The sequence below is a fragment of the Gambusia affinis genome, linkage group LG18 (assembly GCF_019740435.1).
Source record: "Gambusia affinis linkage group LG18, SWU_Gaff_1.0, whole genome shotgun sequence".
Classification (NCBI taxonomy): Eukaryota; Metazoa; Chordata; class Actinopteri; order Cyprinodontiformes; family Poeciliidae; genus Gambusia; species Gambusia affinis.
In genome coordinates, this window is record NC_057885.1 from 18,549,493 (window position 1) to 18,615,756 (window position 66,264).

General features: G+C 37.8%; 1 protein-coding gene across 2 annotated transcripts; it reads left to right on the plus strand.

Annotated features, from left to right (window-relative positions):
* Positions 1 to 1,431: 1,431 nt before the first annotated feature.
* Positions 1,432 to 57,005, plus strand: sema4f (sema domain, immunoglobulin domain (Ig), transmembrane domain (TM) and short cytoplasmic domain, (semaphorin) 4F). 2 transcript variants are annotated; one of them, XM_044097399.1, is made up of 15 exons: positions 1,432 to 2,197; positions 46,783 to 46,919; positions 47,704 to 47,763; positions 50,946 to 51,044; positions 51,366 to 51,477; positions 51,571 to 51,690; positions 51,799 to 51,947; positions 52,033 to 52,214; positions 52,457 to 52,598; positions 52,711 to 52,924; positions 53,174 to 53,283; positions 53,408 to 53,559; positions 54,340 to 54,395; positions 54,508 to 54,698; positions 55,447 to 57,005. In XM_044097399.1, exons 1-15 carry the CDS (start codon positions 2,095 to 2,097, stop codon positions 56,149 to 56,151), a joined length of 2,532 nt encoding a protein of 843 aa, XP_043953334.1. In that variant the 5' UTR covers positions 1,432 to 2,094; the 3' UTR covers positions 56,152 to 57,005. The 2 variants fall into 2 exon arrangements, with proteins under 2 accessions (XP_043953334.1, XP_043953335.1); XM_044097400.1 differs by having other exon boundaries at positions 46,786 to 46,919.
* Positions 57,006 to 66,264: the final 9,259 nt, after the last annotated feature.

Below are 66,264 nucleotides of genomic sequence, written 5' to 3' on the forward strand. Positions count from 1 at the left end.
AGAAAAGAGAGCTTATGGCTGGAGTACAATTAATCAAGAGAGATTAAAAAACAGACTGAGCGAGAACGACTGCAGTTCATTTTGCAACCTACTTTTTCTAGGATTGCTGTGTTTTCTGAACTTTTTGCTCCACTTCTGCCATAACTGCTACATATTTCAGATGTTGTGCCTCCTTCTGATGCTGTTTTATTGACAGAAATTGCAGAAATCACACCAGAGACAGTTAAAATTTAACTATGAAAGTTACCGTAGCATGTAATCAAGCCAGATTCTTAGCTTTACCTAAATTTACCTTTTCATTAAAAACTGACTCCATCCACACAAGTTTAAATTAACTAAAATGCAACATTCATTTGTTGAAAAGTTTAACATGGATTGATTTAAAGGCTATTATCAAGAGTGATTTAGTTTAGGGTTGTTATCAGTCATGAAGTTTTTGTTCCCAATATGGATGTGTTATTTCAGAAGACATATGAACCTCTTTTGATTCAAAGTTGTAGTAATAAAAAAGACAATGTCATATGCTTTGAAACTCAGTAGAAAAATAAATTGTGTTTTTAAGGATACTTTTAGCTAACGACTCTGGAAGGTCTAGTTCTTTTAGACCTCATTGCAGCATTTGATACTGTTGATCACAGTAGTCTTATCTCAAAGATGCAGAATTGGATTTGCCTCCTACGTACCTAAGTGAGAGAATATTTAAATTTGATGCAGAGAGGTTCCTCTGCACTCCAGCCCTCCTGTCATGCAGGATTCCCCAGGAATCAATTCTTGGTCCTCTCCTTTTCTTTGTACTGGTTCCATCTGTAGTCTTTCCCTAGAACATTTCTGCTTCATTCAACCCTCATTTAGCAATCTTGAAGACATCAAAACATATGTGACGCCAAATCTTCTGAGCTTCAGCGAAAGAAATACAAAGGTTACTTTAGTCAGGCTTAATAGTTCCTCACATAATGTGTCAACCAGATTATTGGCAGAGTTCAAACCAGAAGTACTTTTATAGTCTAAAAGATTAACTTACTCCATGGATCAGACTTATTTATCACATTTCCAAAGTGCTTCATTGGTTTGAAATCTGGAGGATTTGGAGTAAAAATCAAGACATTAAATTGTGATAGGCCTCTAGATGTCCATGTTCATGTTTATAACGCCGTTATGTTATTTTATTATAATAGTCAGTGATTTTTATATAGGCTACTTTCTTAATTTCTTAGCTTGTTTTGAGAAACATAAAACACTAAGCAACACTTTTCCAAAATGTGAATGATTTTGATGTTTTCACTATCAATTTTTTCTATAACATTACAGAAGATTTATCTATAAAACTGGTATTTTTCCTTATAAAATTGTTTGACTAAATCTCATGAAAGTCAGTCAGTTCAGGAGGAATTTTCTCTGGTCCTGAAGGAAATTAATCCTCTGCGCACCTGCCGGTGTGACATCACCAGTACACCTGGACTTCCCTCTCTCCGAGCTCGTGGGTGGGCGGGGCCACCGGCTTCCGCTCAGCGCTCGAGCGTCTTTGCTGAACACATCTTCAGCGCGAGCCGCTGTCACCGCGCTCCGTGTTTCCTGTGATCTGGTTCCTGCGCTCCGGACCGAATCGAATCCTCAAAGCGATTCTTCAAACATCCAAACATTTTTAGCTATAGAGGAATAAACGGTTTTGTTTCTTTTTTTCCAATTGGGACAGACTCGGAAACAGCAGGGCACAGAGCGGAGCGTGAAAAGCGAGGCTGTTCGGGTTATTATAGTCCGGGACAGTGGACATTATCCCCAGCAGAAGAGTATGGCACTTTGACTTACTTCGTTGCGTAGTTGTCCGGTATATTCAAATAAAGCTGCTGTTTTGCTTTATTGGTGGAATACAAACGCTTCACATTTGCACCGAGTGGATGCACTTCTTTCTGTGCGCTTTGTGCAGACGGCAGCTGGTGAAAAGACTAACCTGTAGGAGGAAAACAAAGTAAAACGCGTTTTTATTTCTCAGTTAGAATAAATCTGTTCAGGTGACGCTGTAAACCCGGAAACTGGATCAGAATGCTTGGTTGAAACGAGCCTGTTGGTGAAGTCAGATCTGCTGTAGTTTCGGGGATGGGAGACGGGATGACCCTCAGCGGTGTGCTGCTTGTTTTGGTCCCGATGTGGTGCCTGATGCCCGGGAACTGCCTCCCAGCGACTCTGGGCGGACTCAAAGGTGAGTACAATCTAGCTAGCAGAAGAAGTCAGCTGTTGGCGCATTTATCTTTTTACTTTGTATTTGTGAAATCAAAACAATCCAGCGTGCCATGAAAAGAGAGAGACTCCTGCAACTTTATGAAGTTTGCTTTTTCTAATTCACAATTTTCACTTACATGCAAAGGGTTGACCAAAAATGAAGCATGACATACGCCAGCAAAGGGCAATGACTTAAATTTCTCCTGCCACTTATTTTAACCCGACGGTTGTGTTTGTTGCCATGCGTTGCAGCCCGGTTTTACGCGCTCCAAAGCGCAGAGCCAAGCGGCTGCCTCCAGCCTTTGTTGCAGGAGTTGATAAATGGAGATTTCTGGCAAAGAAAGCAGGTGCCAGACCTATTCTGCTCCAACCCCAACAACAAGTGCGCTGGTTGGGCAGAAAGAAACTCAGAGCTGCAAGGCGGGTTGATCCAAACACGCGTCGGGCTAAGAATTTAAAGGAACAGTTCGCTCAAACGAGTTTTCTGCATGGAGGAAATCTATTCTTGTTTTGCAAGAATCGGCAAAGGTCAGGTTCTGCAGCTTTGCAAGGATTTATTGTTTTGCTCATGCTCAGTCAGTCGTGTTTCCAGCAGAATGCCTCAGTAAAATAATCTTTATCCTAATTTCAGTGAGGTTTGAAATGATGCAGAGTCAAAGGGTGATGTGGGGTGATAAAGATTTAATGTGACTTTGAATGAGGGTGAAGATAAGAAAATCATAGTCAAATCTCTTTGGTTGCATTATCAACAGATGTTCAGGGTTTTATTTCTCCAGAATAACAGCATCTAATACAAAAGTCACTCTTTGATTTTGTGAACCAAAGGGAGCTCTACTATAATTCGCTTTCTTTGAATCTGTTCATGAAATAGTTCAAGCAGTTTTTTCGTTTTTCTTTTTCTGTATTTGATGTCTTGTGGTTTAGTACAAGCCAGTTCCTTCTCTCTCCCCCATGTGATGGTGCTCATGTCTGGGTACAGCAAAAAGATTTAGAGGCTGCGTCACTCTGTCCGTTGACCATTAGGCTGCTCTCAGGTCACCTGACGGTATTAAAGGGCTTTGCTCCCTCTAGCTTTATTCACATCTACAATCTTATACTTGAAAGTTGCTTGTTTTTGAATGAAGCTGAATGAGTTAGGCAATGTTTTATATTATGATGGAACTGTGGACATATACACTTAGATTGAATGACGAGACATACGCCAGCAAAGGGCAATGAGAGGAATGTTCAGATATTTGGCACCTCAGAGTGGTGTCTCTTATTTTTCCAATAGGACATTTATAAATGAGGATATGCATTACTAGTTTGTCTGCATGCAATGCCTACTAGTTTCAGTCAAGTGTTTTTTTTTGAAGTGGAGAGCTGCTGCCGACTCTCAGCCTTCCTCTTACAGACTCATTTCACTACTGAACAACTCTCGAAGCTTATCACTCTTCTCCACCTACTGCACCTGTGTTATACCTTAAACTGAATTAAAACCTCATGCATATAGAGTCACTAAAGTAAGTGGAAGGAAAATGTGGAGAGGAGGATAAAGGATTCATTGGGTGTAAGCAAAAACGGTATGATGCAACTTCAAACCTACTAAGATATGATCTAAACTGGCAGACCAGAAAAGGAAAGCATCAAGAGAAGCAGCTAAGTAGACTATTGTAGCTCTGGAGGAGCTGCACAGAGATATGGCTCAGTTAGGAGAATCTGTTGATAAGAAAACCTCTGGAAATCTATAAAATACCCATAACAAGTCTTACATGCACAAAACATGCAGGACCAAGTGTGGAGGCCACTGGCACAGTGGAAACAACCAACTTGTGGAAGAAAGGTGTTCTGCTAAATGAGCAAATTCAGCTATTTGGCATGCAACATGATATGTGAGACTGAAAACTAACACTGCACATCACCCTGTTGACAGCAATCTAAGCATGAAATGTGATAAGAGTGGAAGGGAAGATGTATGGAACAAAATAAAAGGTAATCCTGGGAGAAAAGCTATTAGAGACGTAAGAAAATGGACAATGACTCTGAACATACAGCCAGAGCTTCCAAATAATGGTTTAGATCAGTGTTTGGGTGGCCCAGTCAAAGTTCAGACCTAAATCTTATAGTGAATTTGTGGCTGGTCTTTATAATTACTGTTCACAGATGTTGATATATCTAATTTATTTCAAACAAAGTAGAGAAAAAAATGGTCTCTAGATGTGCAAAGCTGGTAGAGTCACACCCCAAAAATACTTGTAACTGTAATTTTAGCTCACATTGGTTTAGTTAAAAAAATGACTGTGGTCATGAATGTAGACCTTTATTTGTGGGTATCTTGAAATCATTTCCTCTTTACAACAGTGTGCAAAAGTTCAAGGTGGTTGAACATGAAGGGAGTTTTTAAATCCACTCAGATGAGACTGTTGTTGAGAACTTGAAATGTTTCAGCTGCTGAGTTAAACAGTGATCATCTTTATAATGAAATGTCTAAAGACTGTGCTTACTTAAGCAGTATTACAGTGCACAAAAGCTTCTTATGTAAGACACAGTTGTTGGTATACACAGAAAGTCAGGTGATGTGTGAAGAATAACATCCAGGAAACATCCTGCTTCCCGGTGCTGTTCTTATCTACGTTGCTGCGGGAGTGAATGATCTGCATCAGAAATATGGTATTTCATGCAGATTCTGCACATTTTTATTCTTCTTGTAGCATCCGTTAGCATTGCTGATGTATTAGTGTTTGGAGATGGTTGTCGAAATTGCACAAGACATAATTGGTTTACCTTCAGGTTGAAGAAACCACTCTAGCTTACGCTGTTCCAGTCAGTTTCACTGGTTTAGCACCAGCTTTAATGCTTCTCACGTGAAACTCGTTAGGGAGTCACCAAACATGGAGCGTTGGAGGGGTCTGGCGCCCACCCGTGTAGTGACTTAATGGATCCTCTGATTTACGGTGAGAGAAATGAGAGCAATGACTTTAATTTTCCTGGCTGGTCAGGAGCTCTGTAGGTGTGTAAGCATGCTCTTGAGGCCACCCAGTGTCCACCGATTGTATCTCCTGAGTGGGCCTTCAAAACTATGTTTAATCTCTGTTTGCAGTCAACAGAAACTTTACAGAATCACCATTGAAGCGCAATTTCTCACCCTAGTAGCCATTAGATTTAAGATTTATCACCCTCTTGTGATAGTGATGGTTCCTTTGTGGTATTAGAGAAAGAGCTATCATTTTATTCCATGCTGCTGTATGTTTATGTCTGTTGTGGGAATGTGTGTACTTTTGGTGGTCATTAAAGAGGTCAGTGGTTCTTGGGAATTTCACATATATTTTGTGAGCTAAAACTTGACAGGATTATTCTCAGTTATGCTTGAATAATTCATGGGTTGAAAAGAATTGCATCTGTCTTTCTCTGGATCGATAGATGCAATCCTGCCAGACCACACAGTTTTAATTATACCAACTTTGTTATTAGACCTGACCACACAAATATCACTCTTTTTAATCTTTTTATGAGAACTGCTTTTAATGTCTGTATAAAGCATTACCTATCACTTTTCATTAAATTAGATGTATACGGATAATTCCAACATCTCCACACATTGTGTTTGTTAGTTGGTATGTTTGGCTGTACTTTCCCATTGCTTCATTGAAAAGGAAGTTTTCCGGATGGCTTTGAATTGTAACGGTTTGCCTTCCAAGTTTCCCAATTTCACATTTGTTGTGAATAAGCTTAATTTATACTTTTTGAAAGAACTGTTTGTCCTTTTGACAGGCTTGCACAATATGGCGGCTCCTGCAGTGTTAGTTTTTTTGAATAGATGGTCATGATGGTCATTACTCTTTGTCACTGCAGTATTTCCACAAGATTGTCATGGGATTAGACAAGAAATTTTGTAACCACTGATTTGAAGCATGCCTTGCCTGTGAGAATGTGGACCTCAGCTGATTATGTGTTTGGGTTGTTGCTGCATTGTTGTGTCCCCCTGGAGATTCTAATGTGGTTATACAAAGAATAATAAAAAAAAAAACAAACCTGCCTCTTCTTTCTTATCCCGCCATCCCATTGTCTGTTTCTCTGCCCCTCTGCTCCATCCGTCCTGGAAATGGAGCTGATGGGGTGTGGTGGAGCTAAGTGCTTCCAGGGGAATGGAGGAAGGCTTCACAAGTGCTTTTAGCTCTTCTTTCAACCCTGCCTGATAAACCCTTGTGTTTAAAACTGGGCTTCCTATCTTCCACTCTTTCCTGCTTTATCATAAATAGTTAGAATCGGCTTTCTGATGCCCAACTCTCATGCATATCATCTTATTTTTATTTTTCTTGTACAATGTCCATTGTACATATTTCTTCACATGTCGTCACTGTACAGCAACAAATTACAATGTATTTCATTCTGAATTTATGTATTTATTAGCCGGATGAGAGAGCAAATGTTGCAATATTGGTCCCCAATTAAACTGAGTCTACCAGACTGTCAGGTGTGAAAACACCATGCCAGCAATAATCTGTCAGATTTTACTCTTTGAATAATATCTGTTTTATGCAGCTTCTCACCTGTGGTTGTGAAATAAATATTTTAGAGAGAAAATTAGACAGAGAATATCAGAACATTAACAAGATAAGAGAGAGATTGAATGAATGAATGAGTGATCAGATGAGTGAGCTGTTTGCTGTCGCAGACCACCTACAGGAAATACTTCCTCACTCCTCTTTATGGTCGTCATCAAAGTTCATTAACTTTCTATACGCTCTGACTCATAATGGTCCCTCTGTAAAATCCAGACGTGGTCTCTGATACGCAGAAGTACACAAGAATTGTTGGCCATGCAAACCCTTTTGTTGTTTGTCAGTGGTGAGCCCACAGTGGCACTCCTGTGACCAAGAACCAAACAAATCAGAAGTCAAAGGTCACATACATATAATCAAAGTCAAGCAAATTTATGTTCCTTCCCAGTGGGATTGCATGATCTATACCATTCTTTTCACTGTTATGACTTTGCGTCTCTTGTTCCGTTTCGCCGAGTTCAGGCTTGGTGAACTTTCCGAACTGCGTGACGGGTCAACGACATGCTTGATGGATTCCAGCATTGTCTTCAGTCGTTCATTCATTCATCCCGCCTGCCTGGTTCTCACTCCCCCGTTCAAGAAAAGCTCATGAAATATTCGTGCCTTGTGTCAAAACCCGCCTTTTTGGAGAGTTAAGTATTCAGGAGTTGAGCAACGACTGCATTTCTGTGTATTACCTTCAGAGTGAAAGCGTTTATCAGAACCTCATTGGGATTCTCACCTGCTTTCCTCTTCTCATTTCCCTCGGCAGCTAGAAAATCCCATCTGATAGAAGGCGAGCTGAGTCCAAATAAAATGCATGGAGAGTGCTTTTCTGCATCTGCATGAAGAAAGCACACCTAAATTGTAGATGCCTTAAGCTGCTCATTTGTGTATTCTGCTTGTGAACTGGTATTTATTGCTATCTATCATATATATATCAGTTTTTAATCATGGCTTTGAACTCAAAGTAAAGTAAAAAGAGAACAAAAATGTGGCGAGACCGTTATCGATTGCTTAAGACATGTGGGATTTTTGAAGTATTTCTTTCAAATTGGGGTTGCGAGGAATGAAAAACAAGTGGATTGAGGTCAAAATGTTCCAGCAAATACGTGACAGAAACTAAGAGTTATTGATGACCTGAAAAAAATAGGGGAAGAGTAATTGATCTGTCTCAGTTAGGACAAAACAAACTAGACACAAATTGCCCGATACGCATCACGTGTTTGAAATGAGGTCAGAGGTCAGGCCGAGTCACTTGGCTGATTCTGAGACGCTGCATCCACTTAGCCTGTTAGCGTCTTTGCTATCTCAGACATCTGGACACACACGTACTCAGGTGCAGAGTTGGCGACTGTTTACTCAGACAGATTAAAGGTCCTGAATCAAGAAAGGTCATCAGCTAATTGACCTGTCAATTTATTAGTCTGCTTCTATCTGTTGGTGTGTGTGCATGTGTGTGTGCAGGTCATGCAGGACATTTAATAATGGAAAACCATGGATGTGAGGGCATGCTCCATCTAAATGCTACATAAAAAATTTCGCCTTCCAGATCTTGAGCTTTTTAGATTTTGATAATCGTTATATCTAATTACACTCCTACAATTGAATCTATAGGGGTGGAAAGAGATATAATAAAGTTTGTCACTGTGAGGTAAGCTGTGAGTGTTACTGTTTTAGGTAAGACAGAAAATAATTCCTAACTTGTCCTTTTGTGTTGACTGATACAAACTTTTAAATGGCTTGACTGGTAGCAGTTTGGTTAATCTGTAGAAAAATGAATGTTTGCAAAGCAAAAGTGCTGTAAAAACATCACCACTAGTAATACAATAGGCGCTAAAGTTAACTTTGTATTTTTAGCTTCTAATGTTCAGCTATGAACGTGTTCTCCTAGGACACTTTTAAATTTGATTATTGTGTAGGAAAAAGAGACAGTTTGACAGAGCAACTGACAAAATACAAAAGGTCTGTAAACACTGAGAATACCATGACTGGCTAGCTTTTAGCTTCCAACAATGCAATAATGACGATGCTAGCACCTGTTTCATTGATTTCTGGTTGTCAGCTAGCTGTTCCTACACCACTAACATGACAATAATGGACTGTTTTCATTTATCATTTCATGTTAGGAGAATGATGCACATAGTCCTGCCAGTACAGGAGAGTTTCTGTCTATCTTAAGAAACTAATGAAGACCCGACCCATCAGAGATTATCTCCTACTACCTACCTTCCCCCATCCCCCTCTGCTGCACTTTTTGGTTTTCCTGTGCTCTGTTCCTACAAGGTCACCTCTGACAAAACCTGACTTATGGTCTTTCCTGTAGATAGCTTATTGTTGGCTTGGATATTAACTGCACTTCTGAATCCTTATTTGTAGATCAAGTTGACTTAAGAAAAGCTTCTGTTCTGTTTTGTATCAACACTAAACTATTTACCGTAACATTTTTTTTAAAGAATGTGGACTGCATTTGATTGTCTAATCTTGTAAATTGAACTTTGATTCTTTAAGACATGTCTTGAGATTCATGAAAACCTCATTTTATTTTTGAAAATGCAAAAAAGGAGCATTTTAATTGCATTTTGGGAATTAAGACCACTGTCGTATGAGCATTAAAACTGCAATTAATCACTTACTGTGGATTCTTTAAAACACATTTTGTGAAGCATTTGTTCTGTTTAATGTTAGAATTCTTACTTTTTTCAAAAATATTGGTAAAATCTCATTTCATTCTCGTGAATCCAATATTTCCACCGTCTCATCTTTTGAGATAAACACATCATTTCACCTATTCGTTTGACTCATAATCACATGAGTTGCTGAACCTGAATGTATGCTTATTGTTGTGTTTGTGTTGGTCTTTATGTTTGACCTGTGTCAGCAGTACGGCAAGGGAGGAGGAGGGTAGAAACCAAAGGAAAACATGCACACTCTGATCCTCTACGCTCCCCTGAACCTTTTCCTGCTGGAAACGCACATAAACAAACACACACTTCATCATACCATGCTTGTTTTCAACCTTTTGATTCTTTCTTTCCATGTGGGACTTCATGAACAGCATGCTGTTGTCCTTGTGTCTGTATCGAAAGGTAGATGTATTAACCTAGTCAAATCAACGCTGCAGTGAGAAGTCAGCTTTTTTTTCTTAGATTTGTGCCTGCTGGCATTTTTTTTTACCCTCAGTGACAGCTGAAAAAGCCGCCGTGTGCAGACTACTGAGTGGAAACGTCTGGTTCAATTCAGTTTTACGCTCTTCTCATGGCACCGACACTAAAACAAAATAACAAGCTATGCCACACAGCAGCATGATGGCGTCCCACATACGTTCAAACACATTAAGTATGAAAAATATTCTTTAATCAAGTTGGTTGTGGCTCAGAAAGTCATTCTTCAGTCTAAAAATTACAACTTCCTGATAGGATATGTTGCTATGAGGTTTCTTTGGTCTAAAGCATAATCTCAACCTAAATTCAACATCTTGGAGCAATCTTGTTGAAATTTCTAAATCTTCTTATATTTTACAATGCACATAGGTGTTTGATGAACGGCTTGAGGAATTCACCTCAGAGCTTGGCTGTGATTGGTCAGAGTCACCTGCCTGTGTGGGCTGCTTTCTCCTACAAGTTTGCATTGTTGACAGTAAACACCGCGTCAGGGAAGTTGAAGGAAAGCTCAATAATCTGCTGTTTTCAGCGACAAACATCCCACAAATCCACCTGTAAATACCTTGATTTCAGGGCAGACTTAGTCTTGAAATAGTAGCTCAATTTTTAATGACATATGAACTTATATATGAGACATGAAAGCACCAGAAATTAGTCCAGAAGATAGATTTTTTTTTATTATCTTGTCCGACTAAATGTCTTCAAGTATTACTTTTTATTAAAACATTGTTTTCATTTGTCTGTGTTCAGATTTTCTTTCCACAAGTTTTAACATGGATTTATATATATTTTGCTTTTCAAAAGCTTGATAGTAAAAGTAGCGATGCACTGACCAGAGAATTTTACTGGTTTTACCGGTTTTAGTTGATTTTGATGTTTTGTTTTTAGAGCTATTACCATTCAAACCTTCTTTTTACCCCTTTTTTACCCCTTTGTGCTGTTTTTAATCATATAAGTCAAAAGAAGTGACCCCTTCTTCACACTGTGTAAGAAAGGCGTCGCTGTAAAACAGAGTTTTACTGTTTACAGAGTAAACAGTGTGTGTTTTACTGTTGGAAAATATAGATCCTTATTTTATGAGGTTTTAAAAATGCTGCCAGCATTTTCAAATCTTCCATTTTAAAAATAAGAAGGTTAAATGTTTAAATACGTGGAAAAAAGTGACCTGTTTTCCAAATAAATAGATGCTTATCCACAGGATGTGTTGTTTATTTACATATTTCTGAATGTGAGAAAGAAACATGTTCAGCAACGACCAGTCGTACGATGCATTATGCAACCTGGTTATAAAAAAGAGCAGCAGCTCATCTGTTGCTCACAAATGAAATCTTCAAAGAGAACCTGAGAAATGGATCTTTTAAATTAAACGAATAAACCAGCGGAGCTGCTGCTGTGTGTGAGAGTGTGTGTGTTTATAATGGACCCAGATCCATTTCCTCTGTGTGAATTATACCAGGTCTCCCTTTGGCAGGCTAGTAAATCAAAGCACCTCTCTTCACTCCTTCTCCCACAGTTTTTTATGCATGTTTGCGTGTGTGTGTGTGTGTGTGTGTGTGTGTGTGTGTGTCTTGGCAGTCACGTTTGGCACATATTGTATGAGGCCCATTTCATCCTCTCTCACACACATGCTTGCTCACACAATGACAGCTTGACAGTAAGGGCTGCCCTGCTGCGCCAACTTTGAATTCATTGATTGATCGAGACTTTCTCAACTGAAAGTTTCTGTGGTGTTGTTTTACACCCGTGTGTATGTGTTGGTTAAATCTCAAAGTCTATGCTGTATTGTTTATGTTTGTTATTGATTTCCAGTCCTCCTGTTTTGTTTTTATGCTGCTCTTTTGGCATTTTGACCTTCTTTCTCATTTGTGTCTTCTCACTGGAACGCGCACGCTTCTGTTTTTGTGTGCTAGCAGGACTGAATCAATGCGTGTGCATGGCAACACGGGGACTTAATGACAGGAAACAGGCTTAGGCAAACAAAAAGGAGAGCTGTCAGAAATCCTCCCCACCTCGCACACAAACGCTGTCGGATAAATGCCGCCGCAGACGTGTTTAAATACAGACGCTCACACAAAAAATAAAAAAAAGCAAAAAGTTTTGGTAAATATGTCTTTGCTTTCACAGTTGTACAAGTCTAGATTTAAAGAATTTTTCCTGAACATAAATTGGATGCAAAACAGGAAATAAATTAGTTAACAGTTTTAGCCTTGATTTAAAGGAGCTCAGTATTTTAATAAATCTTCGTGTCGTTCTTTACCATCTTCTCATGAATCCCCTGAATTACCATAATTTCCGGACTATAAGCCGCGACTTTTGTCTCATGCTTTCGACCCTGCGGCTTATACAACGATGCGGCTTATTTATGAATTTTTTCTAACGGCCAGTAGGGGCGCTGGAGCAGAAAAGGTAAGCGTGAGACAACTGGAATATATCTGTAGAGGAAGACTAATGTAACATCGTGCTTTGTGCATGAATAAAATTAGCTTGAACAGACCCTCATCATGGAGAATGCAAGAAGAAATGCATATGATGCAGCTTTCAAGTTAAAAGCAATCGAGCTGGCCGATAAAGAAGGAAACAGACACTGAGGAAGAAGACTTCCATGGTTTCAGTGCACAGGAGGAAGAGGATGACGGCTCTCCGTGACTTTTAGCCATATGTTATTTAAACCAGCCCTGTTAGCGCTGTTTTGCTATATTGCTGCTGTTCAGAATGAAAAGCTATGGCATATTATTAAAACTTTAAAAACACTTTCTGTGTACCGTCTTTCTTTGTAAATATCTCATGTTTCAATGTAGGCACATGCGGCTTATACACCGGTGCGGCTTATGTATGTACAAAATGTATTTCCTTTAAAACTGCAGGGGTGCGGCTTATAATCAGGTGCGTTCTATAATCCGGAAATTATGGTAAATCTACAATGCCAGATGTCCCTCACTGTTGTTCACCGACACTGACCTGCCTCAGCCTACCATCTAGAGTTATTTTATTTTTTTTTTATTTGTTTATTATGTAGATTATTTATTAGAAAATCAAGTCTTCTTAATGTTACAAACCTTCATGCAGAGGTTTAGTTTCCAGGACGTTCTGCAGCACCGAGTTCAAGGCTTTTGTTTATTCCCACAAGCTGCTGGAGGACAGCTATGTAAGGGAGGGAGATTGACCTCAAATTCTGTGCAAGACAGTGTGCTGATAATCCAAAACAGTCCTCTGGGTTTCATTTGAAATACTTCTAGAAAACTAATTTTAAAGGCAGGAGTATTCCTTAGATATTCTGCTGCCAGTGTAGAGGTCCACCTTCATAAGGATGTCAGCATCATTAAAACAGAACTCGGTTTCCTGTCAGAGATTGTTGAAAGACGCTCTGAGTCAGTGGACGGCACATTTTTTCGCAGGAGCCACTTATTTTCTGACTTGGGTTTATAATCCAGTTTATGAATATTTGTTACCCTGCACCTGCTTGTTTCTCTGATAAGAAAAAACTGTTCATGGTTAAAATGCTTCCATTTGCAAAGTTGTTCATGTTGAGCTGTTGTGCTGAGCTAAATCAGTTTGCAGTAGAAAACATTTGCTTCTCTTTGGGTTAATATACTTTTACACTTACGTTGCTTAAGGTGTATATTTTTAATCTAATCCAGTTACTCTTAACCATGGGATGCAACACTTTTCTTTGGTACAGTTTTCAGGTATTTGACAAAATCAAAACCATTGACTTAAATTAATTGTATCACATCTATTTGTGTGTCCAAGTGTTTTCTTTTTCATGCCTAATATGGACCTTTACTGATAAAGTTACTTCTGCAAAATAGTGATCCTAATGGCGACCCACGTTCAGTACAGTGGAGAAAAGCATCATCTTTGGAGGCATTGGAGAGAGTTAGAGGAAAGATTTGAGTACAGATTGAGTTAAGGGCAACCGAGAAGTTTAATGCCTCTTTGGGACCTTTAGTTGAAAAATTACTAATCTTCTGAGGGTAAATTAATCGTATGGGTACAAAAACGCTGAGCATCATCTCTAGCTTAGTTAGGGTTAAAGAAAAGTGGTGAATTAAAGATTAAATTAAGGTTAGATAATGCGGTCAATTATACAACCTGAATGGAAGTTGGTTTTACAGTAAGGATAGCTGCACAAGCTTATATTTGCTCGTGCTTCTGTGGACAAACTGCTCATTAAATTCTTGCTTCTCCAATCCCTATACCTCCCCTTGGTCTCCCTGTTCTGCTGTCCTTATTGTGGTTTCTTTTAATTGGAGTCTGAGGTGGTAATTACAGGGAAGGAAAGGGTGGGAGGAGGGGAAGGTAGGAAGCAAAGGGTGAGGAGACAGAGGGGAAGCAACAAGAAGGAGTTGGAAGGAAAAGAGGTGTTTGGTTTGGATGAAAGAGGAGAATGAAACACCTTTTTAAGTAGGTCAGTTGTGCAGAACTGACCATAAAACATTTTATTCTTTGGAATTTGTGTAAAAAGTTTCATAGTGTAGATATTCTGACTTTATCCTAAAGTTGGATTTGCGCTGAATAGTCAAATAGTCTGATAGGCTCTTGTGAATCATTTGTACATAATTACTTTTATGTGAAATTACAAAACAAAAACAACACATTTGGCTTTAAAAACTGATGCAACTTTTTCACTCCATTGTTTGCCTGTATTTGTTTTTCATTCGTACATAACTCCCACATGTGAATTCTGCTAAAACCTCAATTCTACATCCGGTTTGAGTCGCTGTTTGCGTATTTTTGTGCAAGCTGTCTGCAGGGAGTAACCTGTGTTAAATGAGGTACAGTCAGCGCCCGTTCCCTCCTGCTGTCTGGAACGCTCACACACGTTCACGCCCAACATGGCTGAAAACCCACCGCGCTGTAAGGATACATTAATGCTGATCCACATTATCATAATTGAGGTGTCTGTGGAGCCTGTTTGTGTATTTTGTGTGTGCGTGGCTGTGCACCCATGGGGAATACAGATGCAGCGAGAGAGGGTCTTTAGTGCCAGACAGACACTGTACTTTCATCTTTTAGCTTAACATTACAATGAAGGACAGACCATGTGTGTTTGTGAGTGCGGTAAATCATAGGCTGGGAAAGCCTTCTGAAAGCATTATCACTGATCTAGAAAGCATATCAACATTACAAAGCTCTACATGGACACTCCATGGATGTAGATGGTGCTTTCACACTAAGAACACATCAACTGAGCTTTTGTTTTGATTATAATCACGATCAAAGCTCCAGGAAATTGCAGACAACACATTTCTTGTTTAGTTATTAGACCAGAACTGCATGTTTTAAAGGTTTAAACTCTTGAATACAGGGAGAGTGAAGCTTCTGGATACTGATCTAGATGTGATTTAAAGATACAATTAAGGGATTTGAGTGACCTCACTCCTCAGAGTGTGCCATCAGACAGCATCATGACACCACAGCAGTCCCTGTCTTGGTGAATCTCATCAGATTAAGTGCTTTTATACAATGGGTACATGGAGCAGAATGAAAATTACATCCCTGCAGTCCAGAGTTGATTAATAAAATACTGCCTCGATATGCAGAGGCTGCCTAGAAAGGTACAGGCATTGAAAGGAGACACAAATCCAGCCGGGTTTTCAGACACGGCCCTTTATCCTTGAATATTAGGATGACATCATAATCTGTATGAGTCACTGAACAATTTTAGATTTCATCTGAAGTAGTGGTCTCTAAAACTTTTATGCTTTTGACCCACAAAATAGCAGAGTTAAATTAACTACTGGTTGAGTATGCAAGCATTCTTATTAAGTCACTTTATCGGGGATGTAATGGCAACACAAACAGCATCTACAGCTGCCATATGTTCTTTCTTTTTGTTTATATTTAAGGGCAGGATGGAGTTTGCATACTTTTATGTATTGGTTCTCTCCTGGTACTCGTACCGTTCAAAATATTAATGTCAATTTAACCGGTTACACTACATATATTCCTCTCCTCTGCAACCTCATCCAGTTCCCGCCGGGAAATCCAAAAGTAATTCCAGGTCTGATAAGATGCAGTACGAAATCCTGCCTTACATTTCTGTGCTGACCCTACAACAAGCTGTGCAGTAGATTCCTCCAAAGCCAGAGACCTTCCTTATCACACGACCCCAGTTGTCTCCTTTTGATGCATCAGAACAGCATATCTCTGAAAATTTAGACATGTCTCCATCTTATCTTTGGGTTGGTGGTTAACTTTGCTTCAAAGCAAGCCAGTCTCACACTCAACCCTAATGTTTCTTGTTCTTCATGCGAAGATAAAAAGAAAACATTGTCTCCTGAGCTTTTATTTTTTTATTTTGGCTGTTTTGCTGATGTTTTACCGAATGTTCATGTTCGTAATCTGTTCCATTCTTCTGTCTGTATCCACTTTTTGTAATTGTAAACACATGAAAAGCAAAGGCTTAATTATTACTCTCAGCAGTAGCGATGCATCAATCCTCAAATTGAAAATTTTTTTTGTATGGGTATTTGTGACAATGTTCCTGATCCATAAGGACAGCTCTATTCAGTCTAATTCTATGCTTTATACTCTTCATGACATACAAACATTTTGAATTAATGCAGCACAGTTTTTCTGTATCGGATCGATTTTGGCCAATATTACACCTCAGATCTGTATCAAAAGCAAAAAAGTGGATCGGTTCTGTTCTTTTAACTTTTTATATTAGCAATGATGAGAGAAATTAATGTTGGATTTAAACCAAAACAAAACATTTATTCTGGTTTAATTCAGAATTACCACCTCTCCCAGGGAAGGAACCTGAAACACAGCTGTTTCTTTTACCTGAACTTAAAACAAATATTACTCTGCTACGTCCGTGTATGTCAAAAGTAACAAGTCGGACTTGAAATAAAACCGGTATTGACCTCATGATGGTGTCACCACAATGATTTGACCTGCTGTGTCTGTAAATAAAAGTCTGCATAGTTAGAAAACTAATTGGTAACTGAGAGAGGAGGAGCTATTTATTAGGGCAGCAGGAAGAGCTTGGCTTTTGCTCTAATAGTAAATAAAATAAAGCTTTGTAATTAATGTCACTAAGAGGGGATGTGGATTTATCCCACCCTGACATTCGGATGAAGCTGAACTGGGTGTGCTCACAGAGGGACGAAGGGGAGGCGGGGTGTAAAACCACTAATAAGCTTTAACTTTTGAACCTTACGTCAGTTACTTTGATAATGAGTTTTCTAAAGCAAGTGTGTGTGTGTGTGTGTGGTACTCTGCTTGGGGGTGGTAACCTAATGAAACATTGAGTTAATGTATTAACTGCTTATGATTATGACGTTCTGTTTTGGACCAAGTGCACACAAAGAAGGCTTACTAGTTAACAGTAGCACCTTGACTTTCCTGTTGTTTACTTTACGTTTTCCATGTTTAATTATTAACATTACTAATGGTTTACTTATGAATGGAGCTGTTATTTACCTATCCCAGCACCAATTAATGAGTCACACCATGTGTTGAATGAACCTTTATAGTCGGAAATCTCCAAAATATCACATCAATTAACTGAACTAAGCCCCATTTTCTTTTTAATGTAGCGTTTTATAGACATGCAGGTAACCAAAAGTGCTTTGCTAAGCCAAGAAGATCCTGGGGTTTATTTATTAAAATAACATATATTTCAGCTTTGCTGTAAGTATTCAAACTAAACTATCCAGGAGCATTTTTTTTTGTAAGCTGTTAGGATAATTGCCGCAGAATGAAATAAAACTCATGCTTGTGGAAATCAAATGCATAAATCAGCAGAAATGTGTTTATGAGACCATGAAAGAGCTGAAAATAAAACCCTTGAAATTGGTGGTAAAATAAGCAATTGTAGTGATTAAGCTATGAGGGCACAGTCTCCTAATAAACCCTACAAATGACACTTACAGCAATGTTTATAGTGGAAAGAGTGCGACTGGTCAGGCTGCAACCCGCTGAAGGTCGACCAAAGATGTGAAAGACATGTTTTTATATTTTTGTTTAACTGTTGGAGGAGCTTGTTTCTGAGCAAATAATGCAAGGGCACGTGCTGGCTTTTGTATTTATAAGTCTGTATACAGTCAGTGTCACTTTGGATGTCACGGCATGGGTGTGTTTGTTTTTGTCACCCTGACTCGTTTGCATGGGGAATGTGAAGGGAGTTTGCATGTCATTGTTGCACTTTAAGCAGAGACGCCCTCAGAGGTACTTGGAAAGGAGGAAGGTTGATACATAAAGGCATAAAAAAAGCTTACTCATTCTTTGGGGTTTTAGGTTTTATTTTGGTTTACGCACAAAATAAGAAAGACGGTAAATTTCTCCACAACATATGTTGCAATTCTTGGGAAGATAAAAAAAGCCAATGTGAGGGAGTTTAGAGAAGTTAATGATAATCCTGATCAGTGACTTTGTTGAAACAGAAAAAAAGATATATGAATCACCTTTAGTATTTTAGCCGTGTAATTATATTCTAGTGTGCCTTGTTCATTTTATTTGAATAAAATTTTATTTTATTTTAATTTTCCATGTAGATCACATTGACCTGTTGTTACTATCATGGCTTTTATTGTCATATTTTGCATGGGTGGAGTGGGACCAAAAAGCAGACAGAAGCTTAGGAGGGTCAATTTGAAATCTTTAATAAAATTACAACTCTTACAACTGGAGAATAATAAAAACAGGACATAAAAAAGAGTAAAAGGCAGCTGAATAGACAGGGTAACAGAAGGATCCAGCCAAGAACAAGGAAAATCCAGGTTAAATACAGAGTTTGATTTGTGACAGGAGACAAGTGGCAACTGTGAGAGAAATCAAACAGGGAAGGAAGATGAATAATAAACAGGGAGGATGAACTAGGACTCAAATAAGTTACAAATCAAGAGGAAAAACACGTATAAAAAATGCAATAATAATAAACTGAATATGGTTATATTTGTTGAGCAATAGAAAGGAAAACAAACATATTAATGTTAATGCTCCATGTTTTTTTATGTTTGTTTACGTATGTGGTGACTTCATGTCACCAAGCATAATCAGTCTGTTCAGGACGTCTCTGTTGTCAGACACCAATAAAGATCTCCAGTAACATGCATCACTAATCTTAAAATAATATAGTTGACAGGAAACCGTTTTGCACAGATACAAGAACTGAAACATGTCCTTATAAGTGCATGTGTGACGGTGACATTACTGATATATAATCAGATTCTGCTCTTCTTCCTCAGCATGTTGACTTACAACTAAAAGGCGCTGGCGGACAAAGCGACGCTTGTTGGGTCAACCACACACACACACACCCACACACACGCCTACACGCACACAGACACACACACACACACACACACACATATGGATATTTGTATTTAGCAGGAATGAGCTTAGGGTCATTAATCTTGCTTTGGAGCAAACCAGCTAAATTCAACATTGTGCAGGCCCTGAATATTCATGTTTAGAAACGGAGCTGATGGAAAACAGCCAACAGTTGTGCTCTGAATGTCGCCTGTCTTGTTTTTCTTCTCGGATCCATTTCCTTTTCTTTCTCCGTGTTTACTATTTTTCTGAAAGAAGGTGGAAGCTTGGCTCCACCCACTAGGAGTATTCCCACACAGGTGTAGCCACATGTTTGCATGCTTTCAGTTGTTGGAATGTTTGACTTCAAGCCGGATGGAACAGCTTCACTGGAATAATACAGTTTTTTTTTTTAGGTCATTAATCATAATTAACTCACATTTGTATGACCATTTAATGAAATGAATCTGTTTGTTCATCGAAAACATGATCACAAAACAAACGAAGTATTGCAGATGAATGTTCAGGTGGTAAACATGGATTTTGTGGTGTGAATATGCTGTGGTAAAGAGGGATTTTGTGGCCTAGTGCAGATTAAGAGGGTAGAAGAGATTAACGTGCTTCTGATTCACAATGTTGGCCAAAACCTTCTGACCTCGACTCACTATTGTCTGAGATGAGCTGAGATCTGCGTCGGTGTTTCGTGGTTTTGATGCATAACCAAGAAGCTGTATTTAAAATTGACAAATTTTATCTTTGGTGTTAGAAACCAGCACCTAACTTATTGAAAGTGAACAACTGTGGACTTCAGCTGCTTTAAATGTTAGTTTCAGTAGAAAATTGCAAATATACTAAAGTAAAGGCACTAAAATTTAACCTGCTACATTAAACTACAGGTGAAATGTCACATTGAAAACATCTGCTGGAGCAGTTTCATGTAAATATACTCTGTCTCTTTTAAAGACTATTAGGTAGCAAAATGCAGTCTACTTCTGTCATTTCTTTTTCTATGAATATTAAAACTAAAACATAACCAGTTCTTTTTGAAGATAAAATTTGTTTTCATCTCTGGAGGTAGAGATGAAAGCAGCTGCCTTTCAAATAACAGATGAGCAGAATAAAGAGAGATCATTTTTAAAAATGCAAGTTTTTATTTTTATTTCACTCTTGAATAAATGATTTATCTGAGTTCTGCTTGTCTTATACAATCAGTCAGGGTTATGTGAAAGGTTTACAGAGGGACATACGTTTTATGGAAGAAAACCCCCAAGTTTCATCCACATGAGAACATTGTTAACATTGTTTTCATCTGCCATTAATCAGAAACAATATTTTAAGAGCCGGAACTTGTTTTCTTCAGAAACCAAGTTTTTGAAATTATAGTTTTGTGCCTTTGGTTTGATAACCAATGCACACCAGTCCCAAACGGCAAGTTGTAGATTGAATGTTTCATGTCTTCTTCTCTGTTTTAATGCATTTCTGTGACAACAGCATCACATACAGGCCTGGAATAGTTACTACACTGTGTTGCATTATTTTTGGGTTTCTTGAGTATTTATATATTTAAAGTAAGGTTGGGACTTGAACATATTCATTACCATATATTAATTACCTAGATTTTACATTTGGTACATCTGTAGATCTGATGCAACAGCGACATCCACGTAACCTTAACAATAATACCCTGGAAAAGGTTATTATTGTGTTCAAGTTGTGCTAAAAGAAATTAGCCCATCATTGAAGTTATACAAACCAAAATTAGAAAAATGCTCAATGCTAACGATGTTGCAGCAGCAAGATTTTCTTCGAAGACATTGAGGTTCCTAAAATACTTGACAGACAAGTACCCATAATGACACTTTGCACCAATCTGATAATTGAACAACCTGAATAACAGATTAAAAGAATAAATACCTTTGTTGTTGAGCTCAGATGTCTGTTTAATCAATAATTTAACACCAACATAGATTTTTGAACTGGAAATGTTTCTTACAGACCCTCCAATTGACTTAATTAAGGAATTACTAATTTGAAGAAACAAATCCAAAGTCTTTTTTCTATTATTGTTTTTTTAGAAAATGACAATAGAAAAATGCCTTTTTAAAAACACAAATGCCTCGGGGAGACGAGGCTTAAGTGAATGCTACAAAAAGGAGCCAGAAAAGACCAAAAGTCAGAAAGTTAAGATGTCAAGTTCTGTGGAGCGATTGCAGTTTGAGAGGCTCCTCCTCCGTCTCCCCGTCTCTCTCTATCTGTGTGTCTCAGTCTCTGCCTTTGGGTTTAATCAGCCAGACAGTGGCGTGAACCCGATCCAGGGCAGAGAGCTCTCATCAGTGGACATTAATCTGTGTGACAGGGGCTTATTAGATAAGAGTGGTCTCCCCTGCTGGCTTACACTGTGGATGGAGCCAGTCCTGACAGAGAGATGTGGCTGAGGGAAACTTCGCTGTGCAGGGAGGGCATGTGAAGGAGAGGCGGTGATTTAACTTTAAGAAACTCGTCTGCCCCAGAGGGAGCAGAAATTGGATAGAGGAGAAGAAGGAAGGGATTTATTCTTGTTTGGTCTGACCTGGAGGTAAATTGGAAGCGCCGGGGAGATCGAGCGCCTGTGTTTGGAAGGTCAACAGCGGCTCCATACGCTGCAAAAGCTGCAGCACTCCATGGAAATATCGTTACAACTCTCTGTAAATTAGAGTGTGTGTGCTTTTCTTCCTCATCTGGTTGCACACTGTCCTCACACAAGGATGACTGATCTCTAATGCAGATTACGTAATCATGCAGCAGCTCTCCAGAGTTTTGGCATCACAGTGTCTCCTCGGGCAAAACGAAAATATGATGACATTTACTCTTTCAGTTTTTCTCCTCAGTTTGAGCTGCTTAGTTGCTGTCTTTTTTTATGCCCAGCTGTACGTGACTGACTTCATTTGACTTGTTCAAAGTTGTAAACTGAAATGAAAGTAATTCATCTCTGTTGAGTCACACGTCTTTCTATCAACACTGATTAAGACAAGACAATGAACCAGAATGCAGTGTGGACAGTTTTGAAACCTGTCTGTTCACATATGTTCCAGATAGTGATCTGTTTTTTTCTTTTTTTATGCAACAATGAAGTGACGAGCTGTCGGCAGCACTTCAGTTACAGGGAAGATGTTCCTAAAGGTGATTAGTTTTAGGCTGATTTTGGCTTTGCATATTCAGAATATATTGGTGTTATGTATTTGTGTGACAAAAGCCTTGTGCAGCATGTATTTCCTTCTGGGGATCATTTTTTTTAATTAGCAGATGGAAGAAAATTAGTTAATAGTGTAACGGCTGAAGTAATTGCAGGTTGAAGTAGGTCACCTTAGCAACACAGTAGCATAAAGGTTGCTACTGTTTGGTTTATCAGAAACTGAGGTATTTTGACGTAAGCTGAAGATGAGTTAAGCTCTTTATCTGGACGCCATTAATGAATTGTCTAAAGGTGTGTACGCTGTCGACGTGTAGAGGAACAATATGTGCTGGAAATTCAAATATGGGTGTCAACAAAAATCACAACACATCGTGCACAGGTCTGACTAGCATTGTTTTGCACGCTCTGTCAGTCATTTCATTAATTTCTGCTGCTGTAATCTTTGTGTCTTATTTATTTGTTTGTTTACAGAAATAGGGCTGCACAATAAGCCGTTATGCAATTGCAAAATTATTGTGGAATAATTTGGTGACGATGTAGATTATGATTAACCCACATTCTCGGGACTCTTCTCCTTCTCCATCAGGGCGACTAGTCAGGGGTTTTAGCATCTTGGTCACTAAGATCTATATCACATGTTGGAATGAAGCAGAATAAAACTTAATCTATGTGGTGGAAGATATTACTTGAATGCAGAGATTTAATACAACAGTAATGAGTCAAATATTCAAATTAGATGTTGCATCCAGTCAGTTCTTTGCAATTTTACAATTTTTGCAACTTTAATCAACAACTAACTAACTACAGCTGCTACAGGAGAGGGTTATAAGAGTTAACATTGATGAGTCATACTGGTGGATTTGCTCTCAATTTACTTCCTGCACACTGCTCAGTTAGTGAACCATGTCTATCAGTGTCTAGAATCAATAGAGCAGTGACGCAAGACAAAATTCAGCCTGGTTCTGATAATAAGAGAATATCGTATTGTATAATTGTCTCTTTTTTTTACCGTAAGATTGCAGTTATGTTTTTACAGTTTTTTAAGTAAGTAAAAGTGAATTGGCTTGTGAGGAAATAAACCAGTATTTATTCAAGTGATATTGCCATCAAAGTCTTCAGTCTTAACCTCACTATTGCATGTTTTTATTTTTTTATTTTTTTTAAATAACAAATACATTTGGAGTGGGAAGAAGAAGTATAAGTACCCAGAAAGAGCCGCGCATATCTAGGTAGAATAAAAGCCCAGACGGGATTTAAATTTATAAACTTTCTGCTGAAGGATTAGCAACTTCTTAATTCATCCAGACCAACGCAAAAGTTCATGCCCTTGTATTTCACCATTGGCAAGATAACTACAAGAAAACTTCAGCTGGTAGCATGTAACGGAGTTATATTAGTATGTTACCTTACTGTAGATGTTGATTTAATGCTTTATAGAGACTGCTTTTAATTTATAGATCTCAAAGCAGAAGTTGCCCTGCGGGATGCACAAAAAGAAGCATAGTGTGTGGAGAGTTGCTACATAAAAGTTAGGAAGGAAAAAAAAGAAAGTAAGGAAAAGAAAGAAACTGCAATCTTTGGACAGAATGTCATATGGAAACAACAGCATGATCTCTCTGTTCTCATCCTTATATCATCGTATCGCTCATCCTCTGGTTTGAAGCAGTAGGAAATTATTTAAGGTTCTCAAAGTCAATCGAGACCAAAGGAAAGAAAACATCCATTGTCGTCTGATCTTTCACTCTTTTCACATTTACAATTTACTTTTTTAGGTCAAACCTTCATCAGCTGAGCTTTGACTGTAAATCATATGGTTTGTCTTGTGATTGTGCCTGAACACAAATATCAAATATACCACAAACAAATGAAGTAAACGGAGAGCTTTACACTCAGTTTTTATTTCTGAACTCAAAAATGTGTCCAGGGCTAATTGTGACCAAGCTAATTAAAAAAAAAAAGAAGTAAAAAAAGAAGAAGAAAAATCCGGTCTCGCAGCAGAACTTATGTCAGTAGCTGGGCTGCTGCAAGGAAACACATGCAGGATGTTGCATTCCAGCAAAAGGCACTTTATATGCACATCTGATGTTGCCTATGCAACAACCACATCTCCACAACAATGAGCTTCCCAGTCCTTTAATATCTTGTTTTGCAGCATTTCAACAAGCTGGTTAATTGCTGGACCTCAGGTTAACCCAAGTTTAGTTTCAGAATAAATGTACACACACACACACACACACTCTGAAGCATGACTATATGTGATACTGTACCGCAGCTTTGTGTGAAAATAAAGGTCATTTGTGTTTGTGCTTATCATTGCACATGCTGGTGTTCCTATGCTTCTGTTTTTTTGTTCCTTTATGTTACTGAGCTTCACAGGATCTTTTTGTTTCCTTCTTTGCTTTGCATTTAGTGCTAAAGAGAGCACATATTTATTTATCAGTTTTTCTCTTTGCATTTTAATAACATGTTATTTAGACAGTTGACTGAACGGAGAAGTCAAGTTCTGCTATTTCTGGAGGATAGACTTCCACTGGAGACGCGTGAATTAATGAACCAAATATTTTAAACTTCTGCTTTCTGATTTCTCGGCAACAGTTGAAAAAAAACCCCCCTCCTGCTATATAGATGTAGCTCTGCTTCCTGGTGCAGGTAGAGCCAAACTTGATTTAAATCTGGCAACTGGTCAATTTTGTTTGCCAGGTTTCCTCAAAAGTTTATTAGGAAGATCAAAGTTAGATTCAGAAGCGCATACACACACTTTCGGTGGCAGAGTTTTGCCATCCAGGAGCTTTTCCTGCGTGGGCCAAAACAATGTGGGTCTCCATTGTATTGGAGGAAGGAAAACCCCCACCTCTATATTTCCTCTTGTCACCCAGAGTGACGATGACGTCACAGTGGACCCGAGAGCTGCAAGGCATCGTGGGAAATGACCTTTATACTTGGGCATGTACATTAAGAATTTGCATGCAGGCATAAATGTGGAAAGAAATCCAGTAAACTCTGCTTGAGGCAAAGGCAAACCCTGAGAACATGATGTAAAAGGAGGAAGAGATTAATGAAACCAATTTAAGGGAGTCCCTCACTCGTTAGCAGCCTATTTATTTTATGTGATGTTAGACGAAGACAAAACCAACATCATGATGAAGAATTAGACATTATCTGTTCATGTGTTTGTTCCTGAATCCGTGTTTATACTGCAGTGTTGTCTGGAACCTCAAACATGTTAAATACTTGGTTTAAATAATTTATAAAGACATTATTTCTGCAAGCAAAATCAGAACATAGAGAAACTCTTTTACCATTTTCATTGTTGTTTCATTGTTCACCCCTCGTTTGCCCAACCAGCCCAGATTTTCCTCATTTCCAGAGATCAAGAATCAGCCAAACTTAGATTAAAAATAGATTTTATCCACCTACGTAATTTCTGTAGCTTTGCAATTGGCAGGGAAACTCTTTAAATTAACGAGCTTCTTTAGATAAGATTGAACATTTATTTTTTTTTTTTTCCACCAGGGGGTCTTTTTGTGGGCTCTAGTGTCCCTTATACCACAGTGGGCTGACAGGAAAGGGGGGAAGACATGCGGCAAATGTCGTCGGGTCCGGGAATCGAACCCGCGACGGCCGCGTCGAGGACTGAGGGCCTCCAAGCGTAGGGCACGCTACCCTCTACGCCACCGGAGCACGCCACAAGATTGAACATTTTTGAGCTGGCTATTAAGTTGCTGATTCTGTGAGGTAATGTCAGGAAAAATAACTGTACGTGGAGCTGCATTGATTAGAGTTTTCTATCGACATTTTACAGATTTTTGCCTCGTTTTGAAGAAGAGCAACATAAGAAGCTCCAGAAAAAGCCTCTACAATCTCTGAGATCTGATGCAAGGAGTTAAAAAAATGTATACAAGAAGAAGAAGCAATGTCATGCCATGTATGACAAATTGAGCTGTTGTGGTAAAACAAGATTTTCCACATTATATTAAAGCAGGGAAATAAATTAAAATTTAAACTGTCAGTAGTACCTTATTATCACCTTATTAGCATTAAAGTACAGCTTATTTACGATGCAAAACACATTTCCAACCAACTCTATTGTGTGTGTGCAAATATAGGCAGTTACTTATGTCTTCACTTTCTCTTGACTACTGATATTTTATAAATGTCAAGACAACCTTATCTCCACTTTGCAGGCAAATATAGAAACTATAACTTAACTGTAGCAGCAGTACAGTGTCTCACAGGAGAAGAGGAACACCAAAGTGACCCAAAGGCGTTAAAAGTCTTTGGTCTTTTCCAGGGCGAGCTTTGAAACATGCAAACATTTATCCATTAGCATAGTGGTCAATGAGGAATCCCTTAGTGTGTGCATCCACTCACACGTGGAGTGGAGAGTATTGATTTCAGGTAAAGCAGTAATTATAAAAGGGAAAAAATTCTTTCAGTTGAATAAATGGATTTCTTATTTTCATTCAGAAAGAACACAAGTTGAATATGGATGTAGGTATGGGATCACAGGGGGGTTTTTATACTGTGATGAAAACAACAGAATGCATCTCATTTAATAAAATTGACCTAAAACTAAAAATAAGTGCTACAAGGATACAGCTAGAATACTGATAATTCTAACTTTAAAATTATAATTGTATATTGCCAAGATTTCTTTTTCTGTTTAGCAGCTTGCTTTGCAAAAGTTGTTCAAGTTCAGAGCCTAAAACCCTAGTTAGCTTTACAGTCTCCAAAAACTCTTTATTATATGATATATAATATGCATTTATTATATATACTAGCTGACTTTTGAATCTCAAGACATAACTAGTTTATGTTTAAACTAGTTATGTTTTTGTTTACCTTATGTATATTCTCTGTTTTTAAGGAAACATGGGATTTGCTCTCCTGGCCATAGTACACAACTAAACCAGTGGTTTAGTGCTCATTGTCTAAGCATTCCTTCTGAAATCTCAAATCACAACAATATTTTGACAAAACTACTTTATGTTTTAAAACAAGACTCCTACTTGTGCCTCTGGATCGTTTCCTCTGTACTGCTCAGATGACTTCAGGTTTCCTGGTTGCTTGTTCAAATCCAGGTTGACATAAATATGCAGCAGAAAACTGACTGGTACAACTTGATTGACGGTGTCTCATGAAAAAAAGACACCCAAGCTTTGTGGGAAACAGCACATTTCCCTTCCTAGAAGTGTATATTACACTTGATACAAAAACAAAACTATTTATACAGGTGAAACATTTCCTGTGAATTGAGTGTTATTTGTTTGATAGCTACAAGTAAACATGGTAACCCATGTTTGTTGCTCACTCGAAGCTGCAGCATGCATGCAAGCTGCTGCTGTTGTGAACTTTGCCCCACCTACTCAGAAGTTTCATATAAACTTCCTGCGCTCACTCCCCACCTCTGTTTTTATAAATGCCCCCTTTGCGTTCAGCATCTACGATCTCAGTCAAACCTCTGTTAGGTCACGGCTTCATGATGCATGCTGGCTGAATGTGTGCAACCCGGCTCACTGACACGCAGTGAATCAGCACAAAAGTTTCAGCGAAGTGAAAATAACACGCATCATTTATTTAGCATGGACTGTCCTGTGTGTGTTTGTGTTTGTGTGTTTTAGGTACTGCAAGGCCACATGACATTAAAGTTGGAGCATAATGCTTATGCTTAGTGTTCTCACACCTGAGAATAAGTCAGTTTTCCCACCTTTCTCACATTGCATGCTAAATTACGATTGGACATTTCTATTAAGTGTCAAATTACAATGTTTTTGCAAAGATCTACAGACAAGCACGCAAACCAGATTATGATGATGGCGTGTGATTTGTGACAGACTAACATGGGAAAGAGATCGTATTGATACTCACACATTCCATCTAACAAGCGGATGTGAGACGGATCTTCTTGTTTATCTGCATAAAAAGATGTTACCACTGATGAAAAAGCTGAACAGCTGCGGTTCGTAGCTCTGAGTCGTTTTGGTACAGATGTTGCAAATGACTTGCAAAGAAACATTTTTTACATTAAGATTCATGCTATGAACAGATGCGCCTCACTGAAGACTGATAGCTGACGGAAATGTTGTTACGACAATAAATATCCTGAAGTGGACACATGAGACATGGCGCATAAAGGAGGCAGTGGAAATTTCCCCTGTTCAGTTCACAATACATCATAAGTGACAGAAATGCTTCTTTGGAGGCTGTTTTCATTTGGATTTTAATCTCACTTCGCTCTCGATTGAGTGGCATCAAGATGCTGACTCTGAACACCATGTAGTGTGGAGGTCAACACAGCAGGAATAAATATGAAAATGAATCCAATAGATGTGCATTTTTAAAGGCTTCGAATAAGTACAAAACTAGCTTAGAGTGGAAAGATCCAAGCTAATCGCTGAAATGTTGTTTGTGGTCTTTCTCTAACTGGTTTTAAGGTGAAACCTGACCAGAAGCAAATCTTTTAAGCTACTTATTGGTGTTACTACTGAACCCTCAATTTTACATCACCTTTTGCCCAGTTATTCCAGTTTGCAGCAGGCATTGCTCTCCAGTATTAAAATTTCACAATGTTTTTGTTTTGAAACCATCCAAATTTCACATTATACCATTCCTATAGTTCCAGTAATTTTGATTAGAACGTGCCAATTGTTGCAGTTTTGTCCTGTATAGTTTATGCCCCTCCCCCGCATATTGCTGCACCCTGATAGTCATTGCATGAATATTAAAGAAGCGTAGCCATCACTGCTTAATATCGTCTCTTTGAGGCTGGCTGTCAAATGAAATAATTTTTCATTTTTATCAAAACTTAAATTTAATTTTTCTGTAGTTCTCTCATTTGCATTTGTTTTTCAGCAAAATGACAAAAGTAGATACCATGTATAGTGTTTACTTTTATTTCTATATATTCATAAGTTTGAGTTTGTAATTCTGCCTACAAAAAGAAAAAAATGAATAAATAACGTTGGTGAGACTCTGATTGTCGCTCAATTGCAGATGTTCTTCTGTGTAAAATGCCACTTTGATATATTAATATATAAAGATTATAATCAGCATTTTAACAAATCGTTATGCTTGAACTGAGCCCCTGAAGTCTCGCAAAAACATAGATATTATGAATTTAACTTTACTGCATGAAGCAAAAGCAGTTCTGACAGGATGTTGATATTCAATTGGAAACTCGTGAGGTGAGTGTCCTTCTATTGGAAAAAAAAATTAAGATCCATTCATATAAGAAACAACAAAAAAGGTACAGAGAACACATTAAAGGAACATAATGAGGCTTTTTATCATCTCTTCCCCTTCTGATGCAGAAGTCTTTGACGATCAGACAATGACAGAACGAAGCCGACTGTTTCTGATAGACCACTGACCTTTATGCTTTGTGGCTTTGTTCAAATCTATTGTAGTGATGCATAATGACAAGCACACACACGCCCTGACGTCTTTGGGGAAAGTTATCTTTGTGCACTATACAAGGTGTGGCTCTTTTGTTGTGAAGCTCAGCAACAAGAAAAAGGTGGACAATACATTTAAAACACGATAGGTTCGAATAGATTCACTTTTTGTTCTTCTTGTTCTTGATCTATTGTTTCTATTTATGATTTTGCTTTCTCGAGGAAATTACGTCACATTATATTACCTCTTAATAATTAAAAATCCATTTAAATTCACATGTGGCACCTATAACTCTTAGGCATGAGATGTAATTATTTTATGACAAGAAGCACTGTTCATCCAGCAAATCAAGTTACACGAGTTTATGGTTGGTGAAAACATTAAATTATCAGCATGAAACCTACTCATACCAGGTTAGTTTTCCCAATGTGCATTAAGCCCTACATTATTTTTACCACTTTAGTATGGAGGCCAGTATTCTTAATATATAAATCTTAAACCATTGATCGATACTGCAGAGATTTTTGGTGAATAAAGCTCCATCTGCTCTTTCAATTTGGCCTCTAGATCCTGAGAGTCGCCTTTAGGACACATACAGCTATCTGCTCTGCAGAGGCTCAGAGCACCTCGGCACTCATTCGACAAGAACAGAGCCGTTAACCCTTTGACCTTTGAAGACGTATATCACCTCAGACAGGAGAACAGAAGCGCAACAGCGCTAGTGGTAAAAACGGGCTCAGAAAATGACTCTGGCTCGATCTCATAGCCGTATCTGTCCACGCTGCACTTTCCATCTCTGCCTCTTGACTCAGCAAATTTATGGACGACACAAAGAAATGGGTGTGTGTCTTTATCGATTCTGCAATATGTCAGTATGGATACTCTCCATGTTTTACTCAGGTAAAACCTCCAGTTTTCCCGGAGATCCGACCTGCTGATTCAGATTTTTGTCTATAAAGATTACAACATCTGAACTAATTTGTGTAGACTTTGTTTTAACTCACTCACCAATTAAATGCAATAGACATTTACCACAATGTTGCATTTACTGGGTATGGAAAAGACATTCTTACTCTTATTTCAGTATGTTTGCATGATATTTGTCAATTTGTGGTTTCGTTGTTGTGTTTGTTTTTTTTTAACCAGATTTAGATGCAGTATGTTTGGATCAGCCCCATGGTTTTGTTTATTCATATTTTACTGCTCAATTTTCGAACTCCCTCTCTTGGTTTCTTCATTTTGTGGAGCTTTTAGTTTTGTGATGGGATCATATGCTAAATAGTTTATAAAGTTGCTCAGACACATTCATAGTGTGTGTGCAATGGAGGCAGCGAGCTGGGAATAAATACAATTTAAAGGAGCATCAAACAAACTGAGATTCAGCCAGACCCTAATGAAGCTGCCAAGAAGAAAGGCAGAAAAAGAAGTTTCCATCAAGTAGTGTTGGGATTTTATTATTTAATCATTTTTCTGTCTCATTCTCTCTGCCTCCTGGCTAAATTTCTACTCTCTTACTTGATGAAACGAGTCTCTGTTCGGCTCCACGGTCCTTCCTCTTCCGCACAGGCACACACTGATACTGAATTATCAGCTGATGTGGCGCTAAGCTCATGTGAAAGTCTCAGGCTGTATGGAGAAGGGAGCACAGGTCAGAAAGGGTGCCATGTTTACGTCGGTGTCTGCTGAAAACTGCCGGAGCGAAACCTCCCGGATAAACACCGGCTGCCACATGGTGAGGCGCCTGTTTGCACGGCTTCGGCTTTGCGGCATGCTGGTGAGCTTCGGCTGCATGTAACCCAGCAAGGGGCAATTATTTTTGTAATGTGAGAAGGAGACTAAAAAGAGTCACTTATGTCTCTGAAACAAGGCGACCATTATTCTTTGCAACTCTGTGAGGAGGGAAGCCTCATCCTGATGAATCCAGCATGAGGAGCAGCTACTGTACCTGGACGGAGGCCAGTCAGTGGGTAAAGGAAGACGTCCAAAAAAGATTTACACCAGCTGTCAGATGGTAGAAGATAATATTCTACACAGATTTTTAAGAATGTTTAATATGAAAACAATGACTTCTGATGGGAATATTGAAGGGTGTTTCTATTTCAGCTCAAACATGCCCTCTGGGTTGATCTGTTGCTTGTGGCTAAATGGTGGCAGCTTTGAATTGTGGCCGAGTTCAGTTCGACACACAGGGTACATTGTTCTGAGTCAAAAACAGACATGGACGTCATTAATGCCCCAAATAAGTTAGCAGTAAAACCAGTGATGTTTTATTTTGTCTTGTTAAGAGTAATTTTTAAATGTCACTTTGGTTTTATGGGACAAATTTTGTATGATGATGCATATAGAGAAATAAATGCCACCTATGTAAGTATTTCATTTCATGTATAAAATCAGAATACTTCTCTTTACAAGAAAGAACAAGTCAAGCCTAATCACGGTGTAATTGTGATTAGGATTGACTAATCGTAATTAGTCAAAGCATCAATTTACCGTTTGTAAAGTCTTGTTAGTTAATTTGTATGTAAATCCCAAAAACTATGGTTGCAGTGTACTGTGTTTGTCCACTACTGTATCAATAAATATAAATTCATAGGAAATATTAAGTGCAGTTGTTGTGTGCAGTTCACTGGTCCAGTTGCAGTAGTTATTATAAAGGTGCATTCACACCAGCCCTGTTTAGCCCAGTTTAATCGGTTTCCAGTTTGTTTGCCTAGAAAGTCCAGTTTGTTTGGCGAAGTGTGAATGCACAAGTGAACTCTGATGTGGACCAAAAAAACTAACTCTTGTCCGCCTACAATCCCAGATCTTGGTTAGATTAAAGTGAATTCTGGTGCCATCTGGAGACCGCTCCAAAAGCAGGAAGTGGACTAAACCACAGGGTTTTCTGGGTAAATGCAGGAAAAACAAACACTCGTATCTTGAGACGGAGGAGAAATGATTCGTAGTCTTTTACCAAAACCAAAGAAAAATCCTACAACTGCAAAAATCTGATGCCACAACATTTTTGTTCACAACATGTGAAGAAGGAAGTTGTGCACCGTGTCTTCTTCAGAGGTTTTTGTGTCGTTTCCTTCAGTGGTTCTTGGTGCAGCGCCACCACAGTCGAGAGGGTCAATAGGTTTTTCAAAGGGTTTGGTTCGTTTGACACAGTGCAATGTGAAAGCAAACTGCACCAGCTGAAAATGTAATAAATGTTACAATTTGGTCCCTAATCACACCGAGTCTACTGGACTATCAGAAGTGACTATCAGGACGTCTGGTGGCTGAGGAACTCTGAGTAGAGCAGCTGCTCATTTGATTTGAAATCAATCTATGTGGTCAGCTCAGGCATCTGATCAGGATTCCTCATCGGCACCTTGGAGGAGAAACTGGGTCAGACTAACAACTTGTTGGAGGGACTAAATATCCTTTCAGGCCTGGGAATGTCTTGGGATTCCTCCAAATGAGCTCGAGTTCTGCTGGGTGAGACGGAGGACTGGGTTTCTCTTGTAGCCATGGTAGCCCAGTGACCAGATTCTGGATAAGGGCAACACAATTACATTGATTAATGGGCATATTAGGCTTCAAACAGTGGAAACATTATGAAGCTATTGAAAGGTTTTCAATTCCATACACGGAAATCTCAGGTCGGAGAGTAAAGACAGTCTGAATTAATTGGCAGTCAAGTCTCCTGCAGTGCGAGTTTAATTGAAACCACTATTTTACTCAAAACCAGCAAAGCCAGTCAGGTTTCTTGATGGAAAAGCTCTCCATGGAAACAGATGTTAATGACGCGGTTGGAGGTTTAGGTTATGAGATTTAGGATGTGGGGTCACCTGGCATGAGTTTGTGTGGTTTGCTGAACTGGCTCTATGGATGGAAACAGTTCTCCTGTTTTTAACCACATGCTAGTCACCTTTCAGGTCTCTGGTTTCAGTATGACATTTGCAGAAGCGCTGTGGTGTCATGTATTTATATGGAATTGATCAAGTCGTGTTTTTATTAACTGTGACAGGCATCTTTTGAAAATCTTGTGGTCAAAAAGAGATGAACTGCATAAAGGAAAAATAATATTGGACCTTGTGGCTTCTAGGCTGTATATTTCTCCTCTTTGAGCCGAGGCAGACGTAACCCACATGGGACATTATTGCTTTGTTTTTGTTCCTGAAGGTCAGATTCTTGACTAAACGCCTTTTAATTGAGCTGCCATTAGCCATTGGTTGATAAGACACTTATCCTTGATGCTTGTTCACCCCACTAATTTCTTTCCCCACCAATTTACATCTTATTGAGAGAATGAGATCACTATTAGTGACATGACCTTTACCCTCTAGCTTTAAATTAAGGGCACAATGACTATGACTATTACTGAGGACAGAAATGAGAAGGAAACAGCATGTTAAAAATGAGAGGAAACACAGCATCGATAGATAGTTAAAGGGAATCAAAATGCCCATATTTCAGTCAATCTTTCAAGAAAATTTCTCTAGAATTCGTGTCCTTCCTTCCTAGCTATCTAAATGTGTTTGTTGTGTTGTCCATTTTTGTTTTATTTTAGTAATTTCTTAATACACCCTAACAAAAACCAAGGAAGTGACACTGTAAGAAAACCCACATGGTCATGAGGCAAGCAGATGGATGAATCAACTAAAGATTCATCGTTATAAAGTCCATGATGACTCATTTTATTCTCTACATTTATCATCATATAAAATCAGAACCCACAAGTATAAACCCAAGTAGCTTATGCTCTTATTTAACTCTTCTTGTGTCATACCTAAGACAGATACACTGTTTTAATATTTAAAATATATATATTTTTGTATTACATGAATAGATTTATCAAAATAGGCCTTTATTAGCCCCTCAAAATGAACACTTTATTATTGTGCTCAACTTTTTTTAAAATAAGAATGCTATTGATCAGTTTGATATTAAGCAGATCATTTTCTAATAGTAGAGTGAATTGATTTCTAAATACTGAAAGATGTTGGATGATATTTTAGCTTCCTATGCCTGAATGCAACATATTTTCTTCTTTTATTCACTTCCTGTTCCCTGAATTTTGTTTTAAAGTTCTAAATAAAAACTGCATATACAACGTTTTGCCATTTACAGCATGAAACATGACTGTGTTTAAGGGAGAAATACAAGTAACTTAGTAATTTCTAAAATAAAGCAATGGAAAAGCAAGTAAGATGGACTGAATGACTACATAGACAGAATGACTAAAACTGCTAGTAATCATGACAAGGTAAATATTAACTTTAAAAGGCCCAGTTCTAATGTTGTCAATGTTGGCGACAGACAGGAAACTATCTTTGTAAATTATTGAACACAAATGAGTCACAGTGACTCCTACTTGCTGCTTTACTACCAGTTGAAGCCAAATCAGGACATGGTCACCTTCACAATATTAGTCAGATCCTGGGGGTGAGTTTCATTTGAGCTGTGGAAATGGAGTCAAAGGTTGTGGTTTTCTGTAGAAATGACCAGTTTCATGAGAAGAAGCAAAATCCCCTCTGTAAAACAACATTTTAAGTAGCTTTAGTTTAGCTTCGAGTGCAAATGTCTTGGTGTGCTTGAAATAAGACAAAATGAATAGCCATATTGTACGAACAAGACATTTTGGCTTATAAGATGGGGAAAATATCTTGTTCTACTGGCAGATTTTTTCCACTTATTAGTACTTAGTCATCAGTGCTAAGTTCCTATATTGTGCTGAAAAGTTACTTGTTAGTTTTGTCTTATTTCAAGTGTACTAAGATGTTTTTAGTAGAAACTAGATAAAAATACTAAGATATTTTGTGTTTTTTTGCATTGCATAGCAACAAAAATCAGCAGAGTTGTAGTAGAAAACAGCTGTGATCATCCAGGGGAGCAGAGTTGAAACTTATTTAAGGTTTACAGTTGTTGTTGCCCTGTTATTTTCCTTATATAAGTTTATTTTCTTCCGCTTGTCCAGCTTAAGCAGGATTCTCACTGCGACCCCAGAGTTGATCAGCGACACACATGCGACGCCGATCAGCTGTCATTTAATCATGTGGCGTCTGGCCGTTGTGTGTGAGGATTTTACTACATGCAGATGCTAACCGCCGCTGTGTGGTTTCTGGAGTTTTATTGAGAAATGTGTGGGGCTCACAAAGTGGCTGTGAGCTTAGCAGATTAAACACACAAGTGTGTTTTAAAACGCACACACAGTTAAGTAGAAATCTATACTGACTTTCTGTGTGGACAGTTGTGTTAGTCTTACAGTTATGTTTTTTCGTCTGTATTTGTCTTTTATCCATCTTGTTTTTGTCTCCTGTTGCTTCGTCTGCACCAGGGGAAAACATCTGTAAATCGCTCAACTGGGCACAAAACACACCCCGTTAGTGAAGCATTAAAAACAGCAAGAAAAAAAACAACTACTTCGGCATTTTCTAATGTGAACACGTTAAAATCTCATGGATTTCTTACACTGAAGGCTTTTTCTGCTCCTTGATTACACAGTGAAGACACTGTTTTATTCTGCAGGATTAAAACAGTGGTGACAGAACAACTGTTCTTTTATGGCTGATGTTATGTCTGCTTCGGTTCTTTTTTTGGCCGAGGAAACGAAGATTTTTTCTGTTGTTTAGTCTAAATCAGGCACCAAGAAACCCAAATCCTGCAAGGCAGGTGTGTGGGCTCCTTTGATGAAAATTGTTATTTTTCTTTTACTGGAAGGGACTATTTTTAAAAGCATTTAATGGGCTACTTCTTACTTGGTTTAGTTCACCTTTAGTGCTCTCTAATGCACTTAGCAGTGTTTTTTGTGCGATGAAAGATTTCTAACGTCTCTGGGAAAATATTCTGCGAAACTAATTATACACCAAAAGCTGCTGAATTATTTAGCAGTACAGTTTTACTTACTGTAGGGTAAAAATAGCACAATTATTTCAACTTGATGACTCATTGAAACAAAAGTGGAGTTTCTCATTCACACTGGGCTTTATTTACTTCCTCTCTGTGCATACTGGGAGAATCCCGCTGCTAGCAACCAGCTTCTGAATCAACAGTGTACACACAAGCAAATCCTGCGGGGCCCGGGCGAATTTAGGGCAAGCCTGATTAGTAGTGCCACCGCTTATCATCCACAGCCAGAGGGAGAGGGGAATGGGGGTTGGAGAGACAGTGGGAAATTGGGGGGAGGAGGTAAATGGGAGGTTGGAAATGGGAATGTGGCGTTGAGGGAGTTGAAGGTGTATTTTGAAAGGATTCCTCTGAATTCATCCAAATTTAAACATGAATGCACTAATCCAAGAGGAAGAATTGGGATAAATAGATTAAATGGGAATAAGAAAGTAGAAGAGTAGCATTCCATTAAATGATAAAGTGTACCATCAGCTGCTGCAACCTTTTACGCTTATTCCTGATTTTTATATCGATTTCAGCTCCTCTACTTTCTCTCTCAACCCTTTTTTCATGCCTCATAATCCCCCCATTTCCTCTGAGACCTCACCGATGTGTGTTGCTGCCCCCACTTAAGCAGAACCTCAAAGGAGATGCCAAGGCTGTGTCTCAGGGTCACTTGACTTTTTTGATGTCTTCACCTCTGAGTGGAGAGGAGGAAGGCCACAGTGTCACCAGCCATTCGAGTGAGGGGAATTGTTGTGCTGTGACTAATGGCTCCCTCCTGCTCAAACATGTTTTGTGGTTACTGTTACATCACAGCTCAGCGATAAAAGCAAGCAGGTAGTTCTCATACCGCAGGGGGCTGTTTTACTAGTGCTCACCTGGAATCTTGGGTACAAAACTACTTCCAGATCTAGCACAGCTTACATCAGCCCACTTCCAGCCCTTTAGATGTTCTGCTCAAGAGAAAATCAAAAAATCAGCATGAATAAAGTATTAATTCTCTATTTAACAAAAAGCAACAAAATGGAGATAAACTTAGAATCTAGTCAAACTGCTTACTCCAATTATGGTCTAAAATCTAAAGCAGTAACATCTTAGTTAAAATATTTCAGATTTACTTCAGACTCAGACTTACAATTAAATTTAATTAGTCGGCTTGGATCAGGCTTGGATTCAATGTCTGCTGGCTCAAGCCGGGTCAGCTTGGACTTTTTTAGGCCCAATCCAAACTCCAATCCACAGAGCTTTTTCCACATGGAAATACCTGCTAAATATAAGACAGCCTATTCCATAAGGTACTGCTTTTTACAACACAAATATATTTAAGTAAGGTCCACACAATATATCATCATTGCAATAGTTGATTGCAGGTTTTGCCATTTCCAGTTACATTCAAATAAGATATTCAGTTCTGTTTTATTTACATGGAACAATACTAAAGCTCTGCCAATTTCCAATTGCCATCAATCAGCACCAATAAAATGAATTACCATTGACAAAAAACGTCTTTAGTGTTATAAATTATAACAGGTTATTATTTTTAAGACTTTTTTACCTCTTATAATATGAAACCCAAGCATTATTTATGCCACCAATAACTGATTTAAGGGCTTCTTCCTGACAGTGAAATCAAATTATTAAATATTTTACGGAAGCTTCTGTTATTAGAAAAACTGAAGTTGCTTATTTTCTTCCCCTTGAACAGTTTATGATCCCATGTTGACATAGATTTAATATTTAGTTGCAGAGCTTTTATACCACACCCAGTTTCAGTTTTATGCTCAGTGACGCTTCGGGCTGCGGTTTGTTTAGCAAAACGCCTCACCCACACAAATACGGACTTTATAACAGAAAATGTTTTTTTAATTTATTTAGATATTTATGACTTCGCCTCAGACATTGTAAACAAGTCTACGTTTTATAAGCTATTAAATCTGACATACTGACATTTGCAGACACTCTCTAACCAGAGAAACAATTTAGTGTGGATTTAATTTATCCAACTGGAAAGCTCAGTTTAGTGAATTTGGCATAGTAACTAACTAACTAACTAACTGATAATCTTAAATTTTAATTAAATGAGTCACTGCAGTTAAATTACATTTTTAATGGTAATACATATATCAACATTTACAGTATTTAGTCAAACATTTAAAATAATTTGACACCATTATCAAATTGCTTTTGACTGAAAGAGTAAAGCATCCTTTATTCCTATTGCTGCTGAAATAGTAAAGCATAACAAATGTTAGTTGTAATACTTACAAACAACGTTGATTTGTTATTTTGATCCATAAACTTAAAGAAAACTAAGTAAATAAATGTAATGGCAGTTTTTATCTGATGCACAGAATTTATTTATTTTTTTTTTGCTATTCTGTGTTTTATAGAGTAACAAAAGTATAAATAAGTGTGATACAAGTCACACTTATTTATGTGACTTGTATGCTAAAGGAGTGCATTAGAAATGGATATGTTTATAGAGAGCAGTATTTGTGTTTGTGGGGGTCTGACTGCTGTGTAATGTAGTCAAAGCCATACAGTTACCTAAATAATAAATAATAAATAGTTCATATTAATATCACAATGATATCACTATTAACAAAACTTTAGGTCTACGTGGCCCACCCCTATGAAAAGATTATGATTCTGTTTTCTCCATACAGCTGAGTAAAACTGAGGTCACTCCAGTACTTTCACTGGTATCCTGCTGAAAAGACTTTTGATTCTGTAACTTTGATACATGTCAAGTTGTCCGTGGTCCAGATTTTCTAAGTTTGTAAAAATGTCACACAGGGTTTGCAGTTTTGCTTCAGTGGCTTTCAAGTGTCAGTTTGTGTCAAGATATGGTCAGAGGAGCTGAGTAGAGAGCAAAGCTCTACATGCTTTCTTTGTTCATCCTGACTTTTGGGTTTGTTTATAGAGTCTATTTCAAATGTTCTATTCTTTTTACTTGTATTTTTCGGTATTTTCAGGATTTCTGTTTTTCACTTTGTCAGTTTTAGAGGACTTTTACTAACTTGTTGATGCTTCCGTTTGAAATTTACTGATAATCTTTGGCAAACTGACTGCAGTTCTAATTTTGACACAATCTACTAACATCTAAGGCAGGATATACTTGAATAGCTGACATTTGTCATCAGTCAAAGCAGAGACAATGAGCAATTTAGAAACAATATAAAGATAAATAAATGTTTCACACAGCTTAGAGTCTTTTTTGACAGAACCTACATTTGCCTTGTACATGACAAACACTATTGTGCATATACTGAATCATTCATTTGACGTCTCAGCAGTGCACCATCATTTTGCTCATTTATTATGTGGTTTAGAGTTAAAATATCATAAGCAACACAATCTAAAAATGTGCTTCCGATTAAACATTTGAACGCTACGAGAACATGTTTACAAATAAAAGTTATATATGATTGTGTTTGACACTTGTTTAATATAGTACACACCATCAGAAGTGTTAATAAATAGTTCATTACTGCTACTTTCATCATGTCTTAATGTGCATAGCAGCCATGTTGGAAATTAAACTCTACACTGATGTATGACCGCAAACATTTCTTGTCAGAATTTCAACTCTAGGGGGCGCTCTTGTTGTATTTCTGATTGGTGACACAAGAGAATGCAACTTTAACCTTGTCAACAAACCAAACATCAGCAGCATCTCAAGCTCATCTTCATAATTCGAACAATGAAAACCCCAATAAAACTTGACTTCCTTTTCTACTAACAGGACAAGTTATCTAATCTATTTTCATTCTCGTTATTTGCTCTTGTCATAGCATGAAAATTCTTGAAAATCTTTAAATCTTGATTCTATTTGTTGTGCAAATTGCCTTGAGAAGCTACATAAATAAACTGGATTATAAATCACTCTAAAACAACATTAAGGCTGACTCATGTTGTTCTCTACAATAAAACTGAAATAAATAACATTGAGAAGACATTAGAAGATACACAAATGACTAAAAGCTTTACTATTCTGGAGTTGAATAGACAAAGGATTTAGCTTTACCCGCCTAAATTTACATGTTAGAAAAAAACAGAAGCAGTTCACAAACAAGCCTGATATTGATATTTGTGTTTGTTCTGAAACTAGACATTAAAATTACCCATAAATTTTAATCACCCCAGTTGAGTAACTCTCAACAGGTGTTTATGACCGACAGAACAGAACAGGAAAGCCGTTTCCCTCCTCGGCAAACAGAGATCCAATAATTTAGGGTGAGAAGCAAACATGGAGCAGGTCAGAATCCCAGTTTGTTCAGACGGTCCACCAATAGCAGCTTTTCTACATTAACCTGCGAAGTAGTTTTGCCAAAACGTATCATTTAGAGGAAACTGCAGCTGCATAATTTAAAATGGCACTGAGTGGCTGTACACCCGTGTGTCTGTGGGATTGTGGTGATCATGCAGCTGTGTCCTGTCTCTCTGCAGGCGCCGAACATTCACGTGTGTGTGGGGGTGTGTATGTGTGTGTGTTCAGAGACTGTGGGGGAAGGAACATGTGCGCCTCTCCCTCCAGCTTTCCTCTCCATCCCGTCAGTTTTGATTGACAGAAGAAGAAGGGAGGTGTATAATTTATCACTTCCCACTTGGTCCCTCAGTGCCCTGCAGCCACAGGACTGGGGTTGGTCCCTCAGAGCAAAAGTCAGATTATTAAATCCTTAATGGACAACACACACACACAGACGCACGCCCGTTCACCCCCCCTACCCCCTCACACACACACACACACACACACACACACACCCACACACATTCGCTGTTGGCATACCTCCCTGGAAGCCTCTCTGTCATGTTTAATGTATAATGAATGAATGATTCATGGCGGGGGAGAGAATTTTGTATTTTAGGAGTACTTACTCATTTATACTGCTACCGCTTGGTTTTTGACTTAGATTAGATTTTTTTCTCAACATATTTCAGATAATTACACATTCTACTTTTATATTTGTGCAATATTATAGTCTCATATGAGAAAATATCACATTGCTGCTATTAAGAAAGCTCATCAGTTGTCTAAATGAGATAAAATGTATACAAGAAATCTCTTAATGTGTCACACTCCAATATAAAGCATATCCTGTTGATATTTTAGTAGCAACTGAGGCTCAAATTATAATCAGGTAAACTGGACAAGATCAAGATACAATAGTTTCACCCAAATCCTTAAAAAATTAATGATAAAAAGAAATAAAAATCTAACTCTCTCCTTGTGGGCAAACAGACCTTCAAGATGTCATCAATTCAAAGAATCCAAATGGAGACAGAAAGGCAGGGAACCATGAGGCAGATTCACTTAAATAATTGAACTGAGACTCCGGAGCTCAAAAAATAAACCGTGAAACTGTCAGCTTAGCATAAGCCAGCAGAAACCGACAGGGTACAGGAAAACAACAGGAGGATCTGATAAAGAACCAGGAAGTACTGCTGACTGATGGCTGGAGCGCTGATTGCAGATGAGTAACAGGTGCAGGGAGCCTGAAACCACATGGGGACAGAAAATAACACATTTCAAAATTCCTCAAACAGAAGGAAAACAAATCAGAAGTTTATTCAGAATATGTAAACTGTGAAACTTAACATTTTGAAACAAGAATATTATGTTTGCTTTTGCTGCTGATTAATTTGCATAAACATACAAGTGCAAAGATGACAAGTAATTTGTAACCTAGTTTTATTCAAACATATACATACAGTTCTCCTCTCCTTACGGAAACATAAACCATGCTACTGTAAACACAACATTAGACGTTGTAATTGAACCTGTTTGACCGATAGTCAGGGGTAAGATGTGAGCTAGCCTTGCTTTTCACTGTAAATATGCAAAACAAAGAGGTAAGGGCTAAAGTAAGTATATATGAAATCACTATTATTATCATCGCAATACCAATGGTTGCAATATCACAATCGTAAAGGTCAGCTTGGAAGCCATATTTGGTTAGATGTATTTCAGTTGCTGTTGCTGATTCACACTCGGCACGCTTGAATCGTCTCACCATATGTAGAATTTCAGTGGCTAAAATGTTAAAGCTAGCATAAAATGGTGGTGAAATTGTATTGATTGATGTAAAAGTTTTTTTTATTCTGTGGTATGCAAGTTGTAAACTGTTTAGAGGTTTGATAAGAGTCCCAATCCTCAGTCTTCTTCATAAATTTTTGCATACATCGATTTTAGAGATTATGGCTTATAAATAAAACCTACCCAGCTGTTATTTGTCACTGCATGTGTCACCTTGGTACTATAATCCTCACTGTAATGGAGAAAATCTACAAGACAATATCTCTAACAAGTACATCAACTCATCTACTTTTGGATGACCTCAGTTTGTTTAGTTAGAATAAAAACCACCTTCAGTCAAAGGAGTAAATCCATCTCAAACTTTATTTTATTATAAGGCTTCTCTGCCGGAGAAGTACATCTGCACCCACATGCATACGCTCCATGTTAATGAGGAGGTAAACTCCCACAGACTGGATATGGGATTTAAAACGTAATGAGGTGCAGCAAGCTAACAGTGGTTGCAATTACCTTAAAGATATTAATTAAAAAATTAGATTAGAGTATGTATGTCTGTCAGAGTCCTTCATTTTGCTAATGTAGAGGCAGATGGTGCAGCCTTAGGAATCATCTCTCTACATTGGGTGAACAGCAGGTGGTGCCATCATGTGCAAGTTGATGTGTGTGTGTGTGTGTGTGTGTGTGTGGGCGTGTGTGTGTGTGTGTGTCCTACACAGCAAGTGAGGAAAGTTCACAAGGACATGGCTCCAGATCTTGCCTTTGGCTCGTGTCACTAACGCTTATGTCTACTTTGCTACACATGGCTGCATGCATTTGTATGTGTGTGAGTCCTGAAATGAAGAAATACGCTGTTAAAGAATTCGACTCAGGCTTATGAGGTGTGAGGGCAACAAAAAGCTGGGATGGCAACAGAAAAAGGAAATAAAAAAATGGTTTTCTTACTTCTTCTTTGTGTTTTAAGAGATTGGAGTGGTCGATCTAGTGTGGGAAAACTAGGATGAAAACTACACAGCAAAAACACAAAACATTACCAAGTATTTCTGGTCTTGCTTCAAGTGCAAATCTTTTATTACATTTGAGATAAGGTAGAACTAATTTAGAAGTAACTCTTCAGAAACTTATATGAGCTTGTTTGAAGTCAGTAATTCCTTAATATTGATGAAAAAGTGCTAGTTCCATTGGCAGATTGTTTCACTGGTCACATGGGAAAAATCTCCTGTTATATAGTGGAGGATGGGCAAAATGGACTTACAAAATATGGAAATATGATACTGTTGTGATAACGATAAAGATTAAAAAACCATTTACTTATTTTTTAGGTGATAAATAGCTTTGCAGTATGGAGATAAAATGGCACATCATTAAAACGCCACAAACAGAAATACTGTTCTTGAAAAACACTAATCTGAAATAAGATTCTTCAAGATGCCTTTTTACTTAGTAAAATGTGGTTTATATCACTGAACTGCTCCCAGTTGCTGCATTTCATCATATTTTCAAAATTACTGATATTTATTGATACATTAATGGAACAAAAAATGAATAGAAAAGTAAGAATAACATTTCCAAACACATGTCAGTTTAAAAAAGTATTTAACATCTACAGCTGAAATTTGTCATAACAATAAATCAAAATTCTTAGAATGATAAGAATTGTTTGACAATAAATGGTAAAAGATACGATAAAAGCCCACTCCTACGGACGACATTTAACAGTTTTCTTGTGTTGCTCAACATCTTTGTCGTCACTTTGACTAATTTCCAGGAAGCGCAGGGCGAATGAGAGCCGCTCTTGTGATTTGACAGGCTGGAGGCCATTAGCGGAACAGATGGCTTCTTAGTAAATGAGAAATGACATTCATGTGAAATGTTATGGGAAACAGACACGGGAAACTCTCTGGACGGTGGGGTCTGGACAGAGGCGAGAGGAAAGAAAGTGTCTGATTGGGTTACTGGCAGATGTCAGTGTGCCGTTGGGGTCTTCTCGTTTTGCAGAACCGAACGACGCGTGCAGACGGACGGACGGCCTCTTAAGTGGAAAACCATGTCAGAGTTGAGTGCCGTTTATCAGGCTGCCCTGACGTGGCGCTTTGAGTCTCATCCGACCTAAGACAGAGGATGATTGCGCCGGTGTAAATCTTTCAGTTGACAACTGCTACACTGGAGGTCAAGTTGCTCCAAAATGCATTTGGACACAATTTCTGTCCATTCTTAATGTTTTAAGTAATTAAAACAATTTTTTAATCAAGAACTTAATTTTTCAGTAGTGGTTGCAGCCCAACCTTCCTCTGACCTTTTCAAAGTGGTCTTGGTCAGTAAATCTTCACATTTCTGAAGTTTTTCATTTCAGCACAGTCCTTGAACTTGACCGCGACAACAGATTTACACATACCACTGAGGAAAAATGGGTAAAGTGGGCAAATGCAGAGTAAAACGAAAAGTGTCAGGCCTAAAATAATATGAAACTCCTGTTTTTAAGAAATCTAAAAAAATTCTGTCAATGGATCTGTGAGATTCGGTGTCCTTCACTCGATCATCTATATGCCAAGCTTTCTTCAAATAGCTCTTTTGGAAATCATTTTGTTGGAAATTTTTCTGTCCTTCAAAATGGTATTTGTGATATTTTTTAGAGTCAACTAAAGAAAGTGGAAAAAAATGAGTCTTTGTAGCAAACAGCAAATTAAAACTAGTTCTCTGCTAAAGTGGTTTGGTCGTTCAAGAAACCTTTTATGTCTGGATGTTTGAAATGATAAAAAATATCTTTATCTAGAAATAACTGAGGTAATTTTGTCTGCTCTAAACAGTCAGACAGTTCTTCTACCTATTTCACTGGACATGGACTAATAAACTATATTTACTGCTTTTTTAAATTATGCACTGCATTTCTAAAGGTTTGTGCCACATATGTTGTACCCTTGCAGATTGCTCTTTTTGTTTTGTTGCCAGCTATAAAGTGAAATCTTAGATACTATAAAATAATCTTAATTTTGATGAATAGTAATCAGGAGAAAGAATTATGTTACAGACATGAGTTTTGGCAGCTGAATGCTGCTAATCATATTTTGGCACCATTGGTAGTTAATAGTGGGCATGCAGCCCGTGCTGTTTGTGTTTACTCTTTGTCTTTTTTCTCCTCCATTATGGAAATGTTTAAAGGAAATGCAGTTCGTTGCTTGAACGGAAGGCAGTCATTGTAGTGCAGAGTTTAAAAGTATATGTAGTGTTTGCTCTTTTTTTTTATGTTGTAGTTCATTTTTTCTCAGTTATTAGCAGATTTCTTCTGCCATAAATTATTGGTGTAACAATGGATTTTTAAGAGCAGATCTGTACACACAGGATAAACATGATGCATCTTTTCCACTGGGGCCTAAAACTGCACACAACTGTAAGCCGTGTTGTTGATGAGAGTCATGATTCATTAATTAGTAAGTTCTGTTTGTGTCGCTTTATTTCCCATGCCTGAATGATCAGCATCAGTGTTAAATCCTCTGTGATCAGTGGGCACAGTATGTTTGTGTTTTATCAGGTTGTGTGTGCAAACTGGTCTCTTGAGTTACCTCTTTGGACATAATGCTGTGCTGCATGTGTGTGTGTGTACGTGCGTGCGTGTGTGTGTGTGTGTGTGTGTGTCTCTTCTAATTATGTCCGGCCTTTTTCATTAAAGATGAGTTTGAAAAGAAAAGCTGTGAAATCTGTCATATTTCCCCTCATTTAAACACATAGGTGCAGTTAAAGTCTTCCACCAAAGACACTGAATAAAACAGCTGTGCTTTTCCTCTCTGTAGTGAGAATACATACATACACGCACGCCCACACATCATTGGTGCTTTGTTGTAAAGAGGAAAAGAGTAGGAGGGAGAGTGACTGACTGAGAAAGCAAACAAGAGCTGGAGCGCTATTCAAAAGCTTCTGGGATTTGATTTATGCGATCCGTTTTAGAAGAGGAGACAAATATAGCTGATATAGCACACCATGTATTATGTAGAGAAGAGTCTATTGTTTACTGTACATTACTATGTTTTATTATTTAGCTTGTTTTATGTCTCCCAGGGGAATGAATTTGATTCGAATACAGAGCTCCACATGAACAACAGATTCAAAACAAACACAGAGAAATGGCACTAATTCTTCCTCTCTTTCTTTTTCTGTTTTGTCCAGCAGAGCGACAGACATTCAAGGGTGTGACGAACTTCAGCACCTTCCTGCTGGACTCTTCCACAGGGACTCTTTTCCTGGGCGCCAAAGATGCCATTCTAGCTGTGGACACCAACAACCTGAAGCAACCGCCAAAAAAGGTGATGCTGCAGTGAATAAGAGCAAATTTAAATGTGTGTGTGGGATGTGAGGATAGAAATGGACCCCAAATTATCAAATGTCTTCTTTTCACACCAAATGAAACAAATAAGTAATTTTAGAAAATTATTCATTCTTGTAAACCTCTGAGTTTTATAAGTATGTCACCCTGAAATCCTCTGGAGTATTTTTTTTATAACTACAAAGTATTTATGTTGAAATTTTGCCTTTTCTGTACAGTATTGCTATTGCACAGAAATTTACCCATTCCGAGACAATAAAGAATATTTCTATTCTATTCTATTCTAAAATCCTGATGCTCAGATCATAAAATTTAGAGAACTTGTATATAACATGAACTCTAGAACAGGCTTGATTTGATAAAAAAAAAATGCTAAGGAAAAAGCATTTTTAAAACTAATTTTCTTTTATTCCAAAAAGATGAGAAGACAAGTTTCAATCACTTCTGGATCTCACACATGTGGATATGGATTATAAATAACAAAGTGCTGTATTTTTAACTGGCTTGTTTCTCCTGGATTTGCCCTTTGACCTCATGTTTCAGACACACTGTGCAAGAAAACTTCTTCCAGAGTTGGAGAAAAGAGCGTGTCTCACCTCTTGATAATATGAACACAATATATTTGTGTTAAAGGATCTTTACAGATCAGCTTGTTCCAGTGAAAGGCAACAATAGCAAATCTTTTTGGGTTACAGGATGTGTTTAATCTGATATTGATCAGCAGTTGTTGCCTTATCTGGTTCTTTCTTCTCACCTTCCTTCAGATTGATTGGGCTGTACCGGAAGAGAAGAGGAAATCGTGCGTGGGGAAAGGAAAGACAGAGGTGAGACTTTTTAAAGCCCTTCATCTTCGGTTTGATTTTGAAATTACTCAGATTTATAGACACAATAAGGTATTGTGAATTAATTCCAGCTAAATTTTTGCGTAGCTTGATTTAGAAGAACTCCTGTTTGCTGTTTTAGTGTCATCAATCAGGAAAATACAAAAAACATAAATAAAATAAATCATGAACTTTTTTGGTTGACATACGCATAGTTTCTGTTTTCAGCTCGAACCACAGTTTTAAAAAGTCAGGCTTCAAAACCACAGTAATTTCTGTTATGCCCTTCCCTTTAACCTGATTTTGTACTATGACACATAATTAATTTGACTTAAAACAGAAAATTACAAAAACTTATCAAAGAGTTTTGAAAGTATTGGATAATTACCTGCTCCTTAGGTAATGATGTTTTCTGTGACATCCAAAAGTTTTTTTTTTCCAAATGCTTAATTTGTCTTGTGATTGTGGGATAAGCATAGCAGGCTTCTTTCTGCCAGCTGACCAACAGTGTGCAGCATGGCGAATACATACTCTAGTTCTTTGGTCAATTATTCTAATTTTTTTTTTGGCCTTCGAATGTTTTTGTTTTGTTTACTCAGTGCAACGTGAATGTGAAATGGTAACTCTTTTCAATTGATGTGGTCAGCCTCATTAGATATTTTCATTCTTATTGTCTATAAAATTGACATAAAAGAACAAAAATATAATAATAATACAATAAAAACATCCCTTGTATTGTATGACGGAAGACAAATGACAAAGATACAAAAAACCTGAAACATTTCAGGTAATCTTGTGAAATTATTTGCATATTTTTGGGACATACGTACTTGTAGGTGGTATGTACTGGATCCAAGTTGTATTTACTTCTGCACCTATTTTTGTAGCATACATTTGTGTGTGTGTGTGTTTCACAAGCCCATGTTGCTGGGCATCAGACATGAAGTTCTGGGACTGATGCCAGGCCCTCATACAGGGTGTTAGCTCGCGAAGGGACACAGAAACAGGAGACAAGATGTATATAAAGTCACAGATGTCCACTAACCGCCGGAAACTGATTAAATAGAGCGTAAAGTACAGTCAGGCTTTGCATCTTCTTCTACACTGTCTTCTTAAAGTAAATGCTAAGAACGTGTATTTGTTGATTCATCCTGGAGTGATTCATTGTTTGTTTTTTTAAAATTCAATGTCAGACTGACAATGCTTTTAAGCTTTAATGGATACTTGTGAAATTACCACCCCTCAACCGTGTTCCAGTAAGTCATCTTTGTATACTCAAAGTCCATTTTAGCAGTTTTAGTGATAGATTTGAGCAGATTTCTTTGTTCCTGTGTAAATAAATGGGGAAGCTGACTCACTGATAAAAGCAAGAAGACAAAGGGATTTTTTTTCCTGCAAAAACATTGATTAAAAGATTATGTCTGAGTTAGAGGGAGTAAGAAGAGAGAAGAAAGCAACTATGAGAAAAAGCAAGACTGCATTTAGAAAACCATGGCGACAGACTCAACAGAAGACCACCTGCATGTGTTTGTGTGCTTGGTTATGTTTTAAAGAGACAGCTTAGAACCGCTGGAATGAGAACATTTTGGAGTACTGATGATTTTTGTCTCCTCACCTTCCACACCACATTTCAAGGTTTATACAGCTTTAGAGTGAAGGTAGATTTACTGGGGAAACTAGGAAACTAGCAGTTTACTAAAAAAATTGCTAACTTAGAAACCCTCTTCTCAATCAGCTTTCTTAAGCTAACCATGACGTTATATTTCTGGGCTTTTATTGTCTTTTTCTAAGGTTCACTAACAACATAATACTGTATGCAAAGTTTTCTTCAATAAAAAACAGGATCAGAATTGCGCTTATTCAGGCTCAGATATTTGCATACGTTTGCTATTACTTTTAGCTTCAGCTTGTTGATGGCTACAAATATGTGTGAGGTTAAAGTTCAACTTGCTAAACTTGAACATAAGTGGGGAGGCATGCTACACTTTTCCCTTCCACATTTTCTAACTGGGAAGGAAACGTTTCACTCCAGGAACTGAGTGAAAGAAAGAGCCCACTAAGAATGATCAGTTTCTCTGATTTTTCTTTTTATAGGTATATGTTTGAGTAAAATGAACATTATTCTTTTATTCTATAGACTAAAAGAATAAAAATTCCAAAATTCCAAGCAAAGGTTTAGTATTTATTTGCAGAAATTATTTCTATTGATAATCATATCACCAAGTGAATACCAATGATGCAGGTCCCATTATCCTGTTGTAATTTAAATCATTACTGCAGGATTTTACTAAACATAGATTATGAATATGGAAATGCCAGATGCAATAGATTTTCTTCCAAATTAATTTGATCTATTTATTCATCATATGACTCAAAAATGCCCACAACGAACCCATGAGTTAAAGAATATCTTATTCCATCTGGCAGCTTCATTTAGTAAAAGGCTGAAATCATAAAATTAGTCATTAAAAATGAATAGAGTACCAATAGTCTTATTGTTGTGTTAATTTCAAGCGCCACATTAAATTCGTAATCCTGATTTGCGGCTGTATTTAATGACTGGAGGGTATTTTGGTAGACAGTGGGCCTCCCACGAAGCTGAACCAGCATGGCGGGGAGGGCTAATTCAGGTGACATGATCTGGGCTTGGGAGAGGATCTGTTCCCTGGGGAAGAGGTGACTCAGGCCTGGAGCTCATCCAGAAAGACATGCAGTCTTGGTGCTGCACACATACACACACATGCACACGCCCACACGCAAACACACTTCAATATAAATTACCTGCGTCATCTTTTCCTGCTAAGTTGAGGTGAGACTGAGGGCATTTTTCCACTTCAGACAGACAGGAGAGATAAAAGTATTACATTGTTGGTCTGCTGTTGATTTTTTTTGGATCATGAAAAAGAGAAAGCTATTTCCATACCAAACAAAACTTTTATAAGACCAAAATATTAATATTTAGAACATATTAAAGCATATGCAAGTATGTCATCATTGTTTATTTATTGACTTTGTGCATCAATCTGCAATATATCTTCAATTGTGGGATATAGTTGGAATATTTACATGGAAAGTTTTCACACAGAAATCTAAGAATGTATTATTATATTTACAAAATGTTGAAGTTGAACCAAGGAGTCAAACTTGCGCCTGACTGATTTATGTAACTTTGTCTCCCCCTGCAGGCGGACTGCAACAACTACATCCGTCTGTTGGAGTTCCTGAAAGATGGTCGCATCTACGTGTGTGGCACCTACGCCTTTGACCCCCAGTGTGCATTTCTGGTGAGTGTGTCCATCATCTTCATACTTCTGGGCAGCAGCATGTGAATAATCAGCTGCAAACAAGTCATTTTCTGCTCTGTGTTTGAGTTAAGAGTGGCTATTAAATTTCAGACACAAACATAAATGTATTTTATTCAGTTTTTATGTAAAACATCTAGGTGCATAGAAAATAAAACATGTTTTTCCTACTTTTTATAGATTTGTATGTGGTTATAGAACCACCTCACACTGAATCTACAGCTCACCCAGATATTTACTGGCGCCTGTGGGCAGTTTAGTTTAACCCAGTGGTGTTTTTTTTTCTTTTCTCTCATCCTGCAGCACCTTCCCTCCTTCACCTTGGAAAAAACAGAGGATGGAGCAGTGAAGATGGAGACTGGGAAGGGCAAATGCCCCTTTGAGCCCAGTCAGCATTACACAGCTGTAATGGCAGGCAAGTGGGAAAACTTTGGATCAGTTCTTAACTGGCTTAATTCATGCTTCCCAAGCCTGCTCTGTTATAAATGTTTCTCTTTCTTCTCTTCAGATGGCATCCTATACACAGCAGCCACCAGTAACTTCCTGGGAACTTCCTATGACATCTCCAGGGCAACGGGGCCCGAGCAGGAGCGCGTCCGAACTGACCAGTCCATCAACTGGCTCAATGGTGAGGCGCTCAGAAGTTCTCCAGCACCCAAATACACACATTTGATCTTAAAGTCACGTCTTGTGAATGACCTTACTGGACATTTGTTCTTGTTATTCATGTATTCAGACCCAGAGTTTGTGAGCTCGGCGTTGATAGAACAGGCCCCAGACAGCAACCCGACCGGAGACGACGACAAAATCTACTTCTTCTTCACTGAGATGGCCAAAGAGCACGATCTGTACACCAAAGTGCCGAGGGTGGTGCGGGTTTGCAAGGTAACCCAGAGATTTGTCAAAATTGACTTATTTGCATTTCTTTTTTGGCTTCGCTGGAGTAAATATACGCTGTCTGATTGTTCAGTCTGACGTGGGAGGGATGAAGACTCTGCAGCGACGATGGACCACCTTTCTCAAGGCGCAGCTGGTGTGTGAAGACAAAGCGAGTGGTCAGCGCTACAACATCCTGACAGACGTTTTCACGACTCAACACTCCCCAGGAGACCCCAGCAGCACACACTTCTACGGGCTGTTCACCTCACAGTGGTAAGAACAGTCAGAGAAAACAATTACCTAAAAATATGCTTTATGTAAAAGTGTTGAATATGTGGGCAAAAATTGCACAGCAGTGACCAAATTATAAATTACTTCCTTTTTTCTGGGTATTAATTCATAAATTTTCCAGTAATATTTTACCAGGGCATGATACAGACAAGTAAGACAAAACAGTTTTCTAAACTTTAAACCACACTTTGTAATTTTGCCCCTTTTTTGTTTGTTTTTTCCAGGGAACCCAATGATATTTCAGCGGTGTGTGTCTTCAGTCTGTTTGACATCAGCAAAGTGATGGACGGTCCTTTTAAAGAGCTGAAGAAGACATGTGAGAACTGGAACAGTCCTGAGACTGTCCCCACACCAAGACCAGGCCAGGTGCCGAGCTCCACCGCTCTTTCTGCTTTCATTACTACATTTTGTTTTCTCCTCATTTAACTATTTCCTTTCTACCTTTTTTTTTTTTTTTTTTTTTTTTTCCACTGTTTAGTGTTTGAACAGCGAGTTAAAGGCTCAGGGATTTGGATCCTCATTGAAACTTCCTGATAAGGTGCTGACTTTTGTGAGGGATCACCCTTTGATGGAGAACAGCGTCACTGCAGCGCCCCTGCTGGTCAGGAAGGGAATTAAATACACCAAGCTGGCTGTGACGCTGATGGGCGAGGCGGAGGACCGGAGAGGAGCCGTCCTCCATCTTGGAACAGGTGAGAAGAAAGGAATAGAGATTAAACTTCTAAGATATGACTATTTTGAGTCACTATGCTTATATTTCTCAACTACATTTTAAACTATTCATTCAGGCAATTTTTTAAAAGCTCAAACAGTTGATTGGATTAAAACTCAAATATTTAAAACATGGCAGCAGAAAATAAATTCAGTTTGTTTTAATTTAGTATGACTTTTTCTTTATTTGAACTAAAATAAAAACATTTGAATTGATTTCTGTGTTGTAGATCGTGGGGAGCTCCACCAGGTGGCAGTAGCGAGCCAGAATGCAACTTTACTTCAAGAGATTCCTCTTTTCTCACCCCAAGAGCCTGTTAACAATATAATAATGCATCAGGTAAAGCATTAGGTTTTGTCTCTCACATCCAGCCTTTCATTTATTTATTTAGCTGGTTGAATCTTAAAATTAAATTGCTAGTTTTAGTGTGGGTTGGTTCTGTAAAGCGTCGCTGTGTTTCCAGGGCCGAGCGCTGGTGGGCAGCCCGCAGTCGGTGGCTAAAGTCCAGACTGAAGGCTGCGCTCTGTACTCCAGCTGTGAGGTCTGTGCCAGAGCCAGAGGAGTTGGCTGCGAGTGGAGCGCAGAGGACAAAACCTGCAGATTCACACTCACAGAGTGAGTATAACAACAGAAAGACGTCTGAAGCTGAAAATCTAGGGCAGATTACGCCAATGTTTGATATTAAAGGCAACTTTTAGATTATCTTTGATGCTTTCCATTTTATATAATGTAAATGTTTTGTTTCATTCATCAAATATTTATCAAGATTATTCTTCTTACATCGCTGAAAATAGTCAAGATGTATAAGACAGAGACAGTCTTTATTGTAATTCAACTGTACATTTAAAATGTACATATTGAGTGAGATGTCTCATATAAGAAGAACAGAAAAAGACAGAGAGAAAGAATAAACTCAAAAGAAGTACAAAAATAAACTAAAGAAAATTAATAAATCAATTTTAATGAGGCACTAATTTAAGGAGCAATTCTAAAGAAAATCCAGAATAATCCACACTACTATAATCCACAACTATCAATCAAGCAATGATGAAAAATATTAGGAATCAGACAAGCATCAAACAAAGAACTAATTAAACTTTGACTTTTATTCTTTGTTTTTCTGCCACCTTTTTTTCCCCCTAAACAACCAATTGACATTTATTTTGTCACATTAATCTCTTTAATTCACAGTATTTTGTCAGAAAGTAGCAAGAACAGGGAAAATCACATTTATTTTTAATAATAATGAATGGCCAAACAGTCAGAAAGCATAATAAGAAAAAAAACATCACATGATTAAAAATAAATTTACCAAACATAGTTATTGAACTAAAGGAAATAGAAGAACAAACATTAACCAACAATCTGAGTGATTCTGTGTTTTTCTGCTTCCAGTCCTGGTTCGGGTGACGTTGTGGATGAGGCTTTGAAAAGGTGTGATTCTCAAGCGGGTAAGTAGATTCAGGTATTATATAAAATGAGCATAGGTTTCTTTTTTGTTTTCAAACCTTCACGTCTCGTGGTAAATACAGTTTTTAAGCTCTCTGCTTCCCTGCGCTGTAGGACGATGCGATCCATCCACCAAGGTGCTGAAAGTCTCCCCTGGGCTGCAGATCCTGTTGCCATGTGTCCAGCTTTCTCCTCGGCCTTGCAGCTGGGATTATCCTCCCCACAGACACACCAGGCAGCACCACTCTGACCTGGCGGTGACCGTGACAGAGGAAAACCTGGGGAACTACGTTTGCACATGCCAGGTACAGATTTATTTTTGTGTCCAAAGAGCCTTATAAATGTATCCATGGTGACTCATATTTATGTGATAGAGCAAGATCAATTTGTACAAACAAACAATAATCTAAATAATGTGACTTTAGTCAGTACTTTTCCCAATCACCTTTCACTACATTTAGCTGCAGGTCATTTGGGGAAAGTCTCTAGCAGCTTTACACATATTGAGACTGAAAATGTGTCTTTGCAAAACGACTCCTGCACAGTTAGATTGGACGGAAAGCATATTATATTTATATTTATTATGTCTGTATGTAAAGTTTCCTGTTTGGCAAGAAAGCTGACTCAAATCACTAATCAAATCTAAACAAAGTTGATTAATTGATTATGAACTGAACAGAAGATCTTTTATATTAACTGTTCCTCATAGGGCTGGCAGTGAACTCTAAACTGAATGTATTTTAAAAATATTATTATTATTATTATTATTATTATTATTATTATTATTATTATTATTATTATTATTATTATTAATAGGAACATTGGACTTCTGAGTTTTTTTTCAACAAAAAATTTCTTTAAAAATATAATAATTTTTTTTTTGTCCACTTAGCATCTCCACAAACCTTTCTCTGGTCTTTTGTACAAAGTTTGTAGTTTTAACAAAATAAAATGTGAACTTAAGAGTCTGGATCCTTTTGAAGGCATTGTATCACACTTTTTGCTTTATCACTGGAAATCATTGCCTGGAATTTATATATTTTTGTCTTTCAGGAGGGAGGACCTAACGTCAGAGACCCGACCCCCTGCCGGCGAGCAGCTTTTTTCCTGAGCTTGGAGGAACCCAATGCTAGTGGATCGTCTGCCCTGAATGGAAACCGACATCACTTAGCAATCTATGTCCTTTTATTCTTCTTAGGTCTAGTATGTGGAGCATTGCTCCTCTATTTCTTAAACCCGTGGAAAAACAGCTCCCGCTTGGGCAATCGCGCTCCCGATAACTCGCTGTCATCGGGAAAGGAGCAGAAATTGCTGTGCTCCTTGACAACGCCGCAGTCCCAAAGCAGCTCCAGCCTGGTGTCGGACGGATTCAGGTCGTCGGAAAAACAAAACGGCAAGACGACGTCAACCACGGCCACTACGCTGCTCAGCAGTCAGGGTAACGGTGGCCCCCATGCTAACAGCTACAGCGGCTCCAGGATTAGCAGCAACCCGAGCAATGGGCATTCTCTGTACAGCAACTGTGACACCAGTGGAAGCGGTCTGAAGCTCAACTCCGAGATCCTAGTAGCGAACACGCTGGGGGGCAGGATGGGGTCGAGGGACTGGGGGCGGCCAGATTTGGGAGAGAAGGAGGCGGGGGAGGGAGATGGAGGGGATGAATTGCTGGGAGCGAGGAAGAAAGGACTAGAGGACGAGTTTGTCAGTTTGTCAGAATTTCAAGCTCCACTTGCTCCGTGTGAAGAAAGCTCAATATGAAGGAAAACATTCTGCAATCTGCAAATAAACTGAATGCCACTTTTGGTACTGAAAAAATGCCTTTGAATGGGAGCTGTGGCATGAAGAGAGAGACTAGAGACCTATGAGAATGAGTCAAAGTCTCTTCAGAGGACTTCTATGAAGCACACCATAAAAAATATAAGCGTGTGACACACCACTGTTGCAACACTCAGGAGAGCCACAGCTTACATTGTTTGGATGTAAATGGCAAATGTAAATAATTGAGATGTGAACATGAAAGTCAGTCGTTATGTAATTCCAATGTTGGCAGGAAATCAAAGATGAAATGCCTACCTGCGTAGACGTGGAAAAGCCATATTTTGTTGTCGTACTGTCTGTCATTCACCTGTACCGATGGAACTTCAAAAGGCAAAGTGCACTTCAGTTTTAGCTCCTTTCTCTGTAACTAGGTGTCGCTAATTCTCTCTGTGGTTGCACCGTTCATTCTGCACACCCTGATGGATGCAAACGCACCAAAGGACTGCTGAGCCACACAGGGCCCAGTTCTGGCACTGGTTCTTCCTGGGCCCCAGTGACGGAGAGATGTCGCTGTCAGAGACTAAAGAGCCAAAGACAGGGCTGTTCCTGTCAACATGACTGTTGTTCCCAAGAGCTTCACAGGTTCTGGGTCAGATTCCTGTCTGTGTTTGGGAGCCGACCCGGTTTCCAGATTATCGAAACAAGTCAAACGTCTTTCAAATGATGTCTTAAAGAATGGACCTTTTTAACTCAGAGCCACCATCACCTCATTCTGTGAGTGGATTTCAGCCTAAATGTCTTGTTTTCTTTGTCATGTGTTTTATAATAATAATAAAAAAAGAGTCATGTTGTCATTGCATCTTCCTATTTTTTTCTCTGAAATCATTAAATATCACAAAATGTAATTATTTCTAAATGAAATATTTACTCGGATTATGTTCGTCCGATATTATAGTATGATTGTTGTTCTGAATTCAATTCAAATTCATTTAAAACAAAAACTTTATTTATTCCAAAGGAGAATTACGTGTTATTGTAACACACCTTTCTTCAAAGAGTATCAGTCAGTATTACAGGGACTGTGAAGAAGCTCCTGACTGAAGACTCATTAAGAGAACGCTCAGGATTTTCGATATTTTGAAACATTGAATTGTGACAATGTTGAGTTTTATTAGATAGAAAGAATCCTGAATTGGAGGGTAATTTTATTCACCCATCAGTTTACAGTGTAAACAAGATAAAACAAATGAAAGTGGAGGGTTACTCCATTTCCCTGGAGGTATTTCTTCCTTCGGGTGCTACAGTAAACAATGCATGTTGTAGAGTAGAAACGATGAAATTGTCTGTGGTAAAACCATTTCTACATTTGGGTACGGGAATGACAGTTTTTGTAATTTTGACATCATGCCTACTTTACTTTTATTCAAAATTTAAAAAACCTCTTGATCTCCAGTTTCCCTCCCTTTTTTTGCATCTCCAACATAATGAGACAAAAAACAGCTGTAAGATTAAATTGATTTATTGACATCTTTATTGGTAATTATTGCATTGCATGTAATTTATCACAAAATTGTATCTTAACTTTGTGTATGAAGTTGACTTGCTTTGATTTTTGAACAAAATCACTTCACAGATTTGAGTCTGTGCAACCTAATGCCAAGCAACTCTTCAGATCAGTATCCTTCAGTTTTAATTTAATGCTACATATTTAGTTTTATTACAAAGAAATAGAATCACCAACTGGCAAGGAACACCTTAAACACCTAACATACAACTTGTCATTTATTCTTGATAAAAACAAACACAACAGAAGAGAAAGAATTTCATTTTAGGATAAGCTCTGTTAAAGCTTGCTAAGATTGTTTTCTTTGTGGTTTATGAAGGCCCAGATGTCCTGCATTTCCTTTTCATAAGCCTTTACATCATTATTGGCCTGTTGAATCATTTTATTTAAAAAGTTAACGACTACTGCAGGGAGTTCTCTCAGGTAAGGGTTCTTCTGTGTTATGACTTTCAGTCGCTCTACAACAAGAGAAATCTTGTGAACATCTTCCTGAAAATTGTCTACAAAAAGAGTAAGTTCATCGTCCAGGTGTGCCTGTTGGGCAAAAAAATTGCCATTTAAATGCAGACTCGATTATTTTTTATTGAATAATTATTATCAACTGATCACATTTAAACACGATGCTGTGAGGCCAGTGACCCACCTTCTCTTTGGCTGCTTCATTCAGTCCACCCTGATAGTATTTTGTGAGAATTTCCTGCAAAATTACAGAAACAATCAGTGATCTACTAATGCGTATCATTCTGTAAGAGTTCGCTCATAACAGGGTGAAAAAAAAAAAAAATCTATTCAAAAACAAGTCAACTTGAGTTAAAAGTAAAATGTTTAAAATCACACTATTTTTCTTTTTCCAAGTTCTGCATTTGTTCAGCTATTGTGCTAAGTGTGTGTGTTTGTATTATTCCTAGTATAATAGTGACCACACCTTGTCTATCCAAAGAAAACCTGAGCAATAAACATAATTTATTTACAGTATTTGTTTTTACCAGATGTTGCTTTGCTTCCAGTGACTGTGTGACATGAACCAGTATAAACAGAGAGAAGATGAGAAGCAGTCCTCTGGTGGCTCCAGGAACGTCTGCTGCTGCCATTATGCTGGAAACTAAAACACTGAACACATTTTTGTAAAATTAATAAAACAAGAATAGAAGTGAAATGTTGTTCTTTCAACAAATCTTAATGTCATAACACATCTTACCAGTTGGATCAAAGAAAGAAGAGCTGTTTTTCAGATGCAAACAGAAGAAATGACTAAATCCTGCTCCAAACGTTTCTTACATATTCCTCAGGCTCTCTGTTTTACGTCACACCTCCGTCTGTGTGTCCTGCCTCTTACCAAAGTCACACAGAACATCTTTCAGTTTTGCTTTACAGTAATAGAGACAAAATGTAAGTGAAATTCATCTGTTGCGCAGAAACCTATTGGAGTTAGATGTAACACCTGTTTATATCTTGACTTTAATGACTTTGACATGGTGATTGAACACAACAATGTTATTGGAACTAATAACCAGAAACATAAATAAATAAATCCATCTTATGGTGACATATATTCACACAAGCAGCTGCAAGACCTTACAGAACTCAGAGTTATATTGAATTATGAAGTCTGAATTACATGTTAGAGATGGAAATAAAAGTAAAATTTTTACTGTTTCGTTCCAATTTTATTTTATTGTTTCAATTATTTCAAATAGTTATAAACTGCTATTGCTTTTAATGTCAATGGCTTTGTCAACAATTGGTTGAGGCTTTACTATTTTGGCTACTTTTCAATGCTTTTTAAAGGTAGTTAGACAAGCAGGTTTATAAAGCAGCATCTTCAGATGCTGTTTCAGAAAACACCTGTTGATGAGGTTTCTCCAGTCTAAGACTACAGCCTTTGTGGTTCACTATAATAAGATGGTTTTCATGAAACCCACATTCAGCCTGGTACACTTGTTTCTTTTAGGATGAGAATGAGTACAACATTACATAACATCTACAATCTGTGTCTTATGTTGAGCTTGTATGCAGTTACAGTAAACCATGCTGCTTTACTGAAAGGTGAAACACACAAAGGTGATTTATGAGAAGTGTAAACAGGTAGGCCAGAGTCACACCTGTTTTGGGCATGATCTCACAACCCGACCTGAGAGATGTTTGACGTGTGAGGAGACAAGAGAATCCGTTTGTGTCTCCTCACATGATAAAAATCTTTCATTTCAGTAAAAAGGTATGACAAGGAAAATCAAAACACAAAGTTTTGCACTAACTTTAAATACCATTCAGTTTACCTGATTGTTTATCATGTGGATAGCCGAGTGTTAAAAGAAAATATCTAATATTAATAATACCCACATTTTCAAGTAAATAATTTATACTTCATGATGGCCTCGCCAAAACATTGGTTATATTCCTGTAAGATGAAACTGCCAGGAGCTACTGTATTTCCTTGAACTGAAAAAGGTAGAGATGAGTAACTTTCACACCTGTATTCTTTGTGTTTATGCAAATACACACACACCCTGGAATTTAACAGCACTTGAAAATACCCATTTGCTATCAGATTACAATGTGAGTCTTGTCTAACGTTTCTTGCAATATGAAAATATGAAGAAGCTAATTTCAGAAAAACATTCCCTTCACCGAAGGAGAAAAAAAAGAAAAACATTTTTCCATATAATTTCTAACTGAATGCTAAGATGAAACATTTTGCTTGGGGCTTCATGTCCAGAAGGAGAGAGCACATGCAATTCACGCCTACAATGCGGTAGATGTGGTGTGTTAAGCAGTTTTATGATGTTGAAAAACATTTTGTTGCATGTGCGTTTCCAACTTCCTCCCCTGTAAACTAAAATTTTATTTAAAATACTTGTGATTTTTGTGTGGACATGTTTGGTTTGTGCCGTTAAAAGTCTTATTGGGCCTCATGCTTGTTCACTTCTGGGATAAAACATAAAGGTAAAGTTTTATCCCAACTTAACTTAAACACTTAAAATGTGTTTAAGTTGGAAACTCTAGTTTTTGCTTTATTTTTGTTAATTGTAGAATGGGGAATAATTGCATTAGGAATTAAAATACATTTTTAAAACATGGTCTATTTACTTTTTATTTCTTTGAAAAATATCCAAAGGAGCAAAAATTACACAAATCATTCCTGTTTGCTGCCGTCATTTTCTGTCATGCCAGCTGATGACACACTTTTTCGAAAGCTGGACTAATAATGAAAGTGAAGCTAAAGAGTTTGTTCACATAGGTGGAGTCTGGTGGCTGACAGGTGATCTGAAGAGTATATAAACCAGTTGTGGTCTGGATGGTGATTAGTTTGGTTTTTAACTGTCCATCAGGTGACAGGTGATCTGAAGAGTATTTAAAGCACTAGCAGTCTGTCGAGTCACTAGTTTGGTTTTTATCTGTGCATCAGCTCTTCTGTCATTCATCCAGCAGGTAAGGTCTGCCACTGAACAATTAAAGCTCCTATGTAACATTGCTAACAGAGAGTTACAGTAAAAGCTCCATCTTGTGCACTTCAAGTAGTTTTATCTAAACTTTTATGTATTTTAATTCCAGTAATCATGGTCATCCATCTTAGACCCACCACAGGACTGCTGCTCCTCTTCAGCCTGTTGGCTCTGATCAATCTCTCAAACTCACTGCTTGATGAAGAAAATCTGGTAATAAAGCTTCATACAAAGTTTTGTTTTGATATGTAAATTTATGCTTCCATCAATGTGTGTGCTTTTCAAAGCTTAACCTAAAACTGTGAGGACAATGTTTTACATGAACAGTAATTTAAGTAATCTCTCTTAGCAAAAGTAAAAAAAACCAAACAAACAAAGAGATGCCTTAATGTTAACAAGAAATAATCTTTATTGTAAAGTGTGTGTTTTTACTATTACCTCATAATATATACATACTTTTTTAATTTTCAGGATATTCTGCATGAATACTTCCAGGGTGGAATAAAACAAGCAGCCGAAAAGAAGGTTTGTTGACTGTAGTTCACTTAATGTATTCAACATAGTTTGTCATTTTACATGTTTAAAAATGCTTCTTGTCTAATGAAATACATTTTTCCTAGACACAACTCATGGCAGATCTTCTTTTGGTGGAATACCATTACGAACAGCAAATTAAGAGTCTTTATCCGATTCTGCGACAACTAATAGCAGCAACCGAAAATACGTCACTGCAAGAACTCAAGGATGTCATCATAGACTTCATAGTTGAGAAAAAAACAAAGTTTGCTGAAGGAAAGAAAAGTTTTGTAAAGGAGATTGAGGACATTTGGGCTGTAATAGAGCTCCAAGAAGATAGCCATAATGAGCTGTAGTTGGTGTCGCAACTGGTTTATGTCAACGTGTCTTATGTGACATTTTTCTTTTGCTTGTTTGGTGGAAGTACAATTATTATCTGTTTAAAGCTTTTTGTGATCAAGTGTGTAATAATAAAAGACATAACAATAAAATGTAATTTGATTGCTCTAGTGTATAAAAACATCTACCCAAACAATTTTGCTATTTTTAATACTGTTCTTTGATGAGAAACATGTAAAATTTGGAAATGTGGATTTAAATTTTTTAATTGCTTCTGCCAAATACATGTAAAGCAATTGTGAAGGACAGTTCCATTATTAAATAAATCATATTAAACTGTGGGATTATTGTCTCATCAATCCTTTTTGTCTCCTTTCCAACTTATATTAAAGCTCAAAGACGTTTTTCAGCCCTGCATAGTTTCAAAGCTGTTCTTATGCTCACAAGGTTCTGCCTTTACTTTCCAAATGTAATAGTGTTAGCTAGTTATACTTTTATTTCATTAAAGAAAACCCATTAAGAACAGTTTCATTCTTACAATATTTGCCTGAAAGTGTTAAAACATCTAAAAGCAGAAAAAGGGGGAGATGACAGCAAGATCATTACCTCAATTACTTGACTTGTTAAAAAGGAAATTTAGTCTGTGTTTAAAAACAGGAAATGAAATCAAAGTGTGAAGATTTTTGCTGCATCAAAATGGATGATTTTTGTAATGTCACAGTCTGGAGTAGAGCTGTTGAACTTAAACATAAGCAGGGCTAAAACCTAAAACATAGACTGTATGATGAGCAAACAGGAGAAATGTTTATTTATGTTTTCCTTAAACTTTAACAGGATGATTTCCTAAAAATTTCCAGGACAGTAAACATTCGTTCAAAGATTGGATCTAAAGAAAAATACACAAAACATCCAAATGTGCAATTTACCAATGATTCCTCAAATCAAACTCAGCAGAAGATAAGGCGTCATGTGAGTCTGAGAACAGCATCTCTTTTTCTTCCACAAATGACCATCACTTCCAGAAACCCTCAGGAAGAAGTGTGCTACTTTTTATAGGTTGTTTAGATGCGGTGAGACATTTACTGACAGAAGGTGGCTTTGGTATTCATATTATTTCATATGACTTAACAAACCTAACCGAAAAAGAAAAAAAAAACTGGGTCTGTCACTGTTTTGATGTCAATAAAACTTTTGTGCAAGTAGAAGAAGAGCAGCATAAATGATGACTGAACACACTGCTGACTACAAATGCTTTACATACTTATGGGTTTTCCTTAAATGTGATGAGCCCTTTTACTTTCATTTTAAATAAACAGTGCGGTTTACAAGAAGACATTAAAAACCTCCAAAGTCACCAAGAGGCAAAACATGTCTTTCAGTTATTCTGAGTCCAGAAGCAAATGTGGAAGTAAAAGCTGGTGTGATAGATTATCAAATTGTTGATATTTCTAAAGATACAACTTTGTAATTTAATGGAAATGTATCACGAAGAAAGCAAAATAATATATTTTACTGTTAACTTCAGGCTGTTTGGGAGCCTCAAATCCCTGAAAGGAAAGTAAGATAAAACAAATCAGCAAAAATAAATGTATTTACATTATTTAGGATGTGAATAACTCAAGAGGAAAACCAGGAGATTTTTGAGGTGTTGCTATGGTTACAAGTGAACACTACTAAAAGGGATGAGGTGGTTTTAGTGATCGGAGTTAAAATACAGAAGAGTGTCTGTTTTCATGAGAGACCGTGCAGATGTTGAGCAGATTTACAGCGCCCTCTAGTGTCTGCAAGGCAGAGGGTTGGGGTTGCTGCACCCACATGCCTCTGCAACATGATTGATGTGGGTTTCTGAGTGCAGTGGTTTGTGAACAGCTCTTCCTGTTTTTGGGCACCTGGAACTGAAGATATGTTGAAGAGACTTTCTGTTTTCTGTTTATGATGCGACAGGTCATGATGTGCTCAGAGATTGAAATACGGATGTTGTGATTATTCTTGTTTCAATCAGCTGAGGAAATTGAGTCTGTGGAGTCTAACACTGGTTTATTTAGGACATGCTGCTAGTTGAGCTCATCATTCATGGCCGGTAATTTGCTTTACACTTTTAGCTGTAATTGTCCAAAATTAGTCACTTTTTTCTGTGCCATTTGCAGGTCAGCTGATTAGCTAAATAGTTATGAACTAGAGATTGCAGAGAACCTTGAATCATGTCAAATTTCTTTAGTGACGCATGTGTTAGTTTTTATAGGTGGATTAGACATTGGTGGCTTTGGTAGTCATATTACTTCATGTTTTATGTTGTTCTTCCATCTTCTCTTTTTATTTTGTCAACACAAAATACTCAAAGATAGTTGAGGCCCTGAAATGATTCTGCAGTCCTTCATCTGTTTGACTCAAGAAATGAAAATAAGGGTCAGAGTACACTAGGTTTGGTTTTGAAAAGGGTAGACTATCTCAGTGACAGATTTCCAGGCAGTAGGTAGAACACTGAGAATCTCCACAATATGGTCACCAATTCATCCACTGAGAATGAATTGACTGCATCTTAATGCATAGTTGGAGAGAGCAGGTTGCCTTGTTTGGGAAAGGTTGTTTTCAGAAGATGTTCTGCTGGCGTCTGTAAGTCATGGCCTTCACTTTGCATTACATCCCAGCGGAGGGTGAAGGGGCTGGAATATGTCTCAACTTCTCTGCATAGCAGGCTGTCAACCAGATAAACTGGATTGTATTCTCTTTAGGTGATGGTGTAACAGAGCAAAATGTCTAGAATGACTGTAACCTCCTCTTGAGCAACGCAGGCGCTGCTCTGGTGACAGCGGAGTTGGTCTGTCTGCAATCCAATCCTTTCCATTGGTTAATAATTTTCAAATTCACTTTAATCTAACTTCTGCTTTTTTCAGGGAAACAATTCACTGAAATTGTAATAGAGAGATATCAAAATTTTTATTTTAAAAAACTCCACTATTCCCCAATATCATAATTAGCAGCAAAAAGGAATCAAAATTAAAGTTTTGGTTAATTTTACCTACAAAATAAAACCTGAGAAACAACATAAGATGTTTTGAGTCTCACCATAAACAAGCATCATGTACTACATTTATGTTCTCTTCATTAATTCCTCTGCAAATATCTTATTCTTTAAAATGGTGACAGGCTCCACTGTGAAATCTCATTACAAACATATTTAAAAATCAAACCAGTTGACAACTTTTTTTCATGAAAACTTTTTACTTGTATCTTTATTGCATTTCAAAGAGATTTTCCTAGTGATGAAGGTCAAAGCTGAAAACAGCAAAATCTTCAGAAACGTGGAAATAATCATGTCGGCATCTTGGAGAAGTTACAACTCAGCTTGCCGCTCCTCCAATTGATTAATCAACATCTCTGCTTTTCTGATGTTGTTTTTCATCTTCTCTACTTTTCCATCCAACTTATCTTTTTCCTCCTCTTCATGAACCTTTCCTTCTGCAACAATATCCTTCACATTCTTCAGAAATCGCTCCACTGACGGATAGTCATCAGGAAGTTCTTCCTGATGTTCCTTCATCTCTTCTGCCATGAAATCCATTAAGTTGATGTAATCTTTTAACTGTGAAGAGAGATCATTTCTCTTCTCTTGATAAGCCTGGTGGGAACAAATAAAACTGTTTTTAGGACATTAGAGCAAGTATTCTGATAATCCAAGTCATATAACAGTCAGAGTGACGTGAACCAAATGTAAGTGGATCTAAACTAAGTCAGACCAGGACCTGTACTCTCAAAGACTGTCAGAGTCCTAGCTTTTTTATTTTATTTTAGTGAGGACCTTCTGGAGACTGTTTAGTTTATCTTCTTCTTGTTGCTGTTGTTTCATTGCAGTTAGGGTTAGTTAGTTTAAAGATGTGGTACTGCCACCAACTGGTAAGTGTGGGGAAAAAACCCCCCAAAAACAAACAAAAACAACCAAAAAACCTTCACATCTTATCATATAGATTAAAGTGTCTTAAAAATAGAATAAGGCCTGGTAACTTTTTCTTCTTTCTGAAGCAAATCAATAAGTTCTATTGTTGGCCTGAAGGTCTAGACAGAACTACAGGAGGCTCAATAAAAGTCCTTCTCACTGCTGCACATTATATTTTGTCACTTTATGAGCCCTCTTAACCCTTAAGGTGCTTTGTGAATAACTTTTATTCTACTGACGTAAACATCTAAGAATCTTCCAAAAATGACCTGACTGGGAGCTACTTTTACTGTTCATTGTGAATTCAGGCCCTGATC

What these genes read in the sequence shown, in the direction of transcription:
- sema4f (XM_044097399.1), top strand. Translation starts at nt 2,095, where the DNA reads ATGGGAGACGGGATGACCCTCAGCGGTGTGCTGCTTGTTTTGGTCCCG. An exon ending in CGTCCTCCATCTTGGAACAG is followed by an intron (nt 52,925 to 53,173) that starts GTGAGAAGAAAG and finishes TCTGTGTTGTAG; the next exon opens with ATCGTGGGGAGCTCCACCAG. An exon ending in ACTACGTTTGCACATGCCAG is followed by an intron (nt 54,699 to 55,446) that starts GTACAGATTTAT and finishes TTTGTCTTTCAG; the next exon opens with GAGGGAGGACCTAACGTCAG.